Raw genomic sequence first — 72,089 nt, forward strand, 5'->3', positions numbered from 1 at the left:
CAGCGCAGGGAAGAGCCCTGCAGCATCAGGTCGAGATGGCGAGAGCGAGAACAGGTAGCACCAGGGGCCAGTGGTGAGAGTGGGGAGCAGGCAGCCTGGGGTGGCCAGGCCAGGAATGGGCAGCCCGAGGCAGTGAGAGTGGGGAGCAGGCAGCCTGGGGTGGCCAGGCCAGGAACGGGCAGCCCGAGGCAGTGAGAGTGGGGAGCAGGCAGCCTGGGGTGGCCAGGCCAGGAATGGGCAGCCCGAGGCAGTGAGAGTGGGGAGCAGGCAGCCTGGGGTGGCCAGGCCAGGAATGGGCAGCCCGAGGCGGTGAGAGTGGGGAGCAGGCAGCCTGGGGTGGCTAGGCCAGGAATAGAACATAGAACATTACAGCACAGTACAGGCCCTTCGGCCCTCGATGTTGTGACGACCTGTCATACCAATCTCAAGCCCATCTAACCTACACTATTCCATGTACGTCCATATGCTTATCCAATGACGACTTAAATGTACCTGAAGTTGGCGAATCTACAACCGTTGCAGGCAAAGCGTTCCATTCCCTTACTACTCTCTGAGTAAAGAAACTACCTCTGACATCTGTCCTATATCTTTCACCCTTCAATTTAAAGCTATGCCCACTCGTGCTCGCCGTCACCATCCTAGGAAAAAGGCTCTCCCTATCCACCCTATCTAACCCTCTGATTATTTTATACGTTTCTGTTAAGTCACCTCTCAACCTTCTTCTCTCCAATGAAAACAGCCTCAAGTCCCTCAGCCTTTCCTCGTAAGACCTTCCCTCCATACCAGGCAACATCCGAGTAAATCTCTTCTGCACCCTTTCCAGAGCTTCCACATCCTTCTTATAATGCGGTGACCAGAACTGTACACAATACTCCAAGTGCGGCCGCACCAGAATTTTGTACAGCTGCAGCATAACCTCTTGGTTCCGGAACTCGATCCCTCTATCAATAAAAGTGAAAACACTGTATGCCTTCTTAACAGCCCTGTCAACCTGGGTGGCAACTTTCAAGGATCTGTGTACATGGACACCGAGATCTCTCTGCTCATCTACACCACTTAGAATCTTACCATTAGCCCTGTACTTTGCCTTCTGGTTACTCCTACCAAAGTGCATCACCTCACACTTGTCTGCATTAAACTCCATTTGCCACCTCTCAGCCCAGCTCTGCAGCTTATCTATGTCTCTCTGCAACCGACAGCATCCTTCGTCACTATCCACAACTCCACCGACCTTAGTGTCGTCAGCAAATTTACTAACCCATCCTTCTACGCCCTCATCCAGGTCATTCATAAAAATGACAAACAGCAGTGGACCCAACACCGACCCTTGCGGTACACCACTAGTAACTGGTCTCCAGGATGAACATTTCCCATCAACTACCACCCTCTGTCTTCTTTCAGCAAGCCAATTTCCGATCCAAACAGCTATATCTCCCACAATTCCATTCCTCCGCATTTTGTACAATAGCCTATTGTGGGGAACCTTATCGAACGCCTTGCTGAAATCCATATACACCAAATCAACTGGTTTACTCTCATCTACATGTTTGGTCACCTTCTCAGACAACTCAATAAGGGTTGTGAGGCACGACCTTCCCTTCACAAAACCGTGCTGACTATCCCTAATCAATTTATTCTTTTCTAGATGATTATAAATCCTATTCCTTATAACCTTTTCCAACACTTTACCAACAACTGAGGTAAGGCTCACTGGTCTATAATTACCAGGGTTGTCTCTACTCCCCTTCTTGAACAGGGGAACCACATTTGCTATCCTCCAGTCATCTGGCACTATTCCTGTAGACAATGATGAGTTAAAGATCAATGCCAAAGGCTCGGCAATCTCCTCCCTGGCTTCCCAGAGGATCCGAGGTTAAATCCCATCCAGCCCAGGAGACTTATCTATCTTCACCCTCTGAAGGATTTCTAATACCTCTTCCTTGTGAACCTCCATCCCACCTAGTCTAGTAGCCTGTATCTCAGTATTCTCCTCGACAACATTGTCGTTTTCTAGAGTGAATACTGTTGAAAAATATTCATTTAGCGCTCCCCCTATCTGTTCTGACTCCACACACAACTTACCACTACTATCCTTGATTGGGCCTAATCTTACTTTCGTCATTCTTTTATTCCTTAAATACCTATAGAAAGCCTTAGGGTTTACCCTGATCCTATCCGCCAACAACTTCTCATGTCTCCTCCTGGCTCTTCTGAGCTCTCTCTTTAGGCAGTGAGAGTGGGGAGCAGGCGGCCTGAGGCAGCGAGAGCAGGAACGGGCAGCCCAGGAGGCCGGTGGTGAGAGCGAAAGCAAGCAGCCCCATGGAGCTGCGGGAAGAACGGGAGCAGGCAGGCGGCAGCGAAGCAACGTCAGCCCAAAGCAGCGAGAGCAAGAATAGACAGCCCCCGGGGTTGGCGGAGAGAGCAGGAGCAGGCAGCCATGGACAGTAATGTTGAACTATTTACTGTTTCGATGCTTTAACAAGAAGGACTGCAATGTTTAACTTAGTATAAAGCAGAAAAATAAAGAAAGCAAGTTAATAAGATTCTGTACCGAAGATGGCGTTGTCAGCTGCAGCTTGTAAACTTTTCATTGTGCTCATGCAAGTGAAAAGTGACAATAAAAGCTAAATCTAATTCATTGAAGCTCAAATCCACAAAGTTGATTAAACATAAAATAGACATTACAATAGGAAGAGTTTCCTTGTTGCTGTGACTATGGTATGAATGAAGTTGCACGAAGCGGAATACGAATCAGGAATAGGAATTTAATACAGTGCTGTTCAGTCCATAATGGACCTGCATCTTAACAATGTTTGAGACAAAAAAGACTAGATGCTGGAATCGAAGGGAGACAAACAGGAGCCTGGAAGAACACAGCAGGACAGGCAGTATCTGAGGAAAGGGAAAGTTAATGTTCTGGGTATTACCCTTCTTCAAGATTGGATGTGGCTCTTCTTCTGAACCAGTCCAGACTCAAAATGTTCACTCCATGCCAGTGCTGAAGAAGCATTGTAAACTGACGTCTTCCCAGCCACCATCAGTTCTGAGGAAGAGTCATCGGACCCGTAACGTTAACTCTGTTTTCTCCTCCATAGATGCTGCCGGACCTGCAGAGCTTTTCCAGCAACATTGTTTTTGTTCCTGATTTTCAGATGACAGATGGTTGTTCTGGACTGATGCTGTGCCTCGGTCAGTGAGATTTAGGATCGTTTGATTTTGCTCGTAATGGGGATTCTCTACCTGTACCTCATCTGTAGAAAGTTCCTCATTCCTGGAATCTACTTCTTTCTCCATTAATTTCCTTTCTCCTGACCCCAGGGGCTTTACCACCTTTCACAGCTTCAAAAATTCAGACATAAATACAACACTGACATCTAACTCGTTATCAGTCAAACTGTCAGGCTGCTAGTTTACAGGGAGAAACACTCTACACAGTCTTGGAACTGAATCATTTATAAAGTGAACCCAATACATGCAAATATTATCTCACATTGTCAGTCATATCTTAGATCTCATTCTCATCCCTGACCCAGACGGTTGTGGATTCAAGTCTTACTCCAGAGACCTGAGCACGGAGGCTGACCCACTGCTATGAATAGGAGCATATGATTTATGAAATCAATAACTTACAACCCTTCATTTCATTGTCTGTAAAGTGCTTTTTGATGCCCTGAGGTTGTGAAAGTTGATATATGAATGCAAGCCTCCCGTTTTTAAGGGAGATGAATGCTTCCTGTGAACTGGAAATTATAAACTAATTGATGGAGGAATTATCCCAGCCACAGTGACATTGACCAACAGATTGTGTTGGAAGACTCTTACTGTAAGATCTTGAGTATTTCAGTGAAGAGCAACACACCATGCTGACAAATTAGATCGCTTGGCTTTAGCAAAACAGTGAATTTATTAAGAGTTCTAAATCTACACAGAATGATTAAACAAACAACAATACAATATCCTGCTTACATGAAAACGTGAATGAACCAAATTAGAAAGTATTTGAAAGTGACTCAAGTTCCTGCAGGAAACATGAATTTAGTTTTGAAATGATTTTAATTGCACCATTATTACATCAAGGTATGATGGACTGAGGAGGCTCAGGTCTGTACAGACTCACCCCAACTCCCTCCCCATACCCGGAATAGTAGTCCTTCCAGGCAGGAGAGTACAATCATTCCTCATGGTAACAGCTATCACCTGAAGAGGCTCTGTCTATATTTCACATCACCAACTAAAACAGGGTCTGATTCTAACCCCTACGCACATCTGAGAGCTGGCTCATGTTACAAACACAGGGGCAACACCATTATAATCAGAGCCAGGCTGTTCAGAAGTATGCTTAAGAAGTGTCAGAAAGGAAGTGACCACTGAATGTATCTCACTCTCCAACCAATACTGAACTCTGAATGCTGATGGAAGTGATGTGTAATCTGGGGAATTGATGGTATCACGGCCGGCTCAGCCACACAGAGGGACACACAGAAGATTGGAACAGCAATCATGATAGGAGACTTGAAATTGACAACAAATGTTTCTGTGCCAAGGGCGAGAGGGTGGAGGGATCCGGGATGGCATCTTACCCTGCTAATGCCAGGATCACTGTGATCACTGTATCAGAAAATTTAGGCGTGATAACAGAGAAAGATGAGGAAGAATTCAGAATAAGAATAACTAACTGAAGGAAGACCAACTGTAATGACATCAGAATGGATCTGACCAGATAAATTGGAATAAAAGATGGTGAGGTGAAATGGTACGTGAACAATGTGCTGCTCTGAAGGAGGGGATTATTTGGGCTGGAGTGGGAATCGTGGAGACACCACATAATTCTCCAATCTTCTGAGAACTGGGAGTAGAGTGGAGAACAGGCGAATTGCAAATTATGATTTGCATTTCAAACAATTTGTAAAGATAAAAGCAGCAACAACTAGTCAGGTCAGTCAATTTAACGTTGGCAATGGGCATGCTTCTTGAAACAATAGTTGAGGGGAAAATGAAACCACTTGGGTAAATGTGGGTGAATTAACAAATGCAAAACAGATTAGTAAAGGGCAATGACAGTGTAACTAAGTCATTGGTTGAGGTAACCAAAAGGCTTGATGAGGGGAATACTGTTATTGTGGTGCCCATGGACTTTCAAATGGCATTTGAAAACATGCTGTACAACAGATCTGTGAGATAAGTTACAGCTCACAGAATCAAAGGGAAAGTAGCCTCATGGATACAATATGGGCCAAGTGACCAGGAACAGTGAGGAATGGTTAAAGACCATTTCTGTGGCTGTAGGCAGGTTGGGAATGGAGTTCTCCAGGGGTCAGTGTTTGGACAATTAGGTCTCTTCCTGAGATACAATAATGACGTTGTTGTACAAGACACACTAACAACATTTTACAAAGTATTAAAGTTGAAGGAATCATGAATCCTGAAGAGGTTTGTGTAAAATAGCAAAAGGAGCCAGGTTTATAGAATGGGCAGAGAGGTGAGAGAAGAAATTTAATGCACAGAAATGTGAAATGATTTATTTTGTATAAAGAATGCAGAAAGACAATCTAAAATAGAAGTACAGTTCCAAAAGGGTTCAGGATCACAGACCTTGATGTGTCCGGACAAAATCTCTGAAGCTGGCAGGACAGTTTGAGAGAATACTTAAAAAAGCAAATGGCACCATTTGGAGATGATGGGAACTGCAGATGCTGGAGAATCCAAGATAACAAAGTGTGAAACTGGATGAACACAGCAGGCCAAGCAGCATCTCAGGGGCACAAAAGCTGACGTTTCAGGCCCAGACCCTCTCTCTGATAAAGGGTCTAGTCCCGAAATGTCAGCTTTTGTGCTCCTGAGATGCTGCTTGGCCTGCTGTGTTCATCCAGCTTCACACTTTGTTATCTTGGCACCATTTGTACCCAGGGTTTATCAAAACTGGTACATCAAGAAGTGTGTTTATCCACTAAGACAAAGGAAATATTTAAAATATGTTTGGTGCAATTTTACGATGATTATAAACGACATTTTTCTGATCTAAGTTGCTTTGGTCATTTCAGATAAAAAAAACCTAGTTCATGCGTTTTCCCAAAGATTGGAACATGTCCACTTTGGAATCTCCTGTAAGCTCTAATGCTGAACACCCTGGAAAGTTTTCTAGTGTTACATGTCCCCAGAGCACATATCAATTCCACTCTCGGATGACTGTCTGTATGGAGTTGTTACATTCTCCCCATGTCTGCATGAGTTCCTCTCGATTCCCTCCAACAGTCTGAAGGTGTGCACGTTAGGTGGATTGGCCATGCTAAATTGTCCATAGTGTCCAGGGATGTGCAGACTAAGTGGATTAGGAAAATGCAGGGTTACAGGGATAGGGTAATGGGTGGGTCTAGGTGGGATGCTCTTTGGAGGGTCAGTGTGGAATCGATGGACTGAATGGCCTTCCACACTGTAGGGATTTTATGATATTATGATTGTGCAGTAGTAAATCTTTTTCTCTGACAATCTAAACCAACACCATAACAGCAGCCTGTTTGTCATTCAGGTCTGGCAAGCTTCACTGAACACTTTGAATGACAATCCAATAGCTACCTGCTCTCTTTACCTCAATTATACCAGTGAGGCAACCATCCTGTCCAAGTCAACCACCAACAACCTTTCATCAGTTCAATTTCTCACATCACTGATTCACAATTGCTCATTTGGGAGAACTAATCAGTGCTCTTTGGAACTTCCCTATCCTGGTCTTTACCCCAGGGTAAGGGAGCCCAAAACTAAAGGCATAGGTTTAGGATGAGACTGGAAAGATGTAAAACAAACCTGACAGCCAACGTTTTCATGCAAAAGATGGTGTGTAGATGGAACAAGTTTCCAGAGGAAGTGGTAGAGGTGAGTACAATCACAACATTTAAGAGACATTTGGACAGGTACATGGTTACGAAAAGTTTAGAGGGATATGGCTAAACGCAGGCAAACGGGACCAGTTCAGTTTAGGAAATCGAGTTGGCATGGACGAGTTGGACCGAAGGACCTGTTTCCATGATGTCTTCTTCTAGGACTCTCTACAGTCCCAATCATGAAAGGATCAAGAGGAGAAAACACAATTTTAAGGTGATTGGCAGAAAGACACTGATGACACAAGGAAAACAGTGGGTGGTTAGGGTATGGAATGTTCTGTCTAAGAGAATAGTGGAGGCAGATTCAATAGAGGCATTTAAGAAAGAACTGTTATCTACAAACGACAATGTATGATGGAAAAAAGGTGGGGAACAGATATGAGTGGTAAAGAATCAGTCACACACCTCAGATACTGTGTGTGACTGCTCTGATGTCTCAGAATCCTTAAAAACATCATGAAAGTTGGAATGTAAATCTCACATTTGAGCAGTTTCTCTTCCATGTGTCTGCCCCTGTGTTCACAGTGTTTGGAATAGTTGCTCCTTCGGGGTTAAGAGATCTTTAGAATTCCTATCTTACCCCTTCTGTATTTTTATTTGACCATCATTAGGACCCTGTTGATCCCATCCTCATTGCCCTGCTTTTGTTCATCCTCTCCTCTGTCATATAGTTAATTTTTTTTGTCTGATTACATCTCCTGATACACTTTGGGATGTTTTACTCCAATAAAGTGCTCTACAAATGCAATCTGTTCTCCTCTCACATTTCCTACATTCCTCAGGGTACTGACCTGGAGGACAGACTGCGGACATTGACTGGCCTGTAGTGTTCTGGTCGAGTGGGCATTCAGCACGTGGAGAGCAAGACATGAAATGTTGTGAGACAATGGAATCTGTCACAGCCGAGACACATCCTGCCTTCTCCCGACTTCCCAGCTGGGCTCACTGGCTGATTCTCCTCCTCCTGAGACCAAAGACTCTGAAGCTAATTGAAATACCTCTATTAATTAAGAAATGACTGCTCCCTCGGGTCTTTGTGCTCGTTGATCAGAACATAGAACAATACAGCGCAGAACAGGCCTTCGGCCTCCGATGTTGCGCCGACCAGCTGAAGCCTTTCTAACCAAAAAGTATCTGATTGTCTTCTTGGTCCGAGTGAGAATCAGTGAGTGACTTGTACCTGACACAGCATTCAAAGAATGCTGAGTTTATACAGGAGCTTCTACACATATCGATGCCATCTTCTGGTGATGTTTGGAAATCTGGTGAAAAGTTATATTGTTCTTCTTAACAGGATTGGCTGGATGGTAAGAGAAGTTTAAGACAGATTCTGCTGAGACAGACCGTGCTACGGAATGACAGCTACTCTGTGTGAGCATTGGAAGGTAAACAAGTCAGCTGACAGTGCAATGGAAGCAGGTAACCTGACTCCAAGACTGTGGGTAGATGTCAGTGTACGGTGAGAGAGGGGTGTTGAAACAATCCTGACACACGTCACACTGGAAGAGTTTATTTCCCGTGTAGGTCACTGGTGTTCCAGGGAGTCTGACAACAGCATGGAAGTTTTCTTCCACAACTCTCACCAGTAGTCTTTCTTCCCTGTATCAGTGTGTTGATGATATGTTGACAGTGTCAAAGCCTTATCAACACCTCACACTTGAATGGTTTCTCACCAGTGTGACACTTCCGAAAATTGAAGAGATGCATGAAAACCTTGTTTCAAACATGGCATCTCCCCTGTGAATCCTCTGGTGTTTCAGGATGCTTGAAGATTTCAGGAGAGCCTTGTTATAAATGTCACATCTGAAGAATCACTTCCACATGTTGGTTTTCTGCTGGAGCAAGAGGATCGACCATTTTCTGAAGGTTTTATCACATTCTTTGGAGTGAATGCATCGATGACAAATGAAGCGTGATTATTGTTCAAATCATTTATCAAACGCCTCACACTTAAAACATTTTCTCCCCAGTGTGAATATGTCCATGTTTCACAAATGACTCTGACAGTGGGATGGCATGATCTTACAACTCACCATTGAATAGACTGACCCCGGAAAAAGTCATTTGGTGTACCAGGTAGGACACTGTGAAGCTTTTGTAACAAACTTGAGACTCAAGCAGCCTTTCCTCAGTGTGGATCTGTCAGTGTTTGCTGAGTGTCAATGACTGTGTAAATGCTCAGTCACACACCTCACTTGGCTTCCCCAAATGCGTGAATGCGACGGTGATCCAACATTCCCCACAACTGTTCAAACTCCTTATTACACACCTCACAGGTAAATATTTTCTTCTCCCCTGTGTGAGTGTGTCGGTGTTTCACCAGGCCTGACAATTGTGCAAAGCTCTTATAACACACCTCACACTTGAAAGGCTTCTCCCCAGTGTGAAGGCGTTGGTGCTCACGGAGGTTTGATGACAGTGAGAATGATTTGTTACACACTTGGCAGGTGAATGGTTTCTCCCCAGTGTGAACACGCTGGTGCGAGTGAAAGTGCGATGACTCAGAGAATGATTTGTCACACAGCTGACACCTGAAAGGTTTCTCCCCTGTGTGGATGCTCTGGTGTAGCAGGAGCCTTGTCGATGTTGGAAAAGCTTTATCACAAACTTTACACTTGAAAGGTTTCTCTCCTGTGTGGGTTGTCTGATGGAGCATAAGGCTCGATGACAGCGTGAAGGCTTTGTGACAGACGTCACATGCGAATGGTTTCTCTCCTGTATGAATGCGTCGGTGTCTGTGGAGATTTGATGACTGTGAAAATGATTTGTTGCATACCTCACATGTGAACGGTTTGTCCCCTGTGTGAGTTCGCTGGTGTATAAGAAAGTGAGCTGTGCGTGAGAATGATTGGTCACACACTTCACACTTGAAAGGTTTCTCTTCCATGAAGCTGTGTCGATATTAAAAAGGTTGTACAACAGAACGGCTTGTGCGTTAGGAGAATTTCTCAGCCTGTCCACGTTGCACACCTCACATTTGAACAGGCTCCCCCCTGCAGGAACGAGTCAGTGGTTCATGATGTTTGATGAACGATTGAAGCTCTCACCACACTCGCAGCCCACTCAGGCTCCTTTCCTGCTTCACTCTGACCAATCACTCACAGCCAAATTGGTCAGAAAAGTTGGTTCTGATGGAAGGCTCCAAGCCACTGACCAGCTTCAGATCTGATGATGATATTTCAAAGCTCTCAAACTTGACTGATTTCCAGAGGATGATATCACTGCCCAAACTTCTCTGTGTTGAGCAATGCTGTGAAGGGACTGGATGTCTTCCCTCAATGATGAGTTGTATCTTGGGTGATGATTAGGATCGCTCTGTGGCGTCTATCCTCTGTGCATTCTCTGGTGGAGTACAATGGAATCCTTCTGTAAAACAGGAAAAGGAAACATGATTTCCTCCAACTCTCTCTCTTCCTTTGCTGAAGGGGCTGACTCTCTAAGTTAGACACTAGCCACAATGAGCCACAATATCTGCTATTCCCCTGTCAGGTGGAATCAGATGCAAACCCGTTCTTGAGGTTGTTGACTCGTTTGCCGAGCTGGCTTGTTTTCATTCAGATGTTTCATCATCATGTTAGGTAACATCATCTGTGAAGCCTCCGATGAAGCTATATTATTCTACTCCGTTTGGAACTTACAATCTCTGGTCTGTTATGATGAGTAGTGTTATTGCTGGTTTTGATATTTATGGGCTTGTGTTTGGGGTCTAATTCTATATGCTTGTTGATTACATTATGGATTGAGAGCCATGCCTCTAGGAATTCCCATGTGTGTCTACGTTTGGCCAAATACGGAATTTGGCATGGGAATTCCTAGAGGCATGGTTCTTAACCCATAATGCAATCAACAAACATATAGAATTGGACCCCTTATACAACCCGATACAGAACAGAACTGGAAATGACTCACCATAACAGATCAGACAGTATAAATTCCATGAACAATATGGCTTCATCAGAGGCCTCACTGATGATGTTACCCAGCCCGATTTGATCATGCGCTTGATATTTTTTCCTGAAAACATTTTAACATTGTACCTACACTCTCATGTGCTGGCCTTCAACATGGTATGAATGGAGGTGTGTATGGAGCTGCCTTCTCCTGTTGTTTGGTTTGCCACAATTCTCAACAAGATATGTTCAGACTGCAGAACTTTGCTCTGATAAGTTGGTTGTGAAGATGTATAGCTCTGTTAATTACCTTCTACTCTTGGTGTTTTATTCTGCAATCTAACTCACTGTAATGCAATCATTTAGCTCAAACTCAGGCCCTGAACTGATGAAACGTCTGAATGAAAACAAACCAGCTCAGTGAGCAAGTCAACAACCTCACCCACAACCCAAGCTTCAAATCTTTGCTGAGACCTTAAAAAGCCCTTTCTTTTTCCTTGCTTCTCTTCTGCATACATATTCTATTTCCAGCAAGGACACTGGGTCGTGATCAGATGCAGGCAAATGTGGCTAATTTGTTTCCCCCACTAAGACCTCCATCTCCCCAGGCACGATGTGGGCAATTGAAAACCCATTCGGGTGGACTGTAAAAAATACAAGGAATTCAATGTGAACTTGTGTCACTGAATTGTGTCAATCCAAAAACATTGCAGACTCCTCCGTCACCATCCCTGGTAATGACCCATCCCACAATATTGACTCTATGAAGTCTCATGTCTTTAGGTCAAACAAGTTCATGAAAATTTACACTGCCCTCCCAACTGATGACAAGTCCTTGCCTGTGTTCATCATCACTGCGGAAGTAAACTGAGGACAGACTCCAGAACTGAGTGTCCTCTTGGTGCAGTGAGCTATTACAAGCAGCAGGATTGTATTCTATCCCAATCTCGCAGCTCTTATTCCATCACTATCATCAAACCAGTCAATAGGCAGGTTAGGGAGAGAACTGTGCTTAATTCAGAGCACAGGTTTGAAACAAATGGTTATTCTGCAATGGAACCCTCTGCAGTACAAAACACCAAGATAGAAGATAATTAACAGAGCTATACATCTTCACAACTAATTCTGCAGTCCTAAATTATCTTGTTGAGAACTGTGGCAAACCAATCAAGTAACAGAGAGGGCAGCTCCATGGACATCTCCATTCACACCATGTTGAAGGCCAGTACATGAGAGTGTAGATACATTGTTAAAATATCTTCAGGCTAAAATATCGAGTGGATGATCAAATCCGGCCTTCTCAGGAGGAACTGGGAGAGTTCCCTCCAAGACCACACCAAACTCCTCCACAGCTGAGAAGGTTCAAGTTTGCACGGTGCTGTGAATGTAAAACTAAGTTTTTTTTTAAACAGTATTTATGATTAAGATAGAATACCCTGAAAAGGAGAGATTTTATGACTGTCTCCAGCAGCAGGCAGCAGTGGGTTGCTTATTCTGGCAACAGATGGGCATTTGCTCAGCAAGATATAAAATTCATAAAATGAAAACACACAGCTGATTGAACAGAATTTCTGTCTCTGAGATTTGTGACAGAAAAGGAAAGACGTGAGAAACAGGTCTGAGAGATATTGAGACTAAGGAGTGTAGTCAGTGTGGTCAGCAGGGAGGAAAGGGTGTCCTTTCTGTGAGCTGCCAGGCAAAATGTGGGAGGTAATGTGATGCCTGCATGAGGACACACATCCTGGGACAACCTAAAGATCTGGTGACACTAGAGAAAGAATCACGAGAGGGGTCCTCAGTGTTTGTAGTTAATTCACAAATTATCTGGAAACTCAGAGTGATGGCATTCCACAATCAATGGTTAAGATTCAGCAAAACAGACAGCAGCAAATTAATTGGAAATCGAGGGTGTAGTAAGACTCATTCCTGCAAATACAAGACGTAAAGTAAAATATTGGCGTCGGTATTTGATTCTGTTGAAAGTTAAGAGATACTTTATTACTTCACTGCATTATTTTCCTCCTTGGTATTGTTTGGTCAAATTAGTTTATAGTTTACAAACCTTTGGATGATTGTAAACCCTTTCAGGATTTTTTTGGAACAAATGTTACCAGGTTGGCACAGGAGTTAGGACGGCTGCCTCACAGTGCCAGGGACCCAGCTTCAATTCCAGACTTGATAACTGTGTGGAATTTGTACATTCTCCTCGTGTGTTTGCGAGTTTCTGCTGGATACTCCAGTTTCTGTCCCCAGTCCAAAGATTTGCAAGTTAGATCGATTCACTGTGCGAAACTACACCATAATGACAAGGGATGTGCAGACTAGGTGCATTCGCCATGCTAAGTATGGGGATGGCATGGGTTTGGGTGGGATGCTTTCCAGAAGGTGGGTGTAGACCAGATGGGCCAAAAGGCCTCGATCTGCGATTTAGGGATCCTCTTTCCTAAAAATGTGCAATATTCTGTGATTGCTTTAATTCAGTCATTGGGAATTCAAATCTATTTTTTGGAATTATTCAGTCCCTCCAGGAAATGCACAATTACCTCAATAAACAGCATTAAAAAACACAGTATCAAGTCATTTTCACAAGGATATTTGTGTAGATATGCACTGCACAAACATTAGATGCCAAATTTCTGACATTTCAAAGGGAAAGTACTTCATGAGATATAATGTGATAACAAGGTGTAGAGCTGGATGAACACAGCAGGCCGAGCAGCAGCAGAGGAGCGGGAAGGCTGACGGAAGCGTCTAGGCCCGCCCTACTTGGCCTGCTTGTGTTCGTCCAGCTCTACACCTTGTTGTCACAGATTCTCCAGCATCTGCAGTTCCTACTATCTCATGAGATATAATGCGTTTTGTGATAGTCGGTTGTCCGGAAAGGCTCGATTTTAATGCAGTTTGTTCTGAGCTTTTCTGAGGGTGTTGCACAGATGATGGGAATAGGAAGAGGTGAAGGTTAGGAGGAATTTGAAAAGACAACACACATCTAGATTCCCACACACGTACACCCAGAACTGACGACTCACAATCCACAGGATAATAACCAGTTCCCAACACACAGAACTCAACATTAGGAAATCAGGAAGAATCCTTAGACACTCTGCACCTCCCAGATAGTTACACCTCGCCCTCTCACATTCAGTAATGAGCCATCAACAAAACTCAGGCTGGAAATCAGGAGGGAAATGCTTCCAATAAACACACTCAATATCCAACACACAGCTACAGTCGAACAGTTCAGCACAAAGCACTGAGTAAACAGCTCTCTCAGCTGGATCTTCTCACACAGCATAAGGGACATTTCCACCCCTGATTACCCACAGGACAGTCAGACTGCCTGAAGACTGGTGTGGATATTATGGGATACAATTTGTATAAAAGCTGCTCCTTCACTCACCATCTCCTCACTTGGTTTTCAGTCCCTATAGGAAGTGAACCAGCTCTGGAAGAGGAAGAGGAGAGAATGGGCAGAGTGGGTGGGCTCTCTGATTGACGTCTCTCACAGCCAATCGAAATAAGTGTGGGAATAAATAAGAGATAGTAGGAACTGCAGATGCTGGAGAATCTGAGATAACACGGTGTGGAGCTGGATGAACACAACAGGTCAAGCAGCATCAGAGGAGCAGGAAGGCTGACATTGTGGGTCTGGTCCCTTCTTACACTTCTTCGCCTAATGGCTCAGACCAAGTGTAGTTCTTGGCCTTTTGGCTCAGACCAGTTGGCTGCGATCACGTGCTGAGTCTTTTGCCACCGTAATGGGAACATTTATGTGGGAACAACAATTTAAATATCCACCCTTCTTCAACTTCTTGGCTAAGACCAGATGGCTGTGATTATGTGCAGGGGCTTTTTGCCTTGGCGATGGGAAAATTTGTGTGGGAACAACAATGTAAACCACCACCCCCCAACCTTCTTTAGAAGAAGGACCCAGACCCAAAACATCAGCTTTTCTGCTCCTGTGATGCTGCCTGGCCTGCTGTTTTCACCCAGCTCTACACCTTGTTATCTCAGACTCCAGCATTGGTAGTTCCTACTATCTCTGAAGGAGAAGGGGAAATCAGAGGAAAGGGAGATAGTGGGTATTTTGCAGGGTGGAGAAATATACTGCTGAAATGGTGAGGTAGAGAGCTCAGTGTGGAGACAGTCACACATCTCCTTCTCGGTTGTGCCTTTGCGAAACAAGTCTGGAGGAAGATGCAGTGGTTTTTGTCAAGATTCATTCCAACCCGCTCTGTGACGCAGTTCTCTGTGCAGTATGGGTTGTTCCCCAGGACACACACCGAGACATATATCGACAGCGCCTGAAGACCAACATCTTAGAGAAAGATGTTCTTTGGTATGCCTGAAACTTGTTGGTCTTCCGAAGCAAGGAGCTGACCTCAACTAAGTGTTGCTAATACATTTGAGGCCCAGGACTACATGCTGAGGGCCATACTAAAGCTTGGGGCAGCTGCCACCTTGGCACAATGGGGAAGACCCCTGTCTAGGATTTTTCTGCTGAAGTTAAATAGGGGTCCATTCAGTTATCAGATTGGTCCGGTGCCCCAAATTTATGTAAATGTAGTACAGTAAGAAATGCCTTGGGTTTATTTGATCTCCATATGTGAAGACTGTACAGAATCAAACTGCTTTCGTGACTATAAAGACTTTTTTTTATAAATGAAGTATATTTTTGAAATTTAAAAAAAAGTGCTTGTTGTTAGTTTTCCAGAGCAAGGAGTTGACCTTGACAGAGTGTTGTACGTTCCAAGGTCCAGGACTACATGCTGAGGGATGCACTAAAACTGGAGCAGCCGCCACCAAGGTGCAGTGTGGAATGACCACAGTCTGAGGTCTTCCCGCTGAAGGTAAATGGGGTCTGTTCAGTTTTTGGACCCTCCTGGTGCCTCCAATACTTGTCAATACAATCTTGTATTGGGAAGAAATACCTTGGGTTTGTTTGTTCTACATATGTAAAGACTGTGTACAAAATCAAACAGTTCTTGTGACTGTATATATTATATATAAATAAACACTTTTATGAATAAATTATACTTTTGAAATAAAAAGACAGTGCTTGTTTGTTCTCCATATATGAAAACTGTACAGAATCAAACTGCTCTAGTAACTATGTGTCTTTTCTTTTATGATTGGAGTATATTTTTAAATAAAAAAAACAGTACTTTGGAAAGACAGCTCACCTGCGTGAGCACTGGAGGTTAAATAACATAGACAACTCTGAGTGCAAAAGAAACAGGTAACCCAGCTCCAAATCCATGTGGAGACATCAATGCATGTTACGAGGAAGAAGAGGAGGTGAAATAATCCTGAACACCTCACTCGAAAGGTTTATGTTCCATGTATGTTTACTGATGTTCCATTAGTTAAGACGCAGGATGTAATCTGTGAAGACTTTATGACAGAACTCATATCGGGTTGCTTCCCTATGTGAGTGCATTAGATAGATAAGGACACAATGGATGAAGACATGCATTTGAACTTTGTGAAAGCCTTGTCATATTGTTCATGTCTGAATGGATGCTTTACTCTGTGAATCTGTTGATGTTATAGAAGTTGCTGACATGTCAGGAAAGCATCATCATAAAGGTCACACTTGATTAGTTTTCTCTGATGGATGAGGGGCTTTCATAAGTTGGTGAAAGCTTTCTCAGACAGCACCTGCTGAACAGCGTCTCCGAAGTGTGTAATTTTCTATGAATATTGATGACTGTGTGAAGACTCAGTCAAACACCCCACATTTGAGATAATGGGAACTGCAGATGCTGGAGAATCCAACATAACAAAGTGTGAAGCTGGATGATCACAGCAGGCCAAGCAGCATCTCAGGGGCATAAAAGCTGACGTTTCGGGCCTAGACCCTTCATCAGAGAGGGAGATGGGGAGAGGGTTCTGGAATAAATAGGGAGAGAGGGGGAGGCGGACCGAAGATGGAGAGAAAAGAAGATAGGTGGAGGGGAGAGTATAGGTGGGGAGGTAGGGAGGGGATAGGTCAGTCCAGGGAAGACGGACAGGTCAAGGAGGTGGGATGAGGTTAGTAGGTAGGAAATGGAGGTGCGGCTTGAGGTGGGAGGAAGGGATGGGTGAGAGGAAGAACAGGTTAGGGAGGCGGAGACAGGCTGGACTGGTTTTGGGATGCAGTGGGGGGAGGGGACGAGCTGAGCTGGTTTTGGGATGCAGTGGGGGAAGGGGAGATTTTGAAGCTTGTGAAGTCCACATTGATACCATTGGGTTGTAGGGTTCCCAAGCGGAATATGAGTTGCTGTTCCTGCAACCTTCAGGTGGCATCATTGTGGCACTGCAGGAGGCCCATGATGGACATGTCGTCTGAGGAATCGGAGGGGACGGAACCCCGCCCACTGCTGATGACCTCATTGCTCCGCCCACAACCTCCACAGCCACCAACCTCGGAGAAGACAGCCACACTGAGCCCTGCTGAATCTTCACCCACGCCCTCCACCTCCTCCCACTGATTGAGGACGAACGGTCAGTCCTCAGCAAGGGGCTCACCTTTGTCCCCCTCCACCCACAATCAATGAATACCAGTCACATTTGGACATCGAGCGGTTTTTCCGCCACCATCGCCTCCACGCTTACTTCTTTAACCGAGAGCCTAACCCTCCCTCCACTGACCTCTTCACCCGCCTCCAACACAAGTCCTCCTCCTGGACACCACTCCCAGGCCTCCTACCCTCCCTCGACCTCTTCATCTCCAACTGCTGTCGAGACATTAACCGCCTCAACCTCTCCACCCCTCTCACCCAATCCAATCTCTCCCCCGCAGAACGGGCAGCCCTCCACTCCAACCCCAACCTCACCACCAAACCCGCAGACAAGGGAGGCGCAGTGGTAGTATGGCGCACTGACCTCTACATCGCCGAGGCCAAACGCCAACCCTCCGACACCTCCTCCTACCGCCTCCTTGATCATGACCCCACCCCCAAGCACCAAACCATCATCTCCAATACCATCCATGACCTCATTGCCTCAGGGGACCTCCCACCTACCGTCTCCAACCTTATTGTTCCCCAACCCCGCATAGCCCGTTTGTATCTCCTTCCCAAAATCCACAAACCTGCCTGCCCTGGTCGACCCATTGTCTCAGCCTGTTCCTGCCCCACCGAACTCATCTCCACCTATCTGGACGCTATTTTCTCCCCTCTGGTCCAGGAACCCCCCCTAGCTAGAGCCGTGACACCACCCACGCCCTCCACCTCCTCCAGAACTTCCAATTCCCTAGCCCACAACACCTCATTTTCACCGTGGACGTCCAGTCCCTATACACCTGTATTCCTCATGCAGATGGCCTCAAGGCCCTCTGCTTCTTCCTGTCCCAAAGGCCCGACCAGGCCCCTCCACCAACACCCTCATCCTCCTAGCCAAACTCGCCTTCACCCTCAACAACTTCTCTACCGATTCCTCCCACTTCCTACACAAAGCGGGTGGCCATGGGCACCCACATGGGCCCAAGCTTTGCCTGCCTCTTTGTAGGTTACGTGGAACAGTCCCTCTTCCGCACCTACACAGGCCCCAAACCCCACCTCTTTCTACGTTAAATTGATGACTGTATCGGCGCCGCCTCTTGCTCCCAGGAGGAGCTCGAACAGTTCATCCACTTCACCAACACCTACCACCCCAACCTCAAGTTCATCTGGGCCATCTCCAACACATCCCTCACCTTCCTGGACCTCTCAGTCTCCATCTCAGGGAACCAGCTAGAAACTGATGTCCATTTCAAGCCCACCGACTCCCACAGCTACCGAGAATACACCTTCTCCCACCCACCCCCCTGCAAAAATTCCATCCCCTATTCCCAATTCCTTCGCCTCTGCCGCATCTGCTTCCAGGATGAGGCATTCCACTCCCGCACATCCCAGATGTCCAAGTTCTTCAAGGACCGCAACTTTCCCCCCCGCAGTGGTCGAGAACGCCCTTGACCGTGTCTCCCGCAACACATCCCTCTCACCCCGCCCCCACCACAACCGCCCCAAGAGGATCCCCCTCGTTCTCACACACTACCCCACCAACCTCCGGATACAATGCATTATCCTCCGGCACCTCTGCCACCTACAATCCGACCCCACCACATTTTTCCACCACCACCCTTGTCTGCCTTCCGGAGAGACCACTCTGTCCGTGACTCCCTTGTTCGCTCCACACTCCCCTCCAACCCCACCACACCCGACACCTTCCCCTGCAACCGCAGTAAGTGCTACACTTGCTCCCACACCTCCTCCCTCACCCCCATCCCAGGCACCAAGATGACTTTCCATTTTAAGCAGATGTTCACCTGCACATCTGCCAACGTGGTTTACTGTATCCATTGTACCCGGTGTGGCTTCCTCTACTTTGGGGAAACCAAGCGGAGGCTTGGGGACCGCTTTGCAGAACACCTCTGCTCGGTTCGCAATAAACAACTCCCCCTCCCATTCTTTAGATGACATGTCCATCATGGGTCTCCTGCAGTGCCACAATGATGCCACCCGAAGGTTGCAGGAACAGCAACTCATATTCCGCTTGGGAACCCTGCAGCCCAATGGTATCAATGTGGACTTCACAAGCTTCAAAATCTCCCCTCCCTCCACTGCGTCCCAAAACCAGTCCAATTCATCCCATCCCCCCACTGCATCCCAAAACCAGCCCAGCTCGTTCCCTCGCCCCACTGCATCCCCAAACCAGCCCAGCCTGTCTCTGCCTCCCTAACCTGTTCTTCCTCTCACCTATCCCTTCCTCCCACCTCAAGCCGCACCTCCATTTCCTACCTACTAACCTCATTCAACCTCCTTGACCTGTCCGTCTTCCCTTGGACTGACCCCTCCCCTCCCTACCTCCCCACCTATACTCTCCTCTCCACCTATCTTCTTTTCTCTCCATCTTCGGTCTGCCTCCCCCTCTCTCCCTATTTATTCCGGAATCCTCTCCCCATCCCCCTCTCTGATGAAGGGTCTAGGCCTGAAACGTCATCTTTTGTGCTCCTGAGATGCTGCTTGGCCTGATGTGTTCATCCAGCTCCACACTTTGTTACCTCACATTTGAAAGGCTTTTCCCTGTGTGAACGAGCCAGTGATTTAACAGGCCCAATAAATGTGCAAAGTCCTTATTACTCATCTCAGACTTGATAGCTTTCTCTCCTGTTTCAGGTGAAAGTGTTCACGGAGCTTGGAGGACTACAGAATCAGGTTGCACCCAATTTCTGAACAATTTCTCTCTGGTGTCAGTATGTTTACATATGTGAAAGTCAGTTGAGCACAAACCACCCATTTTAACAGTTTTTCCCCAGTGTGAATGTGTCGGTGTTGCTTGAGTGTCGATGAATGTGTGAAATTTGAAAGCCTTCAGGGTAAACAATGTTATTCTCACAAATATTCAGATTGGCTGTGAGAGACGTCAATCAGAGAGCCCACCCGCTCTGCCCATTCTCTCCTCTTCCAGAGCTGGTTCACTTCCTATAGGGACTGAAAACCAAGTGAGGAGATGGTGAGTGAAGGAGCAGCTTTTATACAAATTGTATCCCATAATATCCACACCAGTCTTCAGGCAGTCTGACTGTCCTGTGGGTAATCAGGGGTGGAAATGTCCCTTATGTTGTGTGAGAAGATCCAGCTGAGAGAGCTGTTTACTCGGTGCTTTGTACTGATCTGTTTGACTGGAGCTGTGTGTTGGATATTGAGTGTGTTTCCTGGAAGCATTTCCCTCCTGATTTCCAGCCTGAGTTTTGTTGATGACTCATTCCTGCATATGAGGTGATGTGCAATTATCTGGGAGGTGCAGAACGTCAGAGCATTCTTGCTGATTTCCTCGTTTTAAGTTGTGTGTGTGTGTGTTGGCAGCTGGTTACTCTCCACTCACACTTCTTTCCAGCCTCCGTCTGACTGGTCACACACAGTCAAACCTTCAGAAAGGCTGGTTCTGCTGGAAGGCTCTGTATGAGTGACCAGTTATAATTTGGTGACACGTCTCAGCTCCCCTGGTCTGACCAATTTCCAGATGATGGTTTTGCACAGCAATGCTGTGAAGAGACTGGATACCTTCCCACAGTTATCAGTTGATCCTTGGGTGATGGTCAAGATCTATTTGCAGTGTATATCTCTCTGACTTCTCTGCTTTAGTACAATACAATCCTTCTGTAAAACAGGAAAAGGAAACGTGAATTTCTCACTCCTCCTTTGCTGAAGAGACTGACTCCTTTGTTTGAGACTGTTCTACATCGAGTGCCAGTCTGCTATTCCCCTGTGTCAGTGGGGGGATCAGATGCAAGTCCTTTCTTCATTGCACAGACCTTTGCGTATCGGAGTTGGGTCACGTTGAGGTTGCATAGTGCGTTTGTGAGGCCGCTTCTAGAGTACTGCATGCGGTTCTGTTTGCTCTGGTATCGGAAGAGTATTAACCTGTAGGCTGTTAGAAAAGATTTATCAGGATGTTGCTGGGAATGGAAGGTTTGAGGCATAAAAATATGTTGGAAAAGCTGGAGCATAGGAAACTGAGAGGTGACCTTACTGGAGGTTTATAGAATCATGAGGGGCATAGATCAGGTGAAAAGGGTCTTTTCTCTAGGGGTGGGAAAGTTAAAAACTAGGGGGCATTTTTTAAGATGACAGGATAAAGATTTAATAAAGATGAGTTACAACTTTTTTTTTTAAACACAGAATGGTTCGTAAAGTGAAGTGAACTGTCAGAGAAGGTGGTGGATGCAGGTAGAGTTACAGTGTTTAAAAATATTTGGATAATTTCATCAATGAAAGAAGTTTGAAGGAGTATGGGCCAAGTGCACAAAGGTCAGACTAGTTTAGCTGAGGAACTTGGTTGGTGTTGACTGCTTGGACTAAAGGGTCTGTTTCCATGTTGTACTACTCAATGACTCTGTGGTTATTGTGGCTGATTACTCTGCGCCACAATTTTGTGATCTGTTACAGAGGCATCACAGCAGGAAAAAGACCCTTCCGTCCAACTTATTCATCCCGACCAAGTATCCTAAACTAATTTAGTCCCATTTGCCAGTATTTGGCCCTTACCCCTCAAACCCTTCCTATTCATGTACCCATCCAGATGCCTTTTAAGTGTTGTGATTGTACCAGCCTCCACCACTTGCTCTGGCAGCTTGTTCCATACATGTACTACCCTCGGCATGAAAAAGTTATCCCTCATGTCCTTTTTAAAGCTTTCCCCTCTCACCATAAACCCTTCTCCTCTAGTTTTGGACTCCTAAACCCGAGGAAAAAGACCTTAACTATTCACTTTATCTGTGCCCCTCATGATTTTATAAACCTCGAAAAGGTCAGCCCTCAGTGTCTAATGATCCAGCCTACTTAGTCTCTCCCTATAACTTAAATCCTGTAGTCTCGGCAACATCCTTGTAAATCTTTTCTGAACACTGTCAAGTTTAACAACATCCTTCCTATAGAAGGGCGACCAGAATTGTATGCAGTGTTCCAGAGTGCCTTCACCAATGTCCTGTACAGCTGTGCCATGACATCCCAACTCCTATACTCACTGCTCTGACCAATGAGGGCAATTTTGCCGCACACCTTTTTCACCACCCTGTCTACCTGTGACTCCACTTACAAGTAACTATGAACCTGCTCGCCTCAGTATGTTTGTTTGGTAACACTCCCCAGGGCCTTACAATCAATTGTATAAGTCCTGCTCTGGTTTGCCTTACCAAAATGCAACATCTCACATTTATGTAAATTAAACACTATCTGCCACTCTTCGGCTCAAAGGCCCATCCAATCAAGATCCTATTGTACTCTGTAATAATCTTCATTACTGTCCCCTGCACCACCAACTTTGGTGTCATCTGCAACCTTACTAACCATACCTCCTATATTCATATTCAAATCATTTATATGAATGATGAAAAGCAATGAACCCAGCACTGATCCTTGTGACGCACAGGTTTCCAGTCTGAAAAACAACCCTCCACTACTCTCTGTCTCTTACCTTCAAGCTACTTTTGTAACCAATTGGTTAGCTACCTCTGGATCCCATGTGATCTCACCTGACTAACTAGTCTACCATATGGAATCTTGTCAAAACTTTGCTGAAGTCAATATAGATAATGTCTACCACTCTGCCTTCATCAATCTTCTTTGTCACCTCTTCAAATCACTCAATCAAGTTAGTGAGACACAAATTCCCACATACAAAGCCATACAGACCATCCCTAAATCAGTCTTTCTCTTTCCAAATGCATGTAAATTCTGTCCCTCGTAATTCCCTCCAAAAACTTAGCCACCACTGAAGTAAGGCTCACTGGTCGATAGTTCCCTGACTTTTCCTTATAGACTTTCTTAAATAATAGCAGCTCATTAGCCAACATTTAGCTTACGGCACCCATAGCTATTGATGCTACAAATATCTTAGCAAGGGGCCCAGTAATCTCTACGCATAGCTTCCCACCAAGTTCTGGAAAATACCTGATCAAATCCCACAGATTTATCCATCTTTATACATTTTAAGACCTTCAGCATCTCCTGTTCTGTGATATTAACTCTTTTCAAGACATGACTATTTATTTCTCCAAATTCCTGAGTTTCCATATGCTTCTCTGCAGTAAATACTGATTTATTTAGTATCTCACCATCTCACGGGGTTCCACACATAGATGGCCATATTCATTTTTAAAGGACATTTTTCTCTCCCTAGTTACTCTTTTGCCCTTAAGGTATTTATAGAATTTCATTGGATTCTCCTTAACTCCATTTGCCAAAGCTATGTCATATTCTCTTTTTGCCCTCTGATTTTCTTCATGTGAATGCCCCCCTCACACCCCTTATACTCTTCTAGAGATTCACTTGATGTCAGCTATCTACATATGATGTATGCCTCCTTTTTCTTGACCAAAGCCTCAATTTCCCTCGTCATCCAGCATTCCTTGCACCTACCAGTCTTGCTTTTCACACTAACAGGAACATACTATCTCTGAACTTTCATTATTTTATTCTTAAAGTACTCCCAATTCCCCACCATCCCTTCACTGTGCATAGCCTCCCCCAATTTTTGAAAGCTCCCGTCTAATACTGTCAAAATTGGCCTCACTCCAATTTTAGAATTTAAGTTTTTGATCACCTTTATCCTTTTCCATAACTATTTCGAAACTAATAGAATTATGATCACTTGCCCCAAAGTGCTCCCTCACCGACACCTCAGTCTCCTGCCCTGCTTTATTTCCCAACAGAAGGTCAAATGTTGTTCCTTCTCTCGGAGGTACATCCACACATTGAACCAGAGAGCTTTTTTGTACACATTTAACAAATTCTTCCCCATTCAACGGTCCCAATCTATGGTTTGGAAATATAAAATCCCCCACAGTTACAACCCTATTTTTCTTACAGATATCTGAGATCTTCTTACATATTTCTCAATTTCCCACTGACTATTTTGAGTCTATAATACAGTCTCAACAAGATGATGCCTTTCATATTTTTAACTCCCACCCATATAACTTCATTGGACAATGTCCCAGGAATATCCTCTCTAAATACAACCATAATGTTCTCCCTAACCAAAGATACTATACCCACTCCTCTCTAACCTCCCTTTCTATCCTTCCTATCGCATTTATATCCTGGAACATTAAGTCCTGTCCATTCCTGAGGCAAATTTCTGTGATAGCTCTGAGATTCCATGTTCCCAGCTGTGTTCATCTACCTTAACTGTCAGACCTTTTGCATTGAAGTAAATGCAGTTAATTTCTCAGTCTTACCTTCTTCTCTGTCAAGCTCTTGTCTGACTTGACTATTAGACACGCTCCCCTTATATACTGTACCAGCCTCAGCCTTTTCTCACTATAGCTTTGGTTCCCCCTACTATTTCCTTACTAGGTTAAAGTATCCCAAGTAGTATGAGCATATTTCCCTGTCAGCATATTGGTTTCTTTCTAATTCAGATGGATTCCCATCCATCTTAGACAGCTAATCTCTACCCCTGAAGAAATCTCAATGGTCCAAAATGTGAATCCCTCGCCCCTTGCATCAGTTCCTCAGCCATGCATCTCTCTACTGTATCCTCCTATTCCACTCTCTCTTGGATGTGGCACTTCTAGCAGTCTAAATATTATTACTCTTGAGGACCTACGTTTTAGCCTCCTGCCTAGTTTTCTGTATTGTCTCTGCAGAGCTTCATCCCTTTCCCTCCCTGTGTCATTGGTACCAACGTGCACAACGACCTCCTGCAGGTCACTTGTTCGTTCAGAATATTCTGCTGTCTTTCTGTGACATCCTTGACCGTGGCACCAGGGAGGCAACACACCATCCTGAGGATACATCACTGGTGATGACTATCATTGTCAAGTAAACCTCAGCCTATTAATTAGGAGTAGGAGTTGGCCCAGTAGCCTCTAGACCCTTTTCCAGCATTAATAGAAACATCAGAAATAGGAGCAAGAGCAGATCACTCAGCTCTTTCATCCTGCTATACTATTCACTAAGATCTTAGCTGACAATCCAATTCAATAGCCTCTTCCTATTTTTCCCCATATACTATATTCCCTTCAGCTCCAACTGCGATATCCAACTTCTTTGAAAATAATATACTGTTTTGGCCTCAGCTCCTGTCTGGGACCACCAGTTCCACAGGCTCATCATTTGAGTGAATAGGTTTCTCTTCATCTCAGTCCTAAGTGGCCTACCCTGTATCCTTAAATTTAGACCCCTGGTTCTGGACTCCTCCAGTCATTGGGGGAACATCTTTTCTACATCTACCCTGTCTAGTCCTTTTAGAATTTTATGCATTTCTTTTAGATTCCCCTTCATTCTTCTGAATTCTAATAAATGCAATCCTAACCTATTCAACCTCTGCAAATAGCCAGTCCTGCCATCCCATGCTGTTAAAAGTTCACTGTACTCCCTCCACAGAAAGAACATGTACTCCCTCCACAGAAAGAACATTCTGCCTCAGATAAGGAGATCAAAATGGAAAAGCCAAATTGCACACTTTACTCTACGTGAGGTCTTCCCACGGTCCTGTACAATTGCATTCAGACATCCCTTTATTTGAATCCTCCTGCTATGAAGGGCAGCACGCCATTTGATTACTTTTTGATTGCTCGCAAAACTTGCATTGCTTACTATTCCTCAAATTGTGTACAAAGACACCCAGATCTCATTGCACCTCCCCCTCCCAATCTGAGAATTCAGATAATAATCTGCTTTCCAGTTTTCGCTATCAACGTGTTCGACTTCTCATTTATCCACATTATACTTCATCTGCCAAGCTACTTAGTCAAATTGTCCAAATCACACTGAAGTTTCTCGGCATCTTGCTCAAACGTCATCCTCCTACCCATCTTTGTGCTGTACGCAGATTTGGAGATATTACATTTAGTTCCCTCATCCAAATCATTAATATTTATTGTGATTAGGTGGGGTCTTAGCTCTGATCTTTGCGGTACCACATTAATGACTGCCTGCATTAGCTTATTCGTCCTCTTTGTTTCTTGTCAGCGAACCAGTTTTCTAGCCATTTCAATACATCATCCCCAGTCCTATGTGGTGTAATTTTATACACTAATCTCTTAAATGGAACTTTGTTGAAAACCTTCTGAAAGTCCAAATAAATCACATCCACTTGCTCCTTTCATCAACTTTATGAGTCACTCTTCATAGAATTCCAGTTGATTTGTCAAGCATGATTTCCCTTCAGTAAATCCATGTTGACTCTGTCTGATTCTGCCAAGGCTTTCCAATAAGATCATGGCTGTTTTGTGTATTCTGCATGCGCACCTATACCAGATAGCTCCTTGAAAGCAAGGTTATCTCCTCTGCCTTTAAAATTTCCAAGGACTTCCATCAACTTTTCCAGAAGTGATTTCCAAAGACACATGACCCTCTGTGATGAAGATATATCTCTCACATGTTTTCAAAGTGTCTTCCAGTTTTAGATCCTCTTCACATCCACCCTGTCAAGAGTCATCAGAACGAGGTATGCGCCAATCAAATCACCACTTCATCTAAACTCTAGAAGTTACAAGCCTATCTTGTCCAACCTTTTCTCTTAAGAAAATCTGTCCATTCCAAGTATTATACTGGTAAACTCAGTCTGAATTGTTTCCAGCACATTTACATCCTTCCTTAAACAAAATGGTCAATTCTGTACAGAGTACACCAGATGTGATCTTACCAGTGTATAACTGAAGCATAACCTCATTGCATTCAATTCCCATCATGATGGAAACATTTTAGTAGCTTGCCTAATAGCTCACCATGCATTTCATGCATGAGGACACTTAGACCTTCTGTATCTTAGAGCTCTGCAATCTCTCACCATTCAGATAATATGCTTCATCCTGCCAAAATACACCAGTTGGTAGGGGTGTGGTTGTTTTCCTTGAATATGTTTTGATTGATGCCCCGATAATCCAAGGAGTCAATACTGAGGACTACCCCAACTGTCAGTGGGAGAGGACATTCCCAGGTATGGTGATGGAGAAGTCTGGATGTTTCCAGATTGACATGATTCTGTGAGTATCACTACTACTTGATCAATCAATGGCAGCTCTCCTCCATTTGGGACTTGTCCGTACACCTTGGAAACAGAGACTTTAGAGATTTCATTGGGTTGAGATCAACCCGCATCTTATTCTAACATTATGTCAGAATTGCCCAGATCTCTCTGATTTGCTTTTATTATTGGACTTTGTATTGATTGTTTAACATTGTTTCTTTGACCACTTCAAACAGAATTGAGTCAACCATGTTGGGTGGGACTGGACTCACGTGTAAAACAGACCAGGCAGTTGTAGCAGGTTTCCTTTCCTGAGGACAGTGTTTGGTTTTAAGGATAAGCTGAAAGTTCTCATGTTTTTGTTCTGAATGCATTCAAAAAATTCCAAAGCTGATTAAATTCACCTTCACAATCTGAACTGATGTAGGTGAAGAGTGGAGATGCCTTTAAGGGAAAAGCAGTTAAATATAGTAGGGGGAAAGGATCAGAAGGACCCGATGATGGGGTGAGATGAAGAGGGCTGATAGGAGGCTTGTATGAAATAAAAACACGCCCATGGACTGAAATGAAATAGAAGACTGTCACTGGCTGAGGAATAGGCCCCTTCAGCAAAGGAGGACAGGGAACTGAAAGAAATTATGTTTCCTTTTCCTGTTTTACAGAAGGATCGCAATGTACAACATCAGATAATACAGAGAGAATAGACACCTCAGATAGAACCTGACCATCACCCAAAGAACAACTGCACACTGGTGGGAAGACATCCAGTCGCTTCACAGCTTTGCTCAACACAGAGAAGTTGGGCAGTGAAACCATTGTTTGGAAATCAGTCGGGTCTGGGGAGCTTTGCTACATCATCAGATCTGAAACTGGTCAGTGGTGTGGAGCCTTCCATCAAAACCAACCTTTCTGAAGGTTCGGCTGTGGATGATCGGTCAGGGTGACGCTGGGAAGAAGTGTGAGTGGCTCCAGGTCCGGTGACAGCTTCAGTCATTCATTGAGCCCATGAACCACTGACTCATTCCTACAGGCAACAGACTGTTCTTCTGTGAGGAGAGCTCCACAGGCCTGTAAGATCGCATGACAAGCAAATTGCATTTATAGAACAGCTGTTAAAAGAAAATTTCATGGAAGAGAAACCATTTAAGTGTGCGGTTTGCAATAAATCTTTTGTGACTTCTACAAGGCTCCTGGCACACCAAATGATTCACACAGGGGAGAAACCCTTCAGGTGTGAGGTTTGTGAGAAGGCTTTCACCTCTTCTTCTCAACTGCTGAGGCACCAGAGAATTCACACAGGGCAGAAACCATTCACGTGCGAGGTGTGTGATAAATCATTCTCGATCTTATCAAACCTACGTGTACACCAACGCATTCACACAGGAGAGAAACCATTTTCATGCGAGGTGTGTGACAGATCGTTCTCCGACTCATCGACACTGCGCAGACATCAACGCATTCATACAGGTGAGAAACCATTTGCATGTGAACTGTGTGACAAATTGTTCTTGACGTTATCGCAGCTCCGTGTCCATCACCGCGTTCACACTGGAGAGAAGCCATTCAGGTGTGAGGTGTGCGGCAGAACTTTCTCAAGGTCATCGAACCTCCTGGTCCACCAGAGGCTGCACACAGGGAAAAAACCATTCAAGTGCGAGATGTGTGATAAATTATTCTTGACATCATCAAACCTCCGAGTACACCAACACATCCACACAGGGGAAAAGCCATTCAAGTGCGAGGTGTGTGACAAATCATTCTCAACATCGTCGCTCCTCCTTGCGCACCATCGCATTCACACGGGGGAGAAACCATTCACATGTGAGGTGTGTGACAAATCATTCTCAGAGTCATCAAACCTTCGTGTACACCAACGCATTCACACGGGGGAGAAGCCATATAGGTGCGATGTGTGTGGCAAATCATTCTCACAGTCATCGACCCTCTGCCTCCACCAACGCATTCACACGGGGGAGAAGCCATATAGGTGCGAGGTGTGTGACAAATCATTCTCAAAGTCATCAAATCTCCTGCACCATTGGAGAATCCACACAGGAGAGTAACCCTTCAAGTGCAAGGTTTGCAACAAAATTTTTATAACATCTTCAACTCTCCTGGGACACACAGGATATGCACAAAGTGCTCTTCAGTTATGTTTGTGACGAGGCTTTCTCTTGGACTATCAACATAGTTACACAGGCGAAAACCTGTCAATTTAGGTTCAGCATTATAGGTTTCTCACAGTTGTTAGATCTCACAGGACATCAGAAGACCCACTCAGGAAGTCCTTGCCAAGCTGTTGTCCATCTGTCATCAGTGTGAACAATACTCCAATTCATCTCAATTTTGATGGTATCACTGACCCTCAGCCACAGCGGATCTTTGATGAGACTGAGTTCTAGATTTGCAGTCCTTCTTTTGGAAGAAATGTTTGCTGACATCGTCCCTGAACTGCCTTGCTCTAATTTTAATGTTCTACCCCTTGTTCTGGAATCTCCTAGAATCATAGAATCCCGACAGTGTGGGGACAGGCCTTTCAGCCCACCAAGTCTTCATCAATATCCTGAAGTTAACCACCCCCACCCCGTCCCCATAACCCTGCATTCCACATGGGGAGGCAATACGGGGACTGTTTCATAGAATGGAATCCCTACAGTGTGAAAACAAGCCATTCAGCCCAACAAGTCCACACCATCCCTCCGAAGTGCGTCCCATCCAGAACAATTCCCCGACCCCTGCATTTTCCCATGTCTAGCCCGCCTAAACTAAACATCCATGGGGGACTTCTTTGGACAGTGGGAGGGAATCGGAGCAACCGGAGGAAACCCACACAGACATGGGGAGAATGTGCAAACTGCACACAGACAGTCCAAGGGTGGAATCGATCCCAGGTCCCTGGTGCTGTGAGGCAGCAATGCTAACCACTGAGCCACCGTGCCACTCCAAAGATCCAGGGACGCAGATAATGTTCTGGGGACCTGGTTCGAATCCTGAAGATGGTGGAATTTTAATTCAAAAAATATCTGGAATTAAGACTCTCATGATGCCCATGAATCCATTACTGATTGTCAGAAAAAAAACCATCTAGTTCACTGATGTCTTTTAGAGAAGGAAACTGCCATCCTTGCCTGGTCTGGTCTACATGTAAGTCGAGAGCCACAACAATGTGGCTGACTTTGAGCAATTAGTGATGGGCAGTAAATACTGGCCGAGCCAGTGATGTCCTCAACCAAAATGGCTAACCCACCTATCCTGCACATGTCTGGACTCTGTGGGCAATTTAACATTGGCAATCCACCTAACCTGCACATCTTTGGACTGTGGAAGGAAACCAAAGCACCTGTTGAGGTGGCCTAGTGGCTCAGTGGTTAGCACTGCTGCCTCACATTGCCAGAGTTTGCACATTCTCCCTGAATCTGCATGGGTTTCCTCCTAGTTGATGCACATGATGTAATAATGTTATGTTCACCATACATTCTCCCGAGTTTAATTTAAAATTCTGGAAGGGATCTTGAATCATTTTGATATAAGCTCAATATAGCGTCGGTCTGCTATGCTTTCTATTTTTTTCTGTAGCTTTATAATCGACAATAAATCACACTTCTTCATCACCAAACTACCAGATTGGTCACCATGGTGCATATCAATTTACTGAATGACTCAAGATCATAAAGTAACAAAAATAATAAATTGGTCAATGTTGCTCTGGGTTGTGTGAAAATACAGGGATAGCAAGCCAAAACAAATTAGCCTCACTATTGCAACACAGTGAAATTAAAATGTTCAAGGACCTTTCAAATTACTCAACTGTTCCTAATCAGACTCCGTAAATAATAGAACTTGCATGCAAAATTTACAACTGAAGGAAAATGATAACTTTTAAAATGTAACTTTAACAGAATATGGATAGACAACAAGGCAATCTACTTAATATCTATGATCTCAGTCAATCTTCTCTAAACACAAACCCCCAATCTCACAGGCAGACACAGTTAAGGGATAATAAAAGAAAAATAAATAATTATAATTTAAAATTGACCTCTTCACAATGGGTACTAGGCCTTCAGCAATCCTCAGATAATGGAGTTGTTCACAGGCTTGAATTCTGAAGTCACCCATCCATGCAAATAGATCAAATAGCCTTCTAGAATTATTCAGAGAAAATGGTATTCACATATCAGAACAATCAACAAGTTGACAACTGCCGCGAAACCATGGCGGTGTGGGGGGGGGCGGAGAGATGGTTGGCGTGGTCCTCCCTTGATGGACCAGTTCAACATCCAGCTGGCTGTCAGTCCTGAGGATAGCAACATCTTGGTCCCAAATCATCTTCAGTGTTCTTAGAGCAGTAATTACATTGCATTATCTTTCCAGGCCAGTTTTCAGCAGTAGATCTTTGGCTTTGTTGTTCTCTTTTACTTTGTTGATCAAAAAGTCAATTCTTATCTTCAGTTCACAGTTCCAAACCAAAAATGAGAAAGCAGAGATTGTCTCAAAAGTTGTGAAATTTTCTCCAGTGGTTGATTTATAGTTTCCACTTCAGACAAAGCATAATGTTTCCCTAAGAAAGAAAACCTTGCATTTATTTCAAGGATAAGTAAGAACTGCTGATGCTGGAGTATGAGAATGACAAGGTGAGGAGCTGAGGAACACAGCAGGCCAGGCAGCATCAGAGGAGCAGGAAGGCTGACACTTTGGGTCGGGACCCTTCTTCAGAAATGGGGGAGGGGAAGGAGGCTCCAAAATAAATGGGTGGGGCGGGGAGTGCGCGGTGATAGCAAGTGGAGCAGATAAGTGGGAAAGACGACGAACAGGTCAAGGAGGCGGGGATGAAGCTAGTAAAGGTGAGTGTAGGTAGGAAGTAGGGATGTGGATTGGTCCGTGAGGAGAGAGGGGCGGATAGGTGGGAGAGAAGATGGACAGGTCAAGGAGGCATGGCTGGGGGGTGGTGGGCGGGGGGAGGTGGGGGAGGGGCGTTCGTCTTCGGATGAGGGTGGAGTTGGGAGATTTTGAAGCTAGTAAAGTCCACATTGAGACCATTGGGTTGTAGGCGTCTGAGGTGGAATATGAGGTGCTGTTTCTCCAATTTCCAGATGACATTGTTGTGACATTGGAGGACGCCCAGGATGGACATGTCCCAGGAGTGGGAGGGGGAGTTGAAGTGGTTTGCGACTGGGAGGTGTTGTCATTTGTCATGAACTGAGCGTAGGATCTCCACAAAGCAGTCTCCGAGCCTCTGCTTGGTCTCTCCAATATTGAGGAGGCCACATCAGGAACAGCGGATACAATAGACCATGTGCATTTATATTAGTGAGCTTTCACATTCAGGATGCCTGCAAACGTGTTGTATGGAGATGATGTTTGGTGTCGTATTCCCTAGTCATGCTTGAAGTATCTGAGTTCTTCATTCATAAATGGAGATCTCTGTCACTGATCACAATATTCGGAACATCACGACAATTGAAGTGTGCATTCATACATTCTACAGTCTCATGGCGAATCACTGATCTCAGCTGCTCAAATTCCCTGCTGTCTGAATTGTAGTTGACCGTGATGACATAATCAGTTCCAATGATAGGGAAGAGGCCTTCTCCAAGCTTCTTCTATGGGTTGTCTGGGATGTCACAAGTGATGAGGAGCTCTTTATCTTGTTTGTTGTTCATTACAAGCACTGCAATGGTTACCTCAATCTGAGCATAAAAGTGCACTCCCTATAGGATTTAAATACATGGTATCACTTTGGTCATAAAGTAAACTCCCTTGTTCACAAATGTAGAAAAGACTCAACCTATTACACAATAGTGAATTCCAGTGAAGTAGCCCAAGAAGTAAACTGAACTACAAATTAATTACCCTTCTGCACATCTCACTATATGTTAAATGTTGGAGATGCAACTAAACTAAACTAAGGTATATACGCTTTTATCTGAAGAAGTGTCCAGACCCGAAACATCAGCTTTCCTGCTCCTCTGATGCTGCTTGGCCTGCTGTGTTCATCCAGCTCTACACCTTGTTATCTGAGAGAGGGACAAGATTGGCAGCTCAATGTTCTTGGGTACACATGCAATAGGAAGGATAGAAGGGGAGGCAAGACAGGACAGGGGGTGGCATTTATGATTAAGGAAAACATCATGGCAATACTTAGAGAGGATGTTCCTGAGGGATCGTCCAGTGAGGGTACATGGGTGTAACTGAGAAATAAGAAGGGGATGATCGTTTTGTTCGGCTTGTACTGTAGCCCTTGATGAGCAAATATGGAGGGAAATATAGAATAATAAAGTTGTGATAGTAGGGGATTTTAACTTTACAGACATAGACTGGGGCTGCCTAGTGTTAAGGGCTTGAATGGCAAGGAATTTGTTAAGTATGTTATGGGGCAAGACTTGATGCCCTATTGGGAAATAAGGCACAGCAGAGACTGAGGTGTTGGCGGGTGTGCGTTTTGGGTCCAGGGACCATAATTCTATTAGTTTTAAATTACTTATGGACAAGGATAGATCTGATCCAAAGTTAAATTTGAAATTAGGCAAGGCCAGTTTTGATGGTATTAGACAGCAACTTTCAAAATTGGCTTAATGGCAGGAGACAGAGAGTGGTGGCAGATGATTGTTTTTTAGACTGGGGCTTGTGGCCAGTGGTGTGGCAGTCCACTGTTATTCATCATTTCCAAACAATTTGTATGAGAATATAGCTAGTTAGTAATATGGTTAATATGTTTGTGAATGACACCAAAATTGGTGCTATAATGGACAGTGATGAAGGTTATCCAAGAATCCAACAGGATTTTCATCAACTGGGCCAGTGGGATGAGGAATGGCAGATAGAGCTTAATTCAAATAAATGTGAGGTGTTGTATTTTGATAAGACAAACCAGGGCAGGACCAGCACAATTAATGAAAAGGTCCTGCGGGAATGTTGTCGAGCAGAGACACCTCGGGGTGCAGATACACAGTTCCTTCAAAGTGGCATCACAGGTAGACAGGGTGGTGAAGGTGGTGTTTGGCACACTTGCCCTCATCAGTCAGAACACTGACTACAACAGGTGGGACATCATGTTGTGGCGATACAAGACATTGGTAATGCCACGTTTGGAGTACAGTGTACATTTCTGGTCACCGTGCTATAGAAAGGTTATCATTAAAATGGAAAGGGTGCAAAAAAGATTTCCAAGGATGTTACTGAGACTGGAAGGTTTGAGTTACAAAGAGAGGCTGGTTAGGCTGGGAAGATTTTCAATGGAGCAAAGAAGGCTAAGGGGTGATCTTACAGAAGTTTATAAAATCACAAAGGGCATAGATAAGGTGAATATTCAAGGTCTTTTCCCCAGGCTTGGGAGTCCAAAACTAGAAGGCATAGGTTTAAGGTGAGCGGTGAAAGATTTAAAAGGGACCCAAGAGTCAGTTTTCTCACACAGAGGGTATTGCATATATGGAACAAACTGCCAGAGCAAGTGTTACAGGTGGGTTCAATTACAACATTTAAAAGACATTTGGACAAGTCAGTGGATCGGAACGGTTTAGAGAGATATGGCTGAATTCAGGAAACTAGAACTAGTTCAGTTTAGGAAACTTGGTTGGCAAGCACGAGTTGGGCAGAAGGGTCTGTTTCTGTGTTGTATACTTCTACTGATTCCATGATGCTAGGGCTGATATGGTCCTTCATCTCTTTGCTAATATTTGGTTAGTACAACACTTCTCTTACCTTCCTCAGACTAGACTTGATTCTTTGATGGTTTGTCTAGGTTATGCTTCAGTATCTCTTTTGTCATCTCTTTAACAATAATGACTTTCATCCCTTCATAGAAGGGTTTTTGTGAATTCTCCCCCATTTCCTGTTGTTGAGTTCTGTGTGTTGGGATCTAGATATTTCCTGACTTTCCCTCACCCTTTCTCTGTAACTTCTTGAAAAATAAAGAACTTCTTAGAAAATAAATAAATACTTGCATTTACATCAAGCTTTCATGACCACCAAAAGTTCCAAAATGCAGTACAGCCAAAGGCTTTTGAATTGTGAATATTAAATACAGAATTGAGTACCTCACACTACATTTATGCTTTAATCTGCATAATGTAGGGAGATAGGAGGCAAGTTAAAAGGCAGACCTCAGATGCAGTGAACTCAGGATCTCAGTAATTTTAACTCTGATTTCTCTTCACAGATGCTGCCAGATCTACTGAGGTTTTCCAGCAATTTTGTTTTTGTTCCTTGATTTATGGTATCCGCAGTTGGTTTTGATTTTTACTGGGGAGTATCTTCTAGTGTGGTTTGGGAGGGTTTAAACTAAAATGGGAAGAAGATGGGAACAGAGAGACAAAAGAGAGGGAAACAAGGGCAAAAATAAAAGACCAAATGCCAAATAAGAAGTCTGATAGGAAGAGTTCAAGATCATAAATAAAACAGGGCCTCAAAACAAAATAATGTGAAAGAGACTAAGAATTTTAAAGACAAGCCTCACAATGCTTTGCTTCTTAATAAGCTGACCATTTGCAATAAATTGGATGAATTAGCCACACAAACAAATATAAACGATCTAATATAGTTTGGTCAATGGAGATGTAGCTGCAGTGTGACCATAGATGGGAAGTGAATACCGAGAGATATTCAGTTTTCAGGCTGACTAGACAAAAGGAAAAAGGGATGGGGTAGCATTGCTCATTAAAGAGGACATGAACACAGTAGTGTGGAAGGATATTACCTCTGGTGAAGTGGAATTTGTATGTGTACAGCTTAGAAACACAAAGGGTCACAAAGCAATAGTTGGGGTTCCAACATAGACCCCCAAACTGTGGTGGTAATGTTGAAGAAGGCATTAAACAGGAAATTGGAGACACAAGCAACAGAGGTACAACTGGAATTAAGGGTGACTTTAACCTGCACATAGATTGGGAAAATTAACTCTGTAACAATAGAGTAGTAGTTGCTGGAGTGGGAATGGGATAGATTTCTGCATCATTATGATGAGGAACCAACAAGAAAACAGGCTATCCTAGACTGGGAAATATATAAAGAGAAAGGAATAATTAGCAATCGAGCTGTGAGATTCCTTGGGGAACAGTGATCATAATGTGATAGAATTCATCATTAAGATGGACAGCGATGTAGTTAATTCTAATTTAGTTAATCTAAATAAACTATGCAATGTACATGAATGAGCCGGCCATGATAAACAGTTACATAGAAAACAAGTTATTTGACCTGGAGAGCTTACTCCAACAATCAATGTGATAATACCTGATCATCCACTCACTTTTGTCCCATATCCATTAATTGTTTTAGCCCAAGAACTAATTCCAACTTCTTCTTGAAAACATTCACTGCTTTGGCCTGAACTGCTTTCTGTGGAAGAGAATTGCACAGGCTCCTGGGTGAGGAAATTTCTCCTCATCCTAATCCTAACTGGCCTACCCGTGTCCTTAAATTGGGCTTCCTGGTCATCCAGATCATTCCTGCAGCACTTCTGCATTCTAGTCCTGTTAGAGTTTTATGGGTTTCAAAGAGATCCCCAAAATTTTTCGAAACTCAAAGGGAACAAACTTGAAAGGATGACTGTGGGCAGGAGTGGCAAACATTTCAACTGCAGTAATTGTTCATCGTGTCTAGCACAAAAATATAATGGGAAAGGTACCCTGAACATGGGTAACAGGGAAATTATGAGTAACACTGCTGTTTATCGAAAGCTTCTGAGGATGAAGAATGCTATTCCCACGCTAGGAATCTCTGTCAAACATTTACCAGAGAAATTGAGGCAGCAGCTGCAATAAGTGAGTTTTATACAGACAGGACAATTACAAGTTTAAATCTCCACCTGATCTGCTGCTCAGTCACCTCCATTTCACTGGTCAGTTTCACAAGCTTCAGCAAACCTCATGTTGCTGCAGAAATATTTGGATTGGCTGTGAGAGACGTCAATCAGAGAGCCCACCCACTCTGCCCATTCTCTCCTCTTCCTCTTCCAGAGCTGGTTCACTTCCTATAGGGACTGAAAACCAAGTGAGGAGATGGTGAGTGAAGGAGCAGCTTTTATACAAATTGTATCCCATAATATCCACACCAGTCTTCAGGCAGTCTGAGTATCCTGTGGGTAATCAGGGGTGGAAATGTCCCTTATGCTGTGTGAGAAGATCCAGCTGAGAGAGCTGTTTACTCGGCGCTTTGTACTGAACTGTTTGACTGGAGCTGTGTGTTGGATATTGAGTGTGTTTATTGGAAACATTTCCCTCCTGATTTTCAGCCTGAGTTTTGTTGACGGATCATTCCTGAATATGAGAAGGTGAGGGGTAATGAGGGGATTAAATCGTAAAGGGAGTAGATAGGCGTTTCTGTGACCACAAACAAGAGTCAGGATGGTGTCTCGAACATAATTTTCTAATCAGGATAAAGTAGGGTCCATTTGGGATGAAAGGCACAATCTGTGTGTCCAGCTGGAAGGTGTGGGTGAGGATTCAAATGAGTACTTTACTTCTGTATTCACTAAAGAGGTGTCCAATGCAGATATAGAAATCAGGGAAGAGGACTGATCTTCGTGAACATGTTGACCCTGAGGGGGAGCAGGTACTTACAGACTCTGTACTAAAAAGTGGGTAAATCTCCAGGCCCAGAGGAAACATAACCTTGGCTGCTTGGGAGGGGTTTACAGGGGCTCTGATATTAATTTTTAAATAATCCCTTATCACACAATGGGTGTTAGAGGATTGGAGGATGTGATACCATTATTCAAGAAGGGTGATAAGGATAAACCAGGGAACTACAGACCAGTGACTCTCACTTTAATAAGCCTAGCCTTACAGATTATTGGAAAAAAATTCTGGAGGACTGAATTACTTTCTGTCAGGAGAGGCAAGGATTTGTCAGGGGAAATCATGTTTAACAAATCTGATTACGGTTTTTTCAAGGAGGTGGCGAAAGGTGTGTAGGTGAGGATAATGCAGTTGATGTAGTCTGTGTGGATTTTGGTGGGGCTTTTTGCAAGCTCTAGCGTGGGTGACTTGTCAAGAAGATAAGAGCCTTTGGGATCCAGGGCCATTTGGAAACTTGGATCCAAATCTGGATCACTTGTTGGAAGCAAAGAGTGATGGTTGCAAGGTTTTTTGACTGGAAGCCTCTATCCAGTGACATACCACAGGATTACGGATCTCTTTGGAACACCACTAGTCATGGACCTCCAGCCTGAAAAACACTCTTCTACCACTACCCTCTGCCTTCTATGTGCAGGCCAATTCTAAATCCACGCAGCCAAGTCACCATGGATCCCTTACATCTTAATCTTCTGGATGAGCCTATGGGAGGGACCTTGTTAAAAGCCTTACTAAAATCAGTATAGACAACATCGGGGCAGCACGGTGGTTCAGTGGTTAACACTGCTGCCTCACAGCACCAGGGACCCAGGTTTAATTCCACCCTTGGGCAACTGTCTGTGTGGCGTTTGCACATTCTCCCCCTGTCTGCAGATGTGCAGAGTAGGTGGATTGGCCATGCTAGATTGTCTGTAGTTTTCAGGGATGTGTAGGGTAGGTGGGTTTTTGGGGAATGGGTCCGAGTGGGATGCTGTGAGAGTCAGTGGTGGATTTGTTGGGCCAAAGGGCCTGTTTTCACACTGTAGGGATTCTATGAACATCCACTGTTCTAACCTCATTGATCACCTTTGTCACCTTCTTGAAAAATTCAAATAAGTTAGTAAGGCATAACCTGTCCTGCACAAAGCCATGCTGACTGTCCCTAATTAGGTCCTGCTTTTCCAAATGCAAATAAATCCTCTCCCTAAGAATTCTCTCCAATAGCTTCTAACCCTCCGATCTGAGACTGATTGGTGTTTTGTTTCCTGGATCATTCCTATTCCCCTTCTTGAATAGAGGAACAACATTAGCTATTCAGCAGTCCTCCAGGACCTCTCTGGTGGCTAGCAAGGATATAAATAGCACGGTCAAGGCCCCAGCAGTCTCTTCTCTTGCCTCTCACAATAACCTGGGGTTGATGTCATTGGCAAGTGGACTTATCCACTTAATGCTCTTCAAAAGACCCAATGCCACTTCTTTCTTTATCTCAAAATGCCATAGTGTATTAGCATGCTCCTCACAAATCTCACTACCCTCCATATACTTATCCTGGGTGAATATTGACACAAAGTACTCATTTAGATCTCACCCATATCCTGTGCCTCCAAGCACAAGCTCTCTCCTTTATCTTTAAGTGGTCAAACCTTCTCCCTAGTTATCCCTTTGGTTTTAATGTATGTTTTGAATGCCTTGGGATTCTCTTTAACCCCCACTTGCCAAGGTCATTTCATGGTCCCTTCTTGCTGTCCTAAATCCCTGCTTGAGTTCTTTTCCGCTTTCTTCATATTCCTCATGGGCCCTGTCCAAGTTTAGCTCCCTAAATATTCTATATACATTTTTACTTTTGACTAAATTTACAACCAGCCACATCATCCAAGGGTCCTTTATCTTGCTATCCTTGCCCTTCCTTCTTCCTAGAATATGCCAGTCTTGAACTCTCAACAGCAGACCTTTGAACAATACCCATATGACAAATGTGGACTTGCCTGATAACAGTTCCTCCTGATTAACACTCTTTAGCTACTACCTAATACTGACGTAAATTGTCCTCCCCCAGTTTAGTACCTTGCCACATGGTCCCGCCTTATCCTTATTCATAGCTATTTTAAAACTTAAGAAGTTGTGATCACATTTTCCAAAATGCTGTCCCACTGACAGGTCAGTCATCTGGCCAGTATGGTCTCTTCTCTACTTGAACTATCCATGTACTGTTTCAAGAAACCCTCTCATATGCACGTAACAAGTTCTGCCCCATCAAACTCTTGCTCTAAAGGGAGTCTCAGTCAATACTGGGCAAGTTAAAGCCACCCACTGTGACAACTTTGTTTTTATTGTGTCTTTCCATTATCTGCCTATATATTTTCCTCAATGTCTTGGTGGCTGTTGGAGGGCGTAAAGTATAATCCTATCAGTGATTGCACCCATCCCATCATATTTTTGACCTCTACCCATGTTGCCTGAGAGGATGAGCCCTCCAGTAAGTCCTCTTTGGGTGCGGATGTAACACTATCTCTGATTAGTAATGCAACTCCTCCACCTTCTTTATCTCTTTATCTTGTCTAAAATAACGCCACTCCAGACCTGTTCCTCTCTCAACTAAGTATCTGTAATGACTTGAAACTAAAACATTCATGCCTTCACTATCACTGAGACAAAGTCCTGGAACTCCCTTCCTCACACCCAGTGACCCAGTGAACTGTCTGGTTCAAGAAGGCAGCTCATACCAGGGGCAGTTATGGATGGGCAACAAGTACTGACCAAGTGAGTCACCCCAACATTCTCTGAAAGTGAGATAGAAAGAAATGAAGAGTCAGCCCCTTCAGCAAAGGAGGAGATGCAGTTGAAGGAAATCACATTTCCTTCTCTTGTTTTACAGAAGGATTGCACTGTAGAACGCCACGGAATAGAGAGAGGATAGAGACCACAGATAGATTTCACCCAGGGAACAGCTGGACAACTGTGCGAAGACACCTGCCTCTTCTCAGCATTGCTCAACACAGGGAAGGTTGGGTAGTGAAGCCATCATCCAGAGATCAGTCAGGTCGGGGGGATTTTGGCATATCATGAGCTGCTGACTCACTGCTACAGCCATGGGACTGTTTAAGTGAGAGGTCTGTGAGAAGAGCTACATAAACTTGTAAGGTCTCTACACAGACAAGGTACATCTGCTGTACAACTGTTAACACACAGGCAGCTACATGAAAGAGAAACTATTCAAGTGTGCTGTGTGCGACCGAGCTTTCGCAAGATCACTGACACTCACAAATCACCAACGTATTCACACTGGGGAGAAGCCATTCAAATGTGAGGTGTGTAACAAGTGCTTCACACAGCTATCGGGCTTGCTGAATCACCAACCTATTCACAGAGGGGAAAAGCCATTCAGATGTGAGATTTGTGCGAAATCATTTTCACAGTCATCCAGCCTCCTTGTGCATCAACGCATTCACACAGGAGAAAAGCCATTCAGGTGTGAGGTGTGTGATAAAGCATTTTCAACATTAGGGGAACTTCGTAAACACCAACGCATTCACACAGGGGAGAGACCGTTTACATGTGAGATATGTGACAAATCATTCTCGCAGTCAGAGAATCTCCACACACACCGACGCATTCACACAGGGGAGAGACCATTTAGATGCAAGGTTTGTGACAAATCATTCTTACGGGCAGAGAACCTCCGCAATCATCAGCGCATTCACACAGGGGAGAAACCATTCACATGTGAAGTGTGTGACCAGAGTTTTACACAGTTGTCAGGTCTGGTGCATCATCGGCCTAGTCACACAGACAGCAAGTCATTCACCTGTGATGTGTGTGACAAGTCATTCTCACAGTCATCGACCCTCCGTGAGCACCAAAGAATTCACACAGGGGACAAGCCATTCAGCTGTGTGGTGTGTCACAAATCATTCTCACGGTCAGGGAACCTTCGTACACATCAACGTATTCACACAGGGGAGAAACCGTTTAAGTGTGAGGTGTGTGACAAGTCCTTCACTCAGTCATCAATCCTCCTTGTTCACCAACGTGTTCACACAGGGGAGAAACCATTCATGTGTGAGATGTGCGACAAATCATTCTCGAGGTCATGGAGCCTTCTCCTCCATCAAAGAATCCACACGGGGGAGTAAACATTTAAGTGTGATGTTTATGATGAAGGTTTTGCAATGATTCTGACCACCTTGCAAAACACAGAATTCAGATAGCAGTGAAACTCATCAGGTGCAATGTTTGTGGCAAGGTTTTCCTGCAGTCGAATTATAACTGGTCCATCAATGTGCTGACACAGGCCTAGCAGTGTGAGGTCTGTAATGAATCCTTCAGATGGTTTTTGGACTTCCTGGAACATCAATGAACTTACACGGGGATCTGTGTAACCAGGCTTTTGCCAATCAATAAGTTTACCTGTACACAGTCTCACAGTGCAGGGTGTTCAATGGGACTGGGACACAGAACAAGAAGCAGCTTTCACTCCCATCAAACACCTAGTGATGACATCACCAGTGCTGAGGGATTATGATGTCAACAATGGAGCCACCCTGCAGTGTGATGTCAGTGACACAGGACTTGGAAAAACCCCCATGCAGTGAGGGCAACCCGTTGGGTTTGTATCCAGATTCAAACTAACTACACAACCCTATGCACAGATTCAGAAAGAAAACCTAACTATTATCTTTGTAAAATTTTCAAGCAGTACCTTTGGGAGAGAGGAGGTGATGGTGGATTCTGACCACGAGCCAATTCAAGATATCTTTCTGACTGCAGGCTATTGTCACCAGTTGAGCTGGCCTGGGTGCAAACATTCAACACACTCAACAAAAATGAGCTCATTGGCAACAGTGTAGAAAGCGTATCACCTTGATCATACACACTGAAAGTGAATGACTAGACCTGTTCTAGCAACCAAAGACATCTGTGTGCAATCGGAGAATCTGCTCTTTCACAGCAGACAGCTTGAAGAGGCTGGTTTGATGTCACCAGTCAAGTGGAGAACTGAACCACCATGAATCCCAGAGGTCAACTATTCCCCAACAAATGCTGCAGAGAGAAACAACAGCAGACACAGGCTGATCAACTGGTATCTACACTATAATAAGACTTGAATGGTTCAAGGGTCATGTGTGGAACCTGCATATGGGGCAGATAAAATTGAAACTTACTAGAAAGAACAAATGGTATTTACGTACAAGGGTGACATTTATTTTGATGGGCTATATATGTGGAGTAACTTGCAAACAATAGTGTAAATATTTTCCTACGAGTTAGATGTTTTGAGAAATACACAACATCTTGTGATATGAAGCTGATATTTGATATCTTATGAAAATAATGCTTTGGGGCCTGCAGCATTCTGCACACCACATGGAACATTGTTTAAAATGCAACTTCCTTCAAATATTTCTGAAGCAATGAATTTCTTGAAGCTTGGGAAAATGACATATGAAATAGAAATGACTTTGATCAGTAGATCAGATGGGAATTTAAACCAATCATTGTTCCATTTGGGTTCACAAATTTCAGCTGCTGTCTCAGTTCTCCTGGTAAATATTTGACAGAGATTTCTTGTGTGGGAATAGCATTTTTCATTCATGGAGGCTTTCAAATGGGCAACATCAGTGCAGGATGTGGAGTCATAAATGTGTTTGAAAGCAGATCAGAAGAGGTACGTAGGATTGAGGAACAAGGGAAGAATGGAGATACGAGGGATATACCAAGTACAGAGGGGTAGGAGCAATTTCTTTTTTTCCTCGTTCAATCTCTGCTCCCTTCCACATTGTCTAGCTTTCAACCTCTCCTTCCTCAGCTCATTCTCTTTTTCTTTCTCCAATATTAGAAGATGAGGTATAGAGAGAAAGTTTTAAACTCCATCATAAAACAAAGCAGAAACCTAATTGAATATTATTGAGGTAACAAAAGTCGACGTGATATGATTTTACCTGTTGCACCTGTTTATGTAGCGTCAACCAAAATAAACTATTATATGTGAGCATGTACTTCCCTGAAGTAATTGCTGGCCACAACTCATTGAACAGAGTCACAAATGAGACTGACTGTTGGTGCCTGAACACCCAAAAACCTGAGTGTAATTTGAAGAGTCACATCGAACAGGTGTAACCGGCAGTGACTTGCCACTTTCATTATTCTAATCTTGAGCCAACATTTTGAATTTTGAGGCACGGTGACTTAGTGGTTAGCAATGTTACCTCACAGCACGAGGGACCCGGGTTTGATTCCACTTTTGGGCATCTGTCTGTGTGGAGTGTGCACATTCTTCCTGTGTCTGCGTGGGTTTCATCCAGTGGCTCCGGTTTCCTTCCACTTTCCAAAGATGTGCAGGTTAGGTAGGTTGGCCATGTTAAATTGCTCAGTGTGTTCAGGGATGTGTAGTTTGGGTGGGTTAGAAGGGAATGAGTCTGGCTAGGACACTGTGAGCATCGGTGTGGACTTGTTGGGCTGAAGTGCCTGTTTCCATGCTGTTGGGATTCCAACTATAAGTCCTACCTAATAAAGGCAGTCACAGAGTCATACAGCATGTAAATAGGCCACTTTGGTCCAACCCAGTCCATACAGACTGTGATCCCAAAGTAAACTAGTCCAACCTGCTTGCACTTGGCTCATATCCCTTCAAACATTTCTTATTCATGTACTTACCTAAATCTCTTTTAAACGTGCGTAATTGTACCCACATCTACCTCTTCCTTTGGAAGCTGATTCCTCACACAAACTCTCTTTATGAAAAAAAAGTCCCTGTCTTTTTAAAATCTTTTTCCTCTCAGCTTAAAAAATATACTTCCTAATGTTGAAATCCCCTACACTAGGGAAAATACATTTGCTATTCACTTTATCTATTGCCTTATTATTTTATGAACCTCTATAAAGTCACCTCTCAACCTCCCATGCTCCAGTGAAGAAAGTCGTAGCTTATCCGTCTCTCCTCATAAATAAAACCCTGCAACATCCTGGAAATCTCTTCTGAACCCTTTCCAGCTTAATACTACTCCAGAAGAAACCTCACCAAAATCTTGTACAACCTTAACATAACAACCCAACTCCTATACTCGAAGGTCTGAGCAATGAAGGCAAGCATGATAAACATCTTCTTAACTACCCTGTCTATACGTGATGGAAATCTTAAAGAACTATGTTGCTGATTGTCTAGGTCTATGTTCTACAAGACTCACCAAGGCTGTGTTTTGAATTGTATAAGTCCTGCCCTTGTTTGTTTTACCAAATTGCAATAGCTCACATTTGTCCAAATTAAACTCCAGCTGCCACTTCCGGCTCATTGACCTAATTGATCAAGATCTCTTTGTAATCTTGGCTAACTTTCTTCACTGTCCACTATACCACCAATTTTGGTGTCATCCACAGACTTACTAACCATGATTTCGATATTCTCATCTAAATCATTTAAGTAATTGACAAACAAAGGTGGACTCAGTACTGACCCTTGTGGAACGCCACTAATCACTGATTGCAACTGTTGTATCAGTTACCCAGGAAAATGTCCTACTACCTAGCCAAAGTGTTAAGGAGTTTTTCCCTGGGTCTTCCTTCTCAACATCTGGTCTATCTGGAAAAAACACCTCTCTGATGAGCAACCAGTGAGGACTGTCATCTGCATCTGAGCACTTGTTGATAGACCCTATTTCTAGAGGGAGGTTTATTACTTTGTGTCAATCAACTGTCTCAACCCTGTTGGCCAATGACCATGGGACAGCTACTCATGACCGTTGGCTTCTTGCCAATATCAGTCTGGAGGTTGGTTTCATTCCTTTTGAAATCAAAACCTTCTTATTTTCAAAAACACTGCTCTTAAAATATTGTGGCACCTGTTAACCTCTTCTTTCTGTAGGAAGAAGAATTATTACTGTTACAACACAATTGAATGAGATGTCATGCTACAAAGGAAATAGTGAATATGGAATACAAAAGCAGAGTTTTAGAGGGGACTCCATTTTCCAACAGAGGCCATTTCTATGGTTGGTATCAACTTCCTGGCTATGTTTAATAAACCTGTGTTGAAGATCACAAAAGTTCAATTTATGGTTGTTATCACTGAAATTGAAAATTGCTGGTAGGGTCGATTTCAGCTGGATTACATTGATAAAACAGATACAAAGTAACATAAACTCAGCCAGAACATGTGCACTTGTGGTTGTTGCTTTTGTCAAGGAGGTTTGCTAAAGAAATCTTTGAAATAAATCATTATTTTATTTAAGGATGTTATATTCTGACCTGATTGATTTCATGATCAATGCAGTGAGTAAACATACACTGTATACTTTGGGATCAATTTTTAACTTATTTTCTTAGTCTTCATATTTGGTAGCAATTAGTTTTTAGCTTCTTACTTTTGGAGTTTGTATGCTAATTTCCACTAATGTTTTGTACTGTTAGGCTTTTGCACCTTTTAATTCTTGATGGCTGTTCACAAGCTAGCATGTGGGGGTTTGACAAAAGGGTGGCTGAATAGAGCAAGACAAACATGCCTGAAGAAATGCACAATAGACAGCTTTGCGATCCCAACTTAGAGTCATAGAGTTGCACAGCTGACCACAATCCCAAACTAAACTAGTCCCACTTGCCTGCACGTGGCCCATATCCCTCGAAACATTTCTTGTTCATGTACTTACCTAAATGTCTTTGAAACATTGTAGGTGCATCTACCACTTCCTCCTGAAGTTCATTCCACACATGAACCAATGTGTGTAAAAAAGAAATTGGCCTGTCTTGTCTTTTTTTAAAACTTTCTCCTCTTAAAAATATGAGCCCAGCCTTGAAATCCCTCACCTTAGGGAAAAGACACCTGGCATTCACCTTACCTAAACCTCTCACTTTATAAACCTCTTTGAGGTCACCTCTGAACCTCCTACACTTCAGTGAGGAAATAGTCCCAGACTATCCAGCCTTTCCTTATAACTCAAAACCTTCCAGACCCGATAACATCCTGGTAAATCCCTTCTCCAGCTTAACAATATCCTTCCCACAATAGGACGACCAGAACTGGGCACAGTAGTTCAGAAGAAGCCTCGCTTCTACCCTATACAACCTCAGCATAATGTCCTATATTCAAAGGTCTGAGCAATGATGACAAGCTTGCTAAATGCCTTCTGAACCACCTTACCTATGTGATGCAAACTTCAAAGAATTATGTATCCGAACCCTTGGATCTCTCTCTTCTGCAACACTGCCCAATGCCCTATTTTAATTTTCAAATCTTGTCTTTGTTTGTTTTACCAAAATGTGATACCTTCCATTTATCCAAACTAAACTCCATTTGCCACTTTTTAGCCCACTGACCCAATTGATCAAGATCTCTTTGTAATCATTGATAAACTTCTTCACTGTCCACTATACTACCAATCTTGGTCATCCACAAACTTATGAAGCAAGCTTTCTACATTCTCACCTAAATCTTTCATATAATTGACAAACGAAAGTGCACCCAGCACTGAACCCTTCAGAACATTGCTGGTCACAGGTCTCCAGTCCGTAAAACAACCTTGCGTCATTCACTCTCTGCATCCTGTCATTAAGCCAATTTTGTATCCAATTGGGAAGGTGAGCCTGAATTCTAATTTACTAATTAGTCTACTCTCTAGAACCTTGTCAAAGGCTTTACAAAAGCCCAAGTAAACAATGTCTACCGCTCTGCCTTCATCAATACTCTTAGTTACTTCCTCAGAAAACTCTGTCAAGTTTGTGAAACACAATCTGTCTCGCACAAAATCATGCTGTCTATTCCTAATCATTCCTTGCCTCTCTAAATGCATGTAAATCTTTTTGGAATCACTTGCAACAATTTACTTATTGGACAACAGTCAAAAAGATGTTTTTCTGATTTAAATATTTGCACAAATTTGTTTTTAACTGTAAATCAAGTCAAACTTTCAGGTTGTTGGTTTACTGGAGAAAAGCATTCTGAACATAGCCTTGGGATTTAAATCCAAGGAAACTGAATCTAATACAGTAAAAAAATACATGCTGAGCTTAGAATAGACCAAAGTAACAAAATATTTGAAAATGGTTTAAGATTTTTCCCAGAACAGGAAATGAATCTTGGAAGAATGTAAGGTAAACATACCACACTAATAATACATTGATATATGATAGGCTGGGGGAACCTCAGGTCTGTAAAGACTCAGCCTACTCGCTCACCATACTCAGGATTTTAGTCCTTTTCAGATTTGATATGATTTTATTTCTTGACACATGTACCAAGATACAGTGAAAAGTGTTATTTTGCGTGGTATACAGACAGATCATACCATACAAAATGCATCAGGGAGCAGAACTGAGTGCAGAATATAGTGTTACAAATACACTAGAGAATATGCAGAGACACAAGTCAGTATTAAATTTGGAGAGTTTACGATGGAATTAAAGATGCCGATTTCTGGAACTGTCTCAGGTTCCCAGAGGATACCTTACTGAGGGAAATCTCTGCAGCTTTTGTGCTGTAAGCTCTCCTTTTTCAGGGGAGATGGGGATCTTTCTGTTTGCTGACAGCTCCTTGGACATTTGTGCCTTCAATGATTCACCAGAGGTGACCCAGCTCTAAGTCCATTCAGTGATGTCAGTGTATGGTGAGAGAAAAGGAGATGGTAAAACAATCCTAACACATGTTAGATTAGAAGAATTTGTTTCCTGCATGGGTGTACTGACGTTTTATGGGGTTTGGCAACTGTCTGAAGTATTATTAAAGAAAACTCATTGATGGCATTTCTCCCTTGTGTGAATGCATTGATGGACTAGGAAGTACACTATGTGAAAGTCTTGTTGCACACCTCACACCTGAATGATTTCTCTCCAGTCTGGATTTGTTGGTGCTAAAGGAGATCAGAAGTTTGGTTGAAACAATTGTTCCAAATGTTGTATTTGAGGAGTTTCCTTGTGCTAATCCACTGGAGTCCTAGGAGAATTCAGGGTGTCAGGTATGATTGATTAGAGACCTGACAACTGAAGGGTCGCTTCGCCCCGTATGGATCCTGTGATAAAGCAGGACCTGCAATGATGGTGAAGTGCATTTGTTGCACACCTTACACAGCAATGACTTCCTCATTTTGGAGATTTGATGCCTGTGTGTGGGTTTGGTCACTCAACTCATATGAATGGTCCCTCTCCTGTTTTTTTTTGACTTGTCATTAGACATCACAAAAGCTTTATCACATATCTTCCAGTTTAAAAAAAATTCTCTTGTGTTGCTGGTCTATTGGTGCAAGAGGTCTTTTAAATCTTTGTCTCACATACATCAGTGTCTCCCTTGTGTCATTATTTTGGCTTGTGCAGTTTACAGTTAAATTTGAGAATGATTTGTGACACACTTCGTTTCTTGGTAGTTCCTCCTCTTTATGAATGTGCTGGTCTGTAAGGAGGTGGAAAGAGTGAGTGAAAAGCCCCTGCAGAAACCAAACATCTGAATGGGTTCTTGACTGTGTGAATCCTCCAGTAAAGCAAAAGGCTGTGATATGTCATTAACACTTTGCTGATACCTCCAGGATTTCCTCTCCAGTGTGGATCTTCTGATGGATGACCGGGTTTGATAAGATGTGAAAGCTTGGTTACACACCTCACACTGGAAATGTTTGTTCCCCCGTGTGAATTGTCCGGTGCCTCTGAAGAGTGGAGGATTGGGTGGAGGTCTTTGCACAAACGTCACAGGTGAATGGTTTCTCCTCTGCATGAATTCATCAGTGGGTGCAGAGAGTCGATGAGTCTGAGAATGTTTTTTGGCATACTTAACATTTGTAAAGTTTCATCCATGTAAATGTATGTGTTCCACATATGTACAGTCCACAAGGGTATGTTTTCTCTCCTGTGTGACTGTGTTGATGGCCAAGGAGGGTTGATGATCATGAAAATAACTGGTTACACATGGCATACATGAATGGTCACTCATGAGAATGCACAAGTGTATGCGGAAATGTGAAGACAATGATTTGTCACACGTCACAGATAAATGACTTCTCTCTCATGCGACTGTTCTGGATGTTCAGCAACTGTGAGAATGACTTGTTCATATTGTGCATGTGAACGGTTTCTCCTCTGTATGAGTACAGTGGTAAAGACAGAGAGCTGATGACTTGGAGAAGCGTTTGTTGCACATCTCACACTTGAAAGGCTTCTCCTCTGTGTGAATATATTGGTGATTCACAGGCATGGATGACTGCAAAGGCTCAGTCACACACCTCACTTGTTCTTATTCATTTGTGGGATGTGGGCAATGCTGGCTCACCAGCATTTCTTGTCCATCCCTAGTTGCCCTTGAGAAGGTGGTGGTGAGCTGCGTTTTTGAACTGCTGCAGTCCTCCTGCTGTGGGTTGACCCACAATGCTATTAAGGAGGAAATTCCAGGTTTTTGAAGGTCTTCTCCACTGTGAATTCTCTGGTGTATTTGGAGGTTGTAAAACATCAAAAAGATTTTACCACAAACTTTACACTTGAATTGTTTCACTTCCATGTGGCAATTCTTAAATCAACAATAACTTATCAGATATATCAGATGCATCACATATGTTTGAAGGATGTTTGAACCTGTGAATATCTCACATGTGAACAGTCTCTCACTTGTATGAATGAGTCAGTGCCTCATGGGATTCGATAAATGATGGAAGCTCTCACCATATCTGCTGCCTCTCACACTTCTTTCCAGCCCCCATCGACCAATTACACACAGTCAAACCTTCAATAATGCTAGTTCTGATGGCAGACTCCACACCACTGACCAGTTTCAGATCTGATGACTTGTCAAAGTTCCCTTGATCTGACTAATTTCCAGATGAAGGTTTCACTGCTGAAACTTCTCTGTGTTAAGCAATGCTGTGAAGGGAGTGGATGTCTTCCGACAGTTGTCAGTTGTTCCTTGGTCAATATCTACAATGTATATCCTCTCTGTCTTCTCTGGTGTAGGTACAATGCAATTCTACTGTAAAACAAGAAAAGGAAACATGATTTTCTGCAACTTTCACTCCTCCTTTGCTGAAGGGGCTGACTCCTTAGTTTGAGATGGTTCCACGGTGAGTGCCAGCCTACTTTATTCCCCTTTTTTGGGGGGGGGGGGAGGAAATCAGATGCAAATCCTTTCTTCATTGCGCAGGTCTTTGAGTGTAGGAGTTAGATCATGTCGAGTTTGCATAGGGCATTTGTGAGGCCTCTTCTGAAGTACTGTGTGCAGTTCTGTTCGCTCTGTTGTAGGAAGTATATTAAAGTGGAGACAGTTCAGAACATATTTTTCAGGATGTTACAGAGATTGGAAGGTTTGAAATATGAAGATAAACTGGAAACATTAGGGCATAGGAAAATGAGAGGAGACCTTATTGAGGTTGATAGACACAGATCAGGTGAATACAAGGGTCTTTTACCAAGGAGTGGGGGTGTTAAAAACTAGGGGTCATTTTTAGAAGTTGAGAGGAGAAAGATTTAAAAAAGACGAGATGCAACTTTTTTACACAGAGAATGGTTCGTGTGTGAAATGAACTGCTGGAGAAAGTGGTGCTGATGCAACTAAATTACATCGTTTAAAAAGATTTGGATAAATTCATGAATAAGAAAGGTTTAAAGGAATATGGGCCAAGTGCAGGCTGGTGGGACTTGTTTAATTTGGGACATAGTTGGTTGGACCAAACGGTCTGTTTTCATGCTGTATTATTCTATGACTCTGTAACTGTGCACATTCTCTGTTTCTGGCAGACACACTGGATATTGACCAGGAGCAGATAATGTGGCAAAATTGTTTCTCTACCCAGGTTCTCCACTTCCCAAGTTCCATAAGGACAATAAAAAAAACACTATGGCAGTGTATAACAGGCTATCGTGTCACTGTGAGCCTTTATCCCACTGGCAAAAATCAATTTTATATTTTAGTCTATGTGTTTAATATGAAAAACCACATTCTGAACGAGTATTAACTCAGTGGAAATTTCTCTCCTTATTTTCCAAAATTATTTAAAGACAACCACTGGGCAGGAAGTGCTCGAAGCTAAGCAAGGTATGACTTTAATGTTGTTGATTGAAGGATTCTGGGTTATCCTGGGAAATCAGACACACAACTTGCTCAGTCTACACATCCCAAATGCAGCTATCAGCCACAACTCTGGGCAAAACTTCCAAACACAAGCCCAGGCTTTTGGGAAAGACTGTTGCCTTCGGATAAAATCTTTAAAGAAGACATACAAAAACATCTCAATAAATCTCAGTCCAGGTTTGGCAACTGAATCGCTTGGAACTGCTTTAACAATTCAGACATTGAGAGCTCAAATCCAAATATGAAAATTTACAGATGTGGAATTTCAGTGAGAAACAGGCCGTTCAAGTCAGTTGATCTATGCTGATGTTTTTGCTTCACACGAGCCTTCTCTGACCTCTCTTTATCTGTCAAATCAGCATATTCCTCTTTTTGTTTTTCCCTCATGAACTTATCTAACTTTCACTTTGGAGAATCTTGGTTAAAGGAATCCTGCTACAACTGCTCGGTCTGGTCTGCATGTGGCTCCAGTCCTATGCAACATTGCAAACTCAGAACTGCCCTTTGAGGTGCCCAAGCAAACAATGATGAATTATCACTTCGAAGTCCAGTAACAAATCATCCCTTCCAAGGAGGGAACTCTCCCTATTTCTTCCCCTCTAAACATGCAGCTCTTCCCCACTAGTCCCACTTGAATGAAACATCTCTCCCCTAATACTGCCCCTCTCGCAACACAGATGACAGAATCTCCCTTTTGCAATATCCTAGTTTTCAGACTCCAGCTTTCCAAGATCTCTGCACTTGTCCAATCTTGCCTCATGAACCCCTCCCCGTTTTAATCATTGTACCATTGGTGGCCATGCCTTCAGCTGTTGAGCCCTCACAATCTGCAATTCACTCTCTAAACCTCTCTGCCTCGTCACCTCACTTACCTCATTTAACACACACCTTAAAACACACCTCACCGGATAATTTGGATAATCTGTCCTCATATCTCCTCTCGTGACTTGGTGTTAGTGTTTGGTTGATAACTGAATCCTGGATGCTCCGAACAAAATCAGAGGAGTTTTAGGAGGTTTCCTTGCTCCAGTGGAATGTATGTGAGACTGTAATAAGTCAGAACAATAGCTGGCAATAGACCATTGTGTCTGCTCCACCATTCGATGAGATCATGTCTGATCTAATAATCCTCAATTCCATGTTCCTGCCTTTTCCCCATAACACTTGATTTTCTTACTGCTTTAAAATATATTTCATATTGAATATATAAATTACTTAGCCTCATCAGCCCTTGACGGTGAAGACTTCCATTTCATTTCTTTGAGAGGTCACCTCTCATTCTTCTAAATTCCAATGACTGTAAGCCCAACCTACTCATCCTCTGACAGTCTCTCCATAAATATTAAATATTAAATATTTAAATATTTTCTGGAGTGCCTCCAATTTCAGTACATCTTGCCCTAGATCAGGGGTTCAAAACTCTTCACAATATTCCAGCTCTGGTCTGATCAGGGCCTTTCCAGAACTCCCTACTTTTATACTCCATTCCCTTTTAAATAAAGGCTAATATTCCATTTGCCTTTCCTATTACCTACCGAACTTGGATGTCAGTTTTTTTTGTGATTCATGGTTCAGGACTTCCAAATCCCAGTGTTCTAGAGCTTTCTGCAGTCTTTTTTCATTTAAATAATATTCAGCTTCTCTATTCTTCCTGCCAAAGTGAATAGTCTCACATTTCCCCACATTATATTCAACCTGCCAAGTTTAATTGAGTGAGCAATAAAAAAAGTGCCTATAACCCCTCTGCAGACTCTTTGTGTCAGTGACAACATTCGTCTTTCAACCTATTTTTGTCTTGTCACTTTCCAAATTTTACAAACCAATAACCTGTGTTTATGGAGCACCTTTAACAAAGTTCAATGTCCCAAGCTGACTTGTTGGAGTATTAACAATGCTTGATCCTGAAGCACACGAAGTAATCTTCACACAGATGACAAAAAGATGGTTAAAGTGGGGGATTTTAAGGAGTGCCTTATAGAAGGACTGAGAGGTAGAGAGAGGCATAGAGAGTGACTTGCAGAGCTGAGGACCCAGGCAGCTGAATGCACAGCCACAAGTGATGGAATGATTAAAGCAGAAATCCACAAGGGATCAAAATTTGAGTAGTGTGGAGATCTTAGAGGGGTGATGGCTGTGCTGATCAGCAACTTTTGCTCAGAGGTCACACTCCCACCGGGAGTTAGAGGGCTGTGGGATAAAGTCCATTCTGGTCTTGAGCAGTGAGGCTGACCCCACAGCGTTGCAGTGAGAGAGTGCTGTCTTTCAAATCACTTCTTAACCAAGGCCCCTTGTACACTTACTATGGTGAGTGTAAAAGATGTCCTGGCAGTATTTTGAGTTATCCCTGTTGAACATTAATCCTTCAATCAAGGCCTGGTGGTATTATTGCTGGACCGTTAATCCAAAGACCCACTTAATGTCATGGGGACCTGGGTTCAAATCCCACCAGAGTGGATGGTGGAATTTGAATCCAATAAACATCTGGAATTAAGAATCTAATAATGACCATGAATCCATTGTCAATTGTCAGGAAAAGCCCATCTGGTTCACTAATGTCCTTTAGGGAAGGAAACTGCCATCCTTACCTGGTCTGGCCCACATGTGACTCCAGATCCACAGCAATATGGTTGACTCTTAACTGCCTTTTGGGCAATTTGGGATAGGTAATAAATGCTGCCTAGCCAGTGATGCCCTCGTCCCGTGAATGAATAAAGGGAAAAAAAAACACATTGCTTCTTGTGGGAACTTGCGACGCATACACTGACTGCTGCATCTTCTACAACAGTGACCCCACTTGAAAACAGTTTAATTGGCTGCAGAGCACTTTGGGACATCAAAGGCCATGAGACGCTGTATACAAATGCAAGTTTTAGTTTTGTATTTGAAGGATGTGATAGAAATTGGGTGCTAGGAGGTCTTGGAGGGATTTGAAAAGACAGGCAACGTCTAGCTTCTCAATACAGTGAACGGATTGTTCACAGTTCTTTAAGTAATTACCAGCTCCCAAACACTGAACTCAACAATAGGAAATCATTAAGAATCCTGACACATTCTTCACCTTATGGAATCACAGGTGTCTTACGGTGTAGAAGTCCAATAGCTAGACCAGCTCTATTATCTGGTGCAAATTTCCTGCCGTTTCCCCATTTCCCTGTATGCCACCAGCATCCAAAAACAAATTCCTCAAGTGAAGCTGTCTCCACAACATTTTCAGGCAGTGCATTTCATACCCTGTGAAAAAATCGTTTCCTCGCACCGGCCTTACTTTGTTAGCCCATCACTTTAAATCTATAACCTCTCATCCTTGTTTTTTATTACAAGTGAAAACAGTTTCACTTTATCTATTCTGCCCAGTCCACCCATGATTTTGAAAATCTCAATCAGATCTCCTCTCAACCACCTTCTCCCCAAGGAGAACATTGCCAACTTCTTCAATCTAGAGGCGGCACAGTGTTTCAGTGCTTAGCACTGCAGCCTCACAGCACCAGGGACCCAGGTTCGATTCCAGCCTCGGGCGACTGTCTGTGTGGAGCTTACACATTCTCCCTGTGTCTGTGTGGGTTTCCTCTGGGTGCTCCAGTTTCCACCCACAGTCCAAAGAAGTGCAGGCTAGGTGGATTGTCCATGCTAAATTGCCTGTAGCGTTCAGGGGTGTGTGGGTTATAAGGGGATGGGTCTGGGCGGGATGCTCCAAAGGGCAGTGTGGACTTGTTGGGCCAAAGGGCCTGTTTCCACACAGTAGGGAATCTAATAACTCAAAGCTTCTCACACCAGCAACAATACCAGTAGATTATTTCTGTACTCCTTCTAATCCAGATACATCTTTCCTTTAATGTGCTACCTACAACTATACACAATACCTTAGCTGAGTTTTAACAAGTATCTTGTACAAAGTCAATGTCACCTTCTTGATGTTGTACTTTATACTCCTATTTTTAAAAAAAGCCAGAAACATTGTATGCATTATTTACTGCTCTTGCCATCTGTCCTACCATCGACAATAATTTGTGCACATACACATTGAGGTCCTTCTGCTCCTGCACCCTCATTAGAATTGTGTCTGTTATTTTATGGTGTCTTTCAATATTCTTCTGACCAAAGTGCATTATCTCAGAATTCTCTGCATTCAGCCTCATCTACCACCTATCTATCAACTCTACTAATTTGGAAATATCTTAGTGGTGCTCCACACCATCTTCATTACAGTTTACAATTCTTTGAAGTTTACTGTCAATTACAAACTTTGAAATTGTCCTGTGTACATAAAGACCCAGATCATTAATATACATAGACCAGAAAAAGCTAGGGCCCCAATTCTGACACTCAAACTATCCTCCAGCCGAAAAAAAGGTCCATTGACCATTACCCTGTTTTCTACACTGAGTCCATTTTCTGACCATGTTGGCAGTGTCCCCTTTATAATGTGACCTACAGCGAAATCTGTTGTGAGGCATTGTATCAAATACCTTCTGGAAATCTGGTATCATGTCACAAGCATGACCCTCAGCAACCCTTTCCATTTGCGCTTCAAAAAACTCCAGGAAGTCAGTTAAACATGATTTCCCCTTTAGAAATCCATGGTGACTCTTCCTAATTAACACATAATTTTCCATGTGTCTAAAATTCTGTCCTGAAAAGTTGTTTCCAAATCATTCCCGCAAACAAAATTCAACAGGCTGGTCTGAGATTAGCCTTACAACCATTTTTTTTGAACAACGTTATAAAGTTCTCAATTCTCCAGACTGCAGTCGTCTGGCACTTCCCCACAGTCCAGGGAAGGCTGAAAGATTATGGCCAGACCCTGTGCAATTTCTGCCTTCACTTCCTTCAGAATCCTTTAATGCATCTTATCTGCTCTTGATCTTCAATTACTCTTCTTCGTTCAATCACTCTCTTACTGTTTATATGCTGATAGAAGACTTTGGGATTACCCTTCATACTAAGTGCTAGTCTTTTCTCATAGTCATCCTTTCCTTGTTTACCACTCCATAAACCTTTGATATTCCTGCTGATTCTCAACTGTATTTTCTCTCATAGCACATTCTTTCTTTCATTAATTTCTACCTCTGTTGTCATCCAGAGAATTCTGTATTTGATTGTCCTACCTTTTGCATTAGAGGAATGATTCATAAATGTAGCCTAACTATCTGCTCTTTGAAGGTAGTGCACTGTTCAGTTTCTGGTTTTTCCACCAGCCTCTTATTCCAATCAATCCTGCTCAGCTCTGTTCTTGCCCCATTTAAGTCATCTCTCCATGAATTCATTTTTCTTACCCTGAATCATTGCTTGTTATTTGCCAACACCATACTGAACCTTATGATACAATGATTACTGATTCCCAAATGTTCTCACTGACACTTAATCCATTTGACCAATTCATATCTAAGGACTAGATCTAATAATGCTTCCTTCCTTGTTAGACTGTAGGAAACTCTCTTGAGCACAATCCAGGAGCATTTGCCTGTTGCTGCCCCATATTCCAACAGTGTCCATATTTTTATTTAGGTAATTGAAGTGCTCCATATAACTATTCTTCAATGTTGTCATTTCTGTGTAATTTTACAGCAAGTTTGTTCTTCTACACCCTTTCTATGATTTGGTGGCCTATAGATAAATACTGACTAATGTAATTGCGCCATTTTAATTCTGTAGCTTTTGTGAGATTGACTCATGCTTTCAGTCTTCCCAGACTTTTGTGTTCTCCACTGCCTTAGAATTATAGGATCCTAAAACCGCTAAAAGAGGCCATTTGGCCCAGTGAGTCTGCACTGACTCACCAAAGAGCATTCCACCCAGACCCCGGCCCCCACTGTATCCCCGTAACACCATGTTTGCCATGGCTAATCTACCTGGTATGCATATATCAGGGCACTACAAACAATTTAGCATAGCCAGTACACCTAATCTGCACATCCTTGGACTGTGGGAGAAAACTGGAATACCCGACGAAAACCCAAGCAGAAACTGGGAAACTTCACATACAGTCACCTAAGGCTGGAATCAGTCCCTGATGCTGTGGGGCAGCAACATTGCTCCCCAGCAACAGCGAAGGAATGGCAAGTCATGATGCTGTGTGGTGGAGAGGAACTTGCAGGCTGATGGTGTTCGCATCACTTGCTACCCTTGTTGCCACTGTTTAGAAATCATCTTGTACTAAACAGATATTTGATGTCGATCTGAGGCTAGATCACAACCTTGATATTTTCCAACAGAAGGCTCACTTGTTTATTTCACAAAGATTGTCCACCATGTACAAGACATGTATCTGGAGTACAGTAGAGTAATCTCCAATTGTCAGATGGGAGCATCACCAGTAACACAAATTTGAAGCTACCTCGGGCTGGACAGTGCTCTTCACTGGTACCACATTTACTAACATAAAACGTGTACATTGTACACCATAGTGTCTCATATTTGAAATGTGATTTATCTGTAGGATATACTGCAGTACTAATAGCCTGTGGGTATCCCGACATCAATTACAGCAACAGTTCATGAAGGCAGCTTACGATCACTCTCTCACAGGCAGTTGGGGATGGACACCACATCCCTTGAATTATTTTTTTAAAAAGTTCTTGCCAAAATCATTTGCTCACTTTGTAAGTCCTTAAATTTTGCCATCAAAGATGGCAAGGGCAGTATACACTTGAAATTCTGTCATGTTCCACATTGACTTAGATACGTGTCACGTTTCAGTTATTATTAAGCCAAAATACTAGATTATCCAACCTAATGGGGATTGCAATGAATGAAGATTGTAGTTATAAAACATTAAAAAGCAATAAAGTGAGAGGGAATTCTTTGCAGTCATAATCTAGAATCTTAAGTTTGTTGGCAACTTGCTGTGACTAAGGGTTATTGCCAATCATTCGGAAAGGAAAACTGATGAGCCAGTTATGATGATCCATTTCAAAGGAAATGATGATAAAGTACATGAGAGAAGTCATGTTGCCAATGCTAGGAGCTGAAAGAAATGCACATTCTTACTGCTCACATGTATAGATTAATCCCCCAGCATGTGCTAAGTTGCATGGTAAAGGTAAAAACAGATTGAAATTCTTTTCTAGAAGGGAGGGGTTTTATATAATGCGGTCACAACATCAGTGTGAAACAGATAGGAGCTGTACTGCTGCAATGATAGGTTCCTGAATCAGAATCTCTGTGGAAGGAAGGAATCAAAGTAAATGGACCTTTGAATCTGAAAGCCCAAAAAATGTTAAAGTGGCAGATGTATCTAATTGATGTATGAAGTATGCCTACTGTTTTTAGAGTTGAGGATGAGTTTGCAGAAATTATTTTTATTTGGCTGAAGATTTTGCATTTTTTGTATCGTTTGGCTTTCCTAGAAGTGTGGATGTTGAGAGATCATATATAGATGTTACACCATTACAAACTGGATAGACTTTGTGCAAAAGCAGTTTCTTTAAACCCTTCGTATGTTGAGTGCAAGGACCTGTTTGTGAAAAAGTCTTTGAAAGTTAGCAGATAGCTTAACAAAGCAGTTGATAAACCATGTGTGATTCTATCTTAGGGTAGGGTACAATAATACAAAATTCAAGAGCTTCTGCCCTACTTAACCTCGCAGACAATTGCACATCACCTTCTCATATTCAGGAATGAACCCTCAACAAAACTCAAAGTGCAAATCAGAAGGGAAATTTCAATAAATAGGTCAAAGCACCGAGTAAACAGCTCTCTCAGCTGGATCTTCTCAGAAAGCATAAAGGACATTTCCACCCGTGATTGCCCACAGGATTGTCAGACTGCCTGAAGATTGGTGCGGATATTGTGGGATACTATTTGTAAGTAATCTGCTACCTCACTCACCATCTCATCTGATTTTCAGTAAGAAGTGAACCAGCTCTGGAAGAGGAAGAGGAGTGAATGGGCAGAGTGGGTGGGCTCTCTGATTGACGTCCCTCACAGTCAATCCAAATATTTCTGTAGCAACCTGAATTTCCAGAACAAAACGAAGTTTCTGGAAAAGCTCAGCAGGTCTGGCAGCATCTGTGAAGGAGAAAACAGATCTAACGTTTCAGTTCTGGTGACCGTTCCTCAGAACTTTCAGAGTTTCCTGAAACTTGAGAAACTGACCACAGAAATGGAGGTGACCAAGCAGAGCAGCTGATTGGGTGGGGATTTAAGCTTATCATTGTCCTCTGTGAATAAAGCCTCATTTATTTCAGCTGCTGTCTCAGTCAGGTAAACATTTGACAAATTCCAAGTGTGGAAATAGCAATCGTTATCCAGCACATTCCGTTCTTATGTGAAGATGTCACTGGGAGTGATCTATCGGAATGGATGCGACTTTCACCAAGTCCTCCAATGTATAAGCCCGCAGTGAGGTGCCAGAAGAGGAGCAAAAATTGGTCAACTTTATCAACTTATTCAAATTGTGAGTAAACATTCCATAATTCATTAACACCAGACTCACCATTTGAGGAACTCCAAATCTGACAAAAAGTAGATCCTGAGAAATTGACCTATAAGCAAAGGATGACAGTAATTACCAACATTGACAGTATCAGAATCTGAATAATACACAACTCTGGTTTTCCGTGAGCTATGTAAGAGTGTGCGCACCCTCCACAAATCCGAGATGTGAAATCCAGGATTGTGGTGCACTGCTTCCTTCCATGCTCTGTAGCTGGAGACAAAACCAGCCAGGATTCAGCTCCGAGCATGCAGCTTGAACCCCTCACCTTGCTGCCGAAATGACCGAGCAAGTCAAAAGGATACATTGACCATAAAAACTCAACAACAGATTCTTGGTTTGTAATGAGCCACTAACATGGGGATGTAATTTATCTGGTGGGATAACAATATGTGTTGAACACTGGCTATGTCTCTATAAAAGTTGTGACCACAACCTCCAACTGTGACCATAAGAGTGGGTTTCATACAAAATAATCTAAAGCTTCAACTTCACAAAAAAATGCCTGCAGTTGGTGTTAACATGTTTTATATTGAGACAATAATATCTCTAATAAAAGAATAGATATCAACATTTATCAGTTTTGTCCTAAAATCTTCTGAATTACCTGGGGTATTTCAGCAAAAAAACTTGTATTTGGTGAGAACTAGTCGGAACGATTTCTACGGGAAGTGACTTCGAGTATTTGATGGAGTAAGGTAGTGGCGATCTCTTCAAACATCAACTGAATTGCAGTGCCAAGCGCAGAAAACTTCCCCTTCACTGAGATAGGAACTGCAGATGCTGGAGAATCTGAGATAACAAGGTATAAAGCTGGATGAACACAGTAGGCCGAGCCGCAAGAAAGGCTGACGTTTCGAAACATCAGCCGTCCTGCTCCTCTCATGCTGCTTGGCCTGCTGTGTTCATCCAGCTTCTTCCTTGTTAGCTCAGATTCTCCAGCGAACTACATTACCCATGCTGCATGTTGGGCGCGCGCCTGTGCTCTGGGGCGGCGGATGGAAAATGGGGGAGAGCGGGACCTGATGGGAGTTGTAGTTCTGACCCGCGCAGTGACTGGCACCTGAAGTTTGGAATTCCAACCTGGGCGCACGCGAGCCGAGCGGCTGACACATGACACATCCCTTCCTCCCACCCCAAGCCGCACCCCCCGCTACCTACTAACCATCCCACCTCCTTGACCTGTCCGTCTTCCCTGGACTGACCTATCCCCTCCCTACCTCCCCACCTACACTCTCTCCACCTATCTTCTTTACTCTCCATCTTCGGTCCGCCTCCCCCTCTCTCCCTATTTATTCCAGTTCCCTCCCCCCATCCCCCTCTCTGATGAAGGGTCTAGGCCCGAAACGTCAGCTTTTGTGCTCCTGAGATGCTGCTTGGCCTGCTGTGTTCATCCAGCCTCACATTTTATTATCTTGGAATTCTCCAGCATCTGCAGTTCCCATTATCTCTGACACATGGGCGGTGCTGGTCTTCAGTGAGCGTTCCTGCAAATGGCGGCCCCTGGCGGCGGGATTGGGGTTCGCATCCACAAGAGGAACTGCCGCTTCTCTCTCTGCCTCCCCCTCCCTCAGTTTTGATGGTCTGAGTTGCACATGATGACTTTTGCTGGTAAACACTTGATTGGCTACGCGGTGTTTTTAGTGGTGGGAAAGTTGTCTGTGATAATACTTCTGGGGATAGACAAAAAACAATTTTACGATGAACGACTGCTGGTTCAGAGGTGTTTAAGAAAAAGCTTTTTCACTCACGGTAGTGGGAATCTGGAAGGCAAATTAGGTTATTTGAGGAGGGAACCTCAAGACGTTTAACATGGCTTGGAAGAACATTTGAATTGTCATAACATTCAATGATATGGGCTTTTTGTGGCAAATTGGGAATAGTGTAGATTTAGAGATAACAAGGTGTGGAACATTTTCTGAAGAAGGGTCCAGACCCGCAATGTCAGCTTTCCTGCTCCTGAAATGCTGCCTGGCCTGCTGTGTTCATCCACCTCCACACCTTGTTATCTCAGACTCCAGCATCGGCAGTTCCTACTGTCTCTGTTCCTTCTGATTTAATTAGCTATGGCAGCACAGATTTGATGGCCTGAATGGTGTCCTCTGTATTCTATTAGTCCATGATTCTAAGAACAAGAGAAAAAAAAAATCAGTTCAATCCCACACCGTTTTTTGGGAAGCAGTATTGTCTGAATAATCCTGAAAACCTTGGTCCCCTTTCTCATCTGTCCCTCCCTCCTGTGTTCATACCACTCGTCATCACTGCTTTGGATGCTGTGTGTCTTCCTTTTCTGTTCTGCTGTAAAACACATACACAGATACACATCACACTGATGTTGTCAGTTTGAAAGCTCCCAAATATGAAGAAGGCTGTTCCCACACGAGAGGTTTAACAAATATTTACCATGGTAACTGAGTCAGCAATTGTAATAACTTAGGTTTTATTCAGATGGGACAATGCCAGGTGTAAATCTCCACTTGATCTGCTGCTCAAAGTCACCTCCATGTCACTGGTCAGTTTCCTAAAGTTTTCCAAAACTTTGGGAAACTCATTTTGCTCCAGAGATGGGCACCATAAAGCACTTTCCAGCTATTTAAGTACTTACCCCAATGAACTATGGACACTGTTTCAATGTACGAAACATGACAAGTGTTGTAAGGAGAAATATTAAAGAGGAGCCTTGAGTTCCGTGTTCAGCAGTACAGGCAGTCTTTATTCAGAGCTCTTTTACCACGTGTGTGAAGAGATCAGAGACCACGCTGAATCTGCTTGAATATCCACCCTGATGCCCTCTTACGTATATTTCAGTTCAAAGGTCTGTCGCACTCTGAGTTCCACAGCTAAATACAATATTTTTTCACCTTTTACATTACAATAATTACATGTGACAATTATGTCATTATTAGCCACATCTCCCTAATCTGAACATCCAATCTAGTAAACATGCAATCAATGATGTTCAAGTTTATGGACAGTCCAAGGTCCTCCAATAATCTCATTATGTTTACCAGATATCTCTGCCATCTCTCTTTGGGATCTTACAATGCTTCTGTCAGTTATATTCCTTCCCAGATATTTGGTAGCTGCACAACATTATTTACCAATGACCTAAACGTTTGCTTTTTATGAAGAACTCTTCCAAAGTATGTACTAACTTTTGTACGATAGATTAGGAAGGATATTAATTTGTCCCAACTGTTACAAAGTGCTGAAAATCAACTCTAATATAAATGTACTACAATCAGTGACACAGCTGACAAATTGAGAGCAACCCACCTTTCACTTCAGCCTAAGAGATCAAACAACAGTCCTTCTGACTTACAACTGCAGTTTATGAACGCCGTTATCTACATGCTGCAAGTGAATTTTAACTGGAAGTTTAATTTAGAGTCACAGAGATATACAGCACAGAAACAGGCTCTTTGGTCCATGCTGACCAGATATCCTAAATAAATCTGCTCCCATTTGCCAGCATTTGGTCCATGTCCCTCTAAACCCTTCCTATTAATGTACTCATCCATATGCCTTTTGAATGTAGTAATTGTACCAGGTTCCACCACTTTCTCTGGCAGCTCATTCCATTCTCGCACCATCCACTGCACAAAAAAGTTGCGCCTTAGGCTCCTTTTAAACCTTTCCCCTTGCACCTTAAACCTATGGTCTCCAGCTTTGCACTCCCCGACCGCACAGAAAAGACTTTGTCTATTTTCCCTATCCATGCCTCTCGTGATTTTATAAGCCTGTATAAGGCCACCCCTCAACCTCTGATGCTCCAGGAAAAATAGCCTCAGCCTATTCAACCTCTCCTTACAGCTCAAATCCTCCAACACTGGCAACATCCTTGTAAATCTTTTTTGAACTCTTTCAAGTTTCACAAGATCCTTACTGTAACAGGGAGATCTGAATTTCATACAGTATCTCAAAAGTCACCTAACCAATGTCCTGTACAGCCACAACATGACCTTCCAATACCTATACTCAGTGTGCTGATCAATGAAGGTATCAATACCAAAAACCTTCTTCACTATCCTGTTTTTCGTATTTCTAATATAAATGCTTTCCATTACTAATTGTATTTCTTAATAAATAAAACATTTGAATTCCACTGATAAGTGTGAAGTTCAATCACTTTACAACTTCACCAAACCATTAAATTAAGCTTGCGTAGTTTCTACAAACAACCAGGGAACATAACCACAACTTTACTCTGTATTTTGTAACCTACCTTTGTCTCTCTTCCTTCGATCTTTGGATATAAGAATTTGTTCAAATTATCGACATCTATACTTAAGTTTCAATTGTTTATCTCTCCCCAGTTGTGACCTCCCTTTTTACAACCTTCCTCTGCCCTCCTCCTGTGCCTGTGGTTTTCTGGAGGTTGTGATTATGCCAGTTATTACTTTATCTTCCCTAATAATGCACTAGACCGCTTTACTGTCTGTAAACATTTACTCAAGGAATGCAACTAACCCTTTTCACACTTGTTTATTTTTGTCATTTGAATTCTACACTTGTCTGAAACATTCAGAATACTGTGGGGTCAGACTTTCCTTGCATGTTTTACTAAATAACAAGTTTAGGACTGCGGCTAAGCTGGACCTTTCAAAAATACCTCTTATTAAAATGTGTATATATTTAGAACTGTCTGTTTCAAGAAGCCTGATTAACTTCCTTCATGTTTCTTCCTACAGACATCCCCACCTTATCCAATATATCTATGTGGAAACCACTAGTCTAGCAGTGAACGTCTGCTATATGTAACTGTCAAACCCTTTCAGCCATCATGTGTTTGCTAAAAAAGCCCCAGATGGACATTTTGTCAACTGTAGTCATGGGCCGCTACAACACCACCAGTATGCTCGTGGCATGATCCTATAAATAACAACATAGTTATGCCCCGATGACTTGTTTTTCTTTTTATTTTCTTTTTATTCTTTTGATTGAAGGATTAATGCTGGCCTAGATATTCCTCTGCTCTTCAAATAACCACCTCGAAAAAGCAGGAGGTGTGTCTTTGAGATCTAATCTAAAAGATGGCTTCTCTGACAGCACATCTCTGTCTCATTCCCTTTGTATGAGACAATTCTGTGATCATGTCTGATTCTATGAATCCTTCTCCATCACCATCCCTGTCCCTTACCATCATTTCCTGATATTGGTCTGGAATAAGGACACCTCTTGCAGAACGAGAGGAGCAAGATCCATTCATCGGGGAAACCAATGATGCCCCAATCAACTCACCTGCTACTGAAATCCTCAAATATACCTTTCAAGTTATAGAGTCACGTGTGGACCAGACCAGGTTATAAGAGGTTCCCTTATGTGAGCAACAACATTGGGGGTGTCTAGGGCAGCCTCCATGTTTCAATTTTTTGGTCTGTTCAGCAAATTCCAAATTTATTGAATCTGTTTTGGCAGCATGACGTGTGAAAGTAAAGAGCAGAGATACCTTTAACGAGAAACTAGATGCACTGATTATGTGAGATGAGGAGGGGTGAGAGAATATTCATGGAAAGCATAAACTCCATCTTATACCTTTTGGGTCAAGCAGCCTGTTTCTCACTGTACTTTGACATGCTTAACTTTCCATGGTTGGATTTAAAGTCTCAATCTCAGGAGTTTAAATCCAGCATCATAGTAAATTGATTTCTGTACCTGGAAACATGTTCAGTGAAATGTTTTCAAATGCCTTCTAAAAGGGAAATAAATTCTCCTGAGGCTGAGGACTTGCCAAAACCCTGGGCTTGGATTTGCTATGGACAAAACCAAAACCCCTCAAAATGTATCAAGAAGATAGCCTTGACCCCAACTTTTTCTTATTTTAAAGGCACTAAGCAGGGATTGCATTCTGAATGCAATTTGATTGATCAAGCTACCAGGTTTGAAGCATTGCACACTTTATTCATATACTAGAGTTAAAATACAACAAAAGAAAACGGAAATTTGAATAATTTAACCTTGTTGGAAAACTGAACAGAATAAAATATTATTTAACAATTAAACAGTAACTGTTTCAATATAGTAACATCCCATATACACATCCTTGGCAAGGGAAATTCAGTGAAATAGATTGTGTCACATGCAATTAGAGTCACAAAGATGTACAGCATGGGAACAGACGCTTAAGTCCAACTCGTCCATGTCAACCAGATATCCTAAATTAATTTGTCCAATTTGCCAGCATTTGGCCCTTCCTCCTCTAAGTCCTTCCTATTCATATATCCATCCAGATACCTTCAAAGTGCAGTAATTGTACCAGTCTCCACCACTTCCTCTGGCAGCTCTTTCTATATACTACGACCCTCTGGATGAAAATGTTTACCCTTAGGTTCCTTCTAAATATTTCTCTTTAAACCTTTATCCTCCAGTTTTGGACTCTGCTACCCTGGGGAAAAGACCTTTGCTATTCATGCTATCTATGCCCCTCATGATCTTCTAAACTTCTTTAGGTTCATCCTTCAGCCTCTGACACTCCAGGGAAAATAGCTCCAGCCAATTCAGCCTCTCCTTAAAGCTCAGTCCCTCCAACTCTGGCAACACCCTTGTAAATCTTTTCTGAATCCTTTCAAGTTTCACAGGGAGTAGGAAGGCCAGAATTGAACAGAGTATGCCAAAAGCCGTCCAACAAGTGGCCTGTACAGCCGCAACAAAGAACATACGAACTAGGAGTAGGAGTGGGCCATTTGGCCCTTCAAGCTCGCTCGGCCATTCAATAAGATCATGGCTGATCTTTTCGTGGACGCAGGTCCACTTACCTGCGTTCTCACCATCCCCCGTAATTCCTTTATTATTCAAAAAAAGATCTACCTTAGCTTTAAAAACGTTTACTGAAGTAGCATCAACTACGTCACTGGGCAAGGAACATGACATCTCATCTCCTATGTGCAACGCACTGTCCAATAAAGGCAAGTGTATCAAACATCTTCTTCACTATCCTGTATGCCTGCTTGCAAGGAACTATGAATCTGCACTCTTCGGTCTCTTTGTTTAGCAATACACCCCAGTTCCTTATTATTATGTGTATAAATACTGCCCTGATTTGTCATTCCAAAATGCAGTCCCTCACTTTTACCAAAATTAAACTCCATCTGCCACAATCCTAGTGGCAGGTCGAGAACCCACAGCGCCTGGCTGTAATTGAGAGAGGAAAAAACAGCTTCCACATTCAACATCAAGACCTCAGCAACAGCCGGTGCTGAGAAACCAAAACTAAAAATCCTGATTCTGTGGGAACTTGACCCCACCCATTTAGGTTGCTTCTTTTGTTTTTTTAAACCCGGCCTCTCCAATGATTTACTTTAATGGATTCACAGAGACAGTTTGGTATCTCTTTTTTAAAAGCTCTCATTAAAAACAACAATGAATACACTTTCTAAAGTCATAGTATCATCACAGATTTCATAGTTGCGTTCATTGATATGGCTGGTAGCTAAATTTGGAATGTCAGTCTGAGTGAATGCAGTGTATCTAATTCCCCAAAATAAGCCACAGCTTCCAAGTGCTACACTGAAGCAATATTTTCCTCAGCTTCTAAAACTTTCTGCTCAGTGTGCTTTCTAAAATTCTGTTTTGAAAACAATATCATTATTGGATTAATACTATTAGGAGTCCTTTTTCACATTGAGCACATTTTTTATATTAAGTACCTCTAAAGTTAAAGCTGGCCATTGTCAACAGATCTCGAGTTCACAGTGAATTGATAAAAAGCAAAAGAACTGCGGATGCTGCAAATCAGGAACAGAAACAGAAGTTACTGTAAAACTCAGCAGGTCTGGCACCATCTGTGAAAGGAAATCAAAGTTAACGTTTCAGGTCTGGTGACCCTACCTCAGAACAGTCACCATGCCAGAAACATTAACTCTGATTTTGTCTTCACAGTGAATTGATAGTCTGTCTTATGCTGCACCTAACTGTCTGATCAATTGTCCTCATGGTTCATGGGAACTTGTGAGTTGGGTGGAAGAAAGAAAATAGCTACATTGTCTTCTATTTGTCACTGTGCAGTGCCCCTGCTGAAAATAGTTGAAGCATGACTGCCAAAAAGGAAAAATAAAGAACTTGTGATTGATCCCCCACAGAAGAGAACAGCAATTGACATTCACTGTGAAAAAGTCTCTAACTGAAGAATCAGCCCCTTCAGTAAAGGAGGAGAACAAGTTGGAGGAAATCGTGTTTCATTTTCCTGTTTCACAGAAAGATTGTACTGTTTTTCACCAGATAATACAGAAATCCAGTCACATAATAGGGAAACTGTTCATGTGCAAGGAGTGGAACAAACCATTCTCTGATTCCTTGAGACTGTTGCTCCATGAGGTGTTTTACATGGGGAAGAAGCAATTTGCTTGTGGAATTTGATGAAGTAATCATCATGCCTCCATGTTTATCAATCGAACCACATGGGGAGAAACCATTCAAATGTGAGGCTTATCACAAATCATTCTTGCATTCGTTGCTCCTCTGTGTGCGTGGAAAGGGGAGAAAATATTTTTCAGTGGGGTGTGTAATAACATCTTCCAATGAGCAGACATCCTCAGCAGATACCCATGCAGTCACAGTGGATGTACAGGCAATGTGTACACCAAAGCGTTCTCCAGGCATTGGACCCTATGCCCTATCAGAAAATCCCAATTGAGAAGTAACCTTGCAAACCTTTGGAGAGGTGGTAATGGTGCTGTCACAGGATTAGGATTCCACTGGATTGCTAATGTTCTGGGAGACTGTGGATGTCGTTGTGTTGAATGCAATGTGAAATGAAAAACTAATCTCATGGAAACTATGGAAGTATTTGTTGTGAAAACCGATATGGTTCACTAATTCTCTTTCATGAAGGAAATCTGCCCCCTACCCCAATGTGAGTTCACCTCCGTGTGACTCCAAACTTCAGCGAAAGATCTGACTCCGAACCACTATCAGAAATGGTCAAGCAAGTCAGTGAGCTGGTACAAAGTCTAAACAATCAGAGTGAAACTGGACAGAGCAACTGGTATCAACTAAGGAACTGGAAATGACATTGGCAAACAAAATCCTGTTGAACCGGCAAAATCCTTCACACTATATAGCAGAGAAATCTGTACAACTGAGCTTTCCAACAATGACTTGTATGCATAAATCACCATTAAGATGCCAGATATGCATCAAATTATTCTCTCATTCATCAACCCGCTACAGACACCAACATGTTCACACCAGAGAAACACTTCAGATGTAAATTATCTGACAGGTATGGTACACATTCCTCAATCCTGACGCATCATGATTACCTTCATGCAGATGAGAGTCCATTCATGTGAGGTGTATGACAAATCATTCACAAAGACTTTGACCCTCTGCTGACACAAACTGAGACATTATTCCAGTGTAAATTGTGCGACAAACTCATTCTCAAGATCTGGGAAGCCTTGCACACACCAAGATATTCATGTAGCACAGAAGACTATCAAAACCTCTGGTACATCAGACAAAACACGCAGGAAAGTGACCCTTTACAAGTGAGATTTATGATAAAATTCTTGTAAAATCTTCATCCATATTGCGACACCAGAAGTTTCACACGTGGGGAATCATTCTTTATTCTTTACTCGTTCATGGGATGTGGGCATCACTGGCCAAGCAGCATTTATTGCCCATCCCTAATTTCCCAGAGTGCAATTAAGAGTCAACCACATCGCTTTGGGTCTGGAGCCACATGTAGGCCAGACTAGGTAAGGATAGCAGTTTCCAATCATCATGCACTACTTTTGGAATCGGCTTTTGCACATTTCCATAATCTCTGAAAGTACCAGCAAATCCACACTAATGACAAAACACTCAGATTTGAGGAGTGTGAAAGGTTTTCACACAATCAATGGACCTTTTGATGCATGAATGCGCCACATAGAGGAGAAACCCTATCAATGTGACGTCTACCATAAATGCTTCACACAAGTGTTGAACATTTTGGAATATCAGTGGTGCTGCGTTGGACAGGAACAATTTCCATTTAACTTATATCACCTATTCTTCTTCTGTAGCCATACACCATAATCTCCATTGAGACTCAAAACTAGTCAGCTTCTTCTGTTGCACTGAGAGTTATCTGTTGGTTCCACTTCAGTGATCACACTGCTCTCTATATTTCTGTTGACATCACTCACTTCTCCCTCTGAACTATGATGTATTTCCCTTTGCTGTACTTTCCATCCTAGCCGCCTATTTCCACTACACCCAGTGTAAAGTCACTAGCAGATGCATCTTTCTCAGCCATAATCCTGAAGGGTCTGTTTTCCACTGTGACCACCGACCAACTTTCTCTACCACTGGGAAAACATCATTTCCTCCTTCATCTTCCAATGAAATTGCAGGACATTTCACAATTGCCTTTTGCATCATCTCTCCTCACTGTCCAACAACTTAAAGACAAATGAAACAGTGGTTTTCTTGGACTTCCTTCAACACAGTTTACTGTATTCATTGCTCATATAGTAGTCTCCTCTATGCTGACTGAGTATTCGCTTTCCAGAACATCTCCACTCAGTCTGCAAGTATGATCTCAAACTACACAGCAGTTGATATTGCAACTCACCACCTTGCATTTATCTTCATTGAACCAGAGGGGTACCGATATTCTGGGGGGGGGAGGTGAAATTTGCAAAGGCTGTTCGGGTGGGTTTAAACTAATTCAGCAGGGGGATGGGCACCAAAATTGTAGTTCGACTATAGAAAAAGTTGAGAGTAGGGTGGTCCGAAATAAAGTTTCAGGGAAGCAAGATGGCACCGGCAAGCAAGAAGTTGGATTGAGGTATTAAAATGTGAGGCTGGATGAACACAGCAGGCCAAGCAGCATCTCAGGAGCACAAAAGCTGACGTTTCGGGCCTAGACCCTTCATCAGAGCTCTGATGAAGGGTCTAGGCCCGAAACGTCAGCTTTTGTGCTCCTGAGATGCTGCTTGGCCTGATGTGTTCATCCAGGCTCACATTTTATTACCTTGGAATTCTCCAGCATCTGCAGTTCCCATTATCCAAGAAGTTGGATTGAAGTGTGTCTACTTCAATGCCAGGAGCGTCCGGAATAAGGTGGGTGAACTTGCAGCATGGGTTAGTACCTGGGACTTCGATGTTATGGCCATTTCGGAGACATGGATAGAGCAGGGACAGGAATGGTTGTTGCAGGTTCTGGGATTTAGATGTTTCAGTAAGAACAGAGAAGATGGTAAAAGGGGCAGAGGTGTGGCATTGTTGGTCAAGGACAGTATTACAGTTGCAGAAATGATGTTTGGGCACTCGCCAACTGAGGTAGTATGGGCTGAGGTTAGAAACAGGAAAGGAGAGGTCACCCTGTTGGGAGTTTTCTATAGGCCTCCGAATAGTTCCAGAGATGTAGAGGAAAGGATAGCAAAGATGATTCTTGATAGAAGTGAGAGAGACAGGGTAGTTGTCATGGGGGATTTCAACTTTCCAGATATTGACTGGGAACACTATAGCTCGAGTACTATAGATGGGTCAGTTTTTGTCCAGTGTGTGCAGGAGGGCTTCCTGACACAGTATGTAGATAGGCCAACAAGGGGCGAAGCCACATTAGATTTGGTACTGGGTAATGAGCCCGGCCAAGTGTTAGATTTGGAAGTAGGTGAGCACTTTGATGATAGCGATCACAATTCTGTTATGTTTATGTTAGTGATGGAAAGGGATAGGTGTATACCACGGGGCAAGAGTTATAGCTGGGGGAAAGGCAATCATGATGAGATTAGGCCAGATTTAGGGAGCATAGAATGGGGAAGGAAACTGCAGGGGATGGGCACATTAGAAATGTGGAGCTTATTCAAGGAAAAGCTCCTGTGTGTCCTAGATGAGTATGTACCTGTCAGGAAGGAGGAAGCTGTAGAG

General features: G+C 43.0%; 3 protein-coding genes across 8 annotated transcripts; 2 read left to right on the forward strand and 1 right to left on the reverse strand.

Annotated features, from left to right (window-relative positions):
• Positions 1-5,856: 5,856 nt before the first annotated feature.
• On the reverse strand, positions 5,857-14,208 carry LOC125446468 (zinc finger protein 239-like). The gene is made up of 2 exons (XM_059639704.1): positions 14,169-14,208; positions 5,857-10,244 (listed from the first exon to the last, which is right to left on the reverse strand). Exon 2 carries the CDS (start codon positions 9,763-9,765, stop codon positions 9,070-9,072), a length of 696 nt encoding a protein of 231 aa, XP_059495687.1. The 5' UTR covers positions 9,766-10,244; positions 14,169-14,208; the 3' UTR covers positions 5,857-9,069.
• A 12,387-nt stretch (positions 14,209-26,595) lies between these two features.
• LOC132206263 (zinc finger protein 271-like) lies at positions 26,596-30,776 on the forward strand. The gene has a single exon (XM_059639718.1). It carries the CDS (start codon positions 28,339-28,341, stop codon positions 29,272-29,274), a length of 936 nt encoding a protein of 311 aa, XP_059495701.1. The 5' UTR covers positions 26,596-28,338; the 3' UTR covers positions 29,275-30,776.
• A 6,382-nt stretch (positions 30,777-37,158) lies between these two features.
• LOC125446471 (zinc finger protein 271-like) lies at positions 37,159-51,983 on the forward strand. 6 transcript variants are annotated; one of them, XR_009442943.1, is made up of 5 exons: positions 37,159-37,212; positions 40,640-45,749; positions 49,269-49,431; positions 50,680-50,786; positions 51,460-51,983. XR_009442943.1 is itself a non-coding variant. In XM_059639717.1 (2 exons), exon 2 carries the CDS (start codon positions 40,962-40,964, stop codon positions 41,895-41,897), a length of 936 nt encoding a protein of 311 aa, XP_059495700.1. In that variant the 5' UTR covers positions 37,379-37,481; positions 40,640-40,961; the 3' UTR covers positions 41,898-45,939. The 6 variants fall into 6 exon arrangements, 1 of the variants encoding a protein (XP_059495700.1); XR_009442945.1 differs by having other exon boundaries at positions 37,191-37,212; positions 45,623-45,749; XR_009442944.1 differs by lacking the exon at positions 40,640-45,749 and having other exon boundaries at positions 37,172-37,212.
• Positions 51,984-72,089: the final 20,106 nt, after the last annotated feature.

This window comes from Stegostoma tigrinum, chromosome 34, assembly GCF_030684315.1.
Source record: "Stegostoma tigrinum isolate sSteTig4 chromosome 34, sSteTig4.hap1, whole genome shotgun sequence".
NCBI classification, from domain to species: domain Eukaryota; kingdom Metazoa; phylum Chordata; class Chondrichthyes; order Orectolobiformes; family Stegostomatidae; genus Stegostoma; species Stegostoma tigrinum.

Excerpts from the sequence above, each read along its gene's own strand:
- LOC125446468 (XM_059639704.1), bottom strand. The coding sequence starts at position 9,765 with ATGGAAGAGAAACCTTTCAAGTGTGAAGTGTGTGACCAATCATTCTCA.
- LOC132206263 (XM_059639718.1), top strand. The coding sequence starts at position 28,339 with ATGGAAGAGAAACCATTTAAGTGTGCGGTTTGCAATAAATCTTTTGTG.
- LOC125446471 (XM_059639717.1), top strand. The coding sequence starts at position 40,962 with ATGAAAGAGAAACTATTCAAGTGTGCTGTGTGCGACCGAGCTTTCGCA.